At 50.3% G+C, this 67967-nt stretch overlaps 5 protein-coding genes across 12 annotated transcripts; 1 reads left to right on the top strand and 4 right to left on the bottom strand.

The window, feature by feature from the left end:
* Positions 1 to 25207: 25207 nt before the first annotated feature.
* Positions 25208 to 36709, bottom strand: FXYD5 (FXYD domain containing ion transport regulator 5). Of its 4 annotated transcripts, none has more exons than XM_065925978.1 (8): positions 36449 to 36697; positions 35701 to 35761; positions 33757 to 33831; positions 33051 to 33149; positions 29823 to 29936; positions 28699 to 28728; positions 28547 to 28621; positions 25208 to 25498 (listed from the first exon to the last, which is right to left on the bottom strand). In XM_065925978.1, exons 2-8 carry the CDS (start codon positions 35759 to 35761, stop codon positions 25449 to 25451), a joined length of 504 nt encoding a protein of 167 aa, XP_065782050.1. In that variant the 5' UTR covers positions 36449 to 36697; the 3' UTR covers positions 25208 to 25448. The 4 variants fall into 4 exon arrangements, with proteins under 4 accessions (XP_065782050.1, XP_065782049.1, XP_065782051.1 ...); XM_065925977.1 differs by having other exon boundaries at positions 36508 to 36694; XM_065925979.1 differs by lacking the exon at positions 36449 to 36697 and adding an exon at positions 35851 to 36089.
* A 362-nt stretch (positions 36710 to 37071) lies between these two features.
* Positions 37072 to 46202, bottom strand: FXYD7 (FXYD domain containing ion transport regulator 7). Its single transcript, XM_065926001.1, has 6 exons — positions 46031 to 46202; positions 41392 to 41421; positions 39373 to 39447; positions 39189 to 39231; positions 38986 to 39026; positions 37072 to 37456 (listed from the first exon to the last, which is right to left on the bottom strand). The coding sequence occupies exons 1-6, from the start codon at positions 46053 to 46055 to the stop codon at positions 37434 to 37436; spliced, it is 237 nt and encodes a 78-aa protein (XP_065782073.1). The 5' UTR covers positions 46056 to 46202; the 3' UTR covers positions 37072 to 37433.
* A 148-nt stretch (positions 46203 to 46350) lies between these two features.
* Positions 46351 to 50801, bottom strand: FXYD1 (FXYD domain containing ion transport regulator 1). 4 transcript variants are annotated; one of them, XM_065925991.1, is made up of 7 exons: positions 50668 to 50801; positions 49451 to 49515; positions 48962 to 48994; positions 48310 to 48384; positions 47803 to 47839; positions 46841 to 46890; positions 46351 to 46647 (listed from the first exon to the last, which is right to left on the bottom strand). In XM_065925991.1, the coding sequence occupies exons 2-7, from the start codon at positions 49509 to 49511 to the stop codon at positions 46625 to 46627; spliced, it is 279 nt and encodes a 92-aa protein (XP_065782063.1). In that variant the 5' UTR covers positions 49512 to 49515; positions 50668 to 50801; the 3' UTR covers positions 46351 to 46624. The 4 variants fall into 4 exon arrangements, with proteins under 4 accessions (XP_065782063.1, XP_065782065.1, XP_065782064.1 ...); XM_065925993.1 differs by having other exon boundaries at positions 49451 to 49570; positions 50668 to 50790; XM_065925992.1 differs by lacking the exon at positions 50668 to 50801 and adding an exon at positions 49815 to 49972.
* On the top strand, positions 50077 to 63450 carry LGI4 (leucine rich repeat LGI family member 4). Of its 2 annotated transcripts, XM_065925881.1 has the most exons (10): positions 50077 to 50234; positions 55149 to 55208; positions 55607 to 55678; positions 55930 to 56001; positions 57353 to 57424; positions 57531 to 57602; positions 57838 to 58007; positions 60087 to 60251; positions 60335 to 60840; positions 62487 to 63450. In XM_065925881.1, exons 1-10 carry the CDS (start codon positions 50224 to 50226, stop codon positions 62799 to 62801), a joined length of 1515 nt encoding a protein of 504 aa, XP_065781953.1. In that variant the 5' UTR covers positions 50077 to 50223; the 3' UTR covers positions 62802 to 63450. The 2 variants fall into 2 exon arrangements, with proteins under 2 accessions (XP_065781953.1, XP_065781952.1); XM_065925880.1 differs by lacking the exon at positions 50077 to 50234 and having other exon boundaries at positions 54409 to 55208.
* A 1088-nt stretch (positions 63451 to 64538) lies between these two features.
* On the bottom strand, positions 64539 to 67643 carry FXYD3 (FXYD domain containing ion transport regulator 3). Its single transcript, XM_065925995.1, has 7 exons — positions 67460 to 67643; positions 66054 to 66086; positions 65924 to 65947; positions 65284 to 65358; positions 65158 to 65194; positions 64800 to 64837; positions 64539 to 64668 (listed from the first exon to the last, which is right to left on the bottom strand). Exons 1-7 carry the CDS (start codon positions 67497 to 67499, stop codon positions 64649 to 64651), a joined length of 267 nt encoding a protein of 88 aa, XP_065782067.1. The 5' UTR covers positions 67500 to 67643; the 3' UTR covers positions 64539 to 64648.
* Positions 67644 to 67967: the final 324 nt, after the last annotated feature.

The following is a 67967-nucleotide window of genomic DNA, read 5'->3' as shown; positions in this document are numbered from 1 at the left end:
ACAGCTCTTCAGGTTAATGAGTTCATACAGACAAGTTAGTGCAGCGCTCTAGGCAGCAAAAGAAAAGTGGTGGAGGTTGTAATTTGTTCTATCAACTATAATCTTCCCTGGTGGCTCAATAGTAAAGAATCTGCCTGCACTGCGGGAGATGCAGGAGACACAGGCTCGATCCTGTCAGGAAGATCCCCTGGAGGAGGACAAGGCAATCCACTGCCATATTCTTGCCTGGAGAATCCCATGGACAGAGGAGCCTGGCAGGCTACAGTCCGTGGGGTTGCAAAGCGCCAGACACGCCTGAAGCGTTTCAGCACGCACGCACACAGCTATAAGCTGGTGAAGAGTTTCTTGTTAGGGGCATCAATTATCTACCCTAGCTCTCTTGTTTGCCCAGGCTGTCATCGGGTGAGGGCAGCTGGATTGAAAAGTTTCTCACTCACGGCCAAGGGGATTGGGAGTAGGGGTGGGGAGGGGAACTGGAAGTTTCCCAGCTTTAAGACATATCTCTCTCTATCACTCAGAGCTAAGTGGTCTTAACCCTTAGGTCCCAGGGGGATTGGAGACAAGACCTTGAGAAGGCCAGGTTTTTTTTTTTTGTTTGTTTGTTTTTTAAAGACATTGGTGGGTTCCTACCCCCACCCACAAGCTGTTAAAAATATGTAACAAAAAGACATGTCTGACATAGTGTTCTTACTTTTGAAAAAAAAATTTGCAAGTAAGGACATGGAAAACAAAACTACTAAATGGAGAAATGTTGCTTTCTGATTTTGAAATGGGCAAAAGACCTGAAAAGACACTTCACCAAAGAAAACATACAGATGGCAAATAAACATATGAAAAGACTCTCCCGCATCACATGTCATTAGGCAAATGCAAATTAAAACGAAAGTGAGGCACTCCTAATGGGCTTCCCAGATGACTCACCAGTAAAGAATTCTCCTGCAATGCAAGAGACACAGACTTAGGTTTGATCCTTGGGTCAGGAAGATCCCCTAGAAGAGGAAATGGCAACCCCCTCCAGTATTCTTGCCTGGAAAATCTCATGGAGGATCCTGGCAGGCTACAGTCCACAGGGTCACAAAGAGTTGGACATGACTGAGCACACAGGAGCACTCATTCATTGATGGTGGGAATGCATTTTGGAAGACAGCTTGTCAATATCTTATAAAATTAAACATACCATTACCATATAATCCAGTAACTGTACCCCTTAGTATTTACCCAAAAAAGTTGGAAACTTATGTCCACACAAAATCCTGTACATGGATGTTTGCATGCTGTGCTTGCTAAGTCACTTCGGTCGTGTCCAACTCTTTGCAACTCTATGGACTGTAGCCCACCAAGCTACTCTGTCCATGGGATTCTCCAGGCAAGAACACTGGAGTGGGTTGCCATGCCCTCCTCCAGGAGATCTTCCCGACCTGGGGATTGAACTCGCGTCTACCTGCATCTTCTGCATTGCAGGCAGATTCTTTACCCACTGAATCACCTGGGAAACCACATGGATGTTTATTGCAGCTTTATTCATAATTGCCAAAACTTGGAAGCAACCAAGATGTCCTTTGGTAGATGAATGGATTAGCAAGCTGTGGTACATGCCACAATGAATATTATGTAGCAGTAAAAAGATATCAAACCATGAAAAGGCAAGGAAGGAACTTAAATGCATATTTCTAAGTGAAAGATGCCAATCTGATTGGCATACTGTATGATGCCATACTGTATGATTCTGACTGTGACATTTGGAAAAGGAACACTATGGAGACAGTAAAAACAGCAGTGATTGCCAGTAATGAGGGGTAAGGGAGGGATGAATAAAGTATGGGGTATAGAGTATTTTTAGGGTAATGAGACTGGCCAAGATTAGGGTATTAGGTTGGCCGAGAAAACCCAAATGAATTTTTTGGCCAACCCAATATTCTGTATGATAGTACAACAATGGATACGTGTCATTATGTGTGCGTGCTAAGTCACTTCTGTTATGTCTGATTCTTTGTGACCCTATGAACTGTAGCCTGTCAGGCTCCTCTGTCCATGGGATTCTCCAGGCAAGAATACTGGAGTGGGTGCCATGCCTCCCTCCAGGGGATCTTCCTAACCCAGGAATCAAACCCGCATCTCTTACATCTCCTGCATTGGCAGATGGGTTCTTTACCACTAGCACCACCTGGGAAGCGCACATGTCATACATTTGCTCAAACCCACAGATCATGCAACACAAAGAGTAAACTGTAATATAAACCATGGACTTGGGTGATTATGATGCATCCATGTAGGTTCATCAATTGTAACAAATGGACCTCTGTGGTGGGAGATGCTGATAATGAGGAAGTTGTGCCTGTGGGGGAGATGGAGTAAATGAGAACTTGCTCTACTTTCTGTTCAGTTTTGCTGTGAACCTAAAATTGCTCTAAAAAAGTTATTAATTTTAAAAATTGCTATCAACCACAGAGATTTCCAAACTTTCTTGACTCTTAAGAAAGTCACTTTACATCATAATTCAGAAAGAACACAGGCTCACAGCAAAAGTCTCCCAAAATAACACTTCCTGACAAACACTGATACTTCGAAATTTCTCTTCCCTTCTACTTGGTTTCTTTTCTTTCTTTTTTTTTAATGTTTCCTATGACCTTCTAAATGGATCTTGTGAGCCACTAATGAGTCACTATCCATTTGCAAAGCTCTAATTACATGCAAGAAAGGATGGCTTAACACCAGGCAAAAATGGAGGGGTTGGACCCAAACAATATTCTTTTATACCAAATATTTTTTGCATTTTAATTTTTTAATTGAAACATACTTGATTTACAATGTTGTATTTGTTTCAGGTATACAGAAAAGTGATTCAGTTATACATACATAAATATCTAATTTTTTCAGATTCTGTTCCCTTATAAGGAACACTGAGTATAGTTCCCCGTGCTAGAGTATGTCCTTGTTTGTTATCTATTTTATATATCAGTTCAGTTCAGTCGCTCAGTCGTGTCCAACTCTTTGCGACCCCATAGACTGCAGCATGCCTGGCTTCCCTGTCCGTCACCAACTCCCAGAGCTTACTCAAACTCAAGTCCATTGAGTCAGTGATACCATCCAACCATTTCATCCTCTGTCGTCCCCTTCTTCTCCTGCCTTCAATCTTTCCCAGCATCAGGGTCTTTTCTAGTGAGTCAGTTCTTCGCATCAGGTGGCCAAAATATTGGAATTTCAGCTTCAACATCAGTCCTTCCAATGAATATTCAGGTCTGATTTCCTTGCAGTCCAAGGGACTCTCAAGAGTATTCTCCAACACCATAGTTCAAAAGCATCAATTCTTCAGCGCTCAGCTTTCTTTATAGTCCAACTCTTCACATCCATACATGACCACTGAAAAAAACGTAACTTTAACTAGAAGGATCTTTGTTGGCAAAGTAATGTCTCTGCTTTTTAATATGCTATCTAGTTTGGTCATAACTTTTCTTCCAAGCAGGAAGGGTCTTTTAATTTCAGGGCTGCAGTCATCATCTGCAGTGAGTTTGGAGTCCAAAAAAATAGTCTCTCACTGTTTCCATTGTTTCCCCATCTATTTGCCATGAGATGATTGGACCAGATGCCATGATCTTAGTTTTCTGAATGTTTTTTTAAGCCAACTTTCTCACTCTCCTCTTTCATTTTCATCAAGAGGCTCTTTAGTTCCTCTTTGCTTTCTGCCATAAAGGCAGTGTCATCTGCGTATCTGAAGTTATTGATATTTCTCCTGGCAATCTTGATTCCAGCTTGAGTTTCATCCAGCCCACCATTTCACATGATATACTCTGCATATAAGTTAAATAAGCAGGGTGACAATATGCAGCCTTGATGTACTCCCTTCCCTATTTGGAACCAGTCTGTTGTTCCATGACCAGTTCTAACTGTTTCTTCCTTATCTGCATACAGATTTCTCAGGAGGCTGGTCAGGTGGTCTGGTATTTCCATCTCTTTAAGAATTTTCCACAGTTTGTTGTGATCCACAGAGTCAAAGGCTTTGGCATAGTCAATAAAGCAGAAGTAGATGTTTTTCTGGAGCTCTCTTGCTTTTTCAATGATCCAATGGATGTTGACAGTTTGATCTCTGGTTCCTTTATATATAGTAGTGTATGTATGTTAATCCCAAACTCCTGATTTATCCTTCCCCACTTTTCCCCTTTGGGTAAGTTTGTTTTCTATGTTTGTGGGTCTGTTTCTATTCTGTATACAAGTTTATTTTATACTGAATACATTGTGCTTAATGAAAACATCCTAGTTTGCTTTTTTTAGAAAAAAAATATGACAGATAGAGAGTATGCCATGGATAGGCACAGATAGGGAAAGCTAATTCTGTGGGACTAATTTCATTAATTCTTTCACTTAATCAACAAATCTGTCCTGGGAGTTGGGGTGTTGGCTGCAGTGGTGTGTTGGAGCTCTCTCCTAGCAGCTGGCAAGAGCTGATCGGTGAATTTTTCAGGAATTTTGGTTGAAATCACATTGGTGGCTTGAAATTGTCCATGGTGGGAGATTTTACACTGTGGACATCAGCAAATGCTATCAGTCAGTACTCACACCCCTCAATTTTGCCCCAGATCCCATTGTTAAACATTCATGAGCACACTGGGGGTCAGCAGTGACCAAGACCTGGTCCCCACCCAGACACATCTTATGTTCTAAAGAAGGTAGTGTGAGGAGCGTAGTTTACAGAAATAATGACAAAAATAAAAGAAACATGATAAATGCTATGAAAGGAAAAGTTTAGGAATTCACGAGAGCATATACAAGGGGTCTCCAAAAAGTCTTCCCCGGAGACATGAAATTTGATCAGAGACTTGAAGGATGGTAGGATTTAACTAGACAAAGAATGCAGGGAAAAGCATTTTCAGGGAGCAGGTGGTGTGGCAGAGCACCTGGTGTGGTAGACGTGGAACCAGCTTACCTGTGGCCGTAGAGGGCAGAATGAGGACTGTCAGGTGGCAGTACAAGGAAGCTGCCTTCGACCAAAATTAAGATGGTCTTCCTTGACCAGCCAGAGGCAGGACTCCTTCCATTCTGCCTCGTAAGACATTGCTCTTGGCTAACCTGTACCGGGGAATCAGGGGATGTGACTTTTGCCACACCTGAGGAGTCCTCTCAGTCACTGTTGTCAAGATGTTGTGGGCATTCCTTTCCAACGATGCTTCTTACTTAGTGTGTAAGCTTGAGGTGATTGCCTAAGCTCTCCACACCACATCTATTAATAAAACATGGGGGCCATCTTGGTACCCACCTCATAGGGTTGTTCTGAGGATTATAAGAGATAATACATGTAGTATATTATCTGGCACATAATAAGTGCTCAGTAAAGTTAGCTGCCATCGTTAGTGGAATCTCCAACCTCCCTATTTTCCCCTCAAATCAAACATCTTAGATATGAGGCAGGCTTAAACAAGTTCTTTTACTGAGAGATTAATTTATTAGTTTTGACCCTGTTGCCAGCATCAGAACCCTACTTTCAAATAGACTTAAACAAAATAACAACAAAGGAGATGGAACTTACTGGTACACTAAAAAGTCCAGATGTGTTTGACTTCAGATGTAATTGGATCCAGGTGCTCAGATGACCACACTAGAAGTATGTCTCTATTCCTTTTCCCTGCTCAGCGTGACTCTATGTTGACCTCCTTCTCAGGCTGATTCCTCCCTGCTGGGAGAAACAATGGCACTTGGCAATTTCAGGATCAGCTCTTGTCAACTGAGGAACCCAGACAAAACAACAGCAAAGGCCCCAAAATTGCCTCATTTGTCCAGCATAACCACGCACCCGTCTCAGAAACAATGACAATGGCCAGAGGTACAACTGGTTAGGCACAGTGCATATGCCCGTTCCTGGAGGTCGAAACCATAGGAGCTGAACATGTGGGTAAGGATTCCCCGAAGGAAAATATGGATGCTGTTACCCAAAGAGGAGAGAATGGTTGTTGGGCAGGAGGAATGCAAAAGTTATCCCCTACAGTTGAATAGATATCTGCTTGGAGGACTCAGGGCTCCCCAGGCGGCGCTAGTGTTAAAGAACCCTATTATGGATGCAGGGGCTTCCCTCACAGCTCAGTTGGAAAAGAATCTGCTTGCAATGCAGGAGACCCGGATTTGATTCCTAGGTCGGGAAGATCCTCTGGAGAAGGAAATGGCAACCCACTCCAGTATCCTTGCCTGGAGAATCCCATGGACTGTAGCCTGGGGTCACAAGAGTCAGGTACGACTTAGTGACTAAATCACCAGTGCAGGAGGCTTAAGACATGCGGATTCAATCCCTGGGTCAGGAAGATCCCCTGGAGTTGGAAATGGCAGTTCACTCCAGTTTTCTTGTCTGGAGAATCCCATGGACAGAGGGGCCTGGCAGGCTACAGTCCATGGGGTCACAAAGAGTTGGACATGACTGAAGCAACTTAGCATGCATGGAGGACTCAAGGGCATGAATTTATCCACCTTTCCTGTCTCCTTGAACCACATAAGGGAAGTGAGCCATCCAAGCTTTGCTCTTGGGAAGAAAGGTGTCAGGACTGAAAGATTCTCTTTCTTGCTCATTCTTTTCTCAATCTTCCTCCTACAATCCCCTCTTTTTAGACTTTTAATCTGGTATTCCTCCTCTCTTCCCTGTGAAATTCTATCCTCCTATTTAGTTTTTGGATTGAGGCTTCAGTCAGATACTACTAGAAGCTCTCCTCTGACAGTTCTCCTACTTCCCGTGGGTGAGGCCCATGTTTCAGTTTCTGATTGTGAAATAATCAGAAATTGGACTCACCAGAGAAGCAGGTGATAGGTGAATATCTCTGACGGAACTTGTATCTGGATTTGATCTTATGTAATCCAGGGAGATGAAACAGTCTCCATCAGGGTGTTGTCTTTGAATGATGCTCAAACCTGAGGTCCGCAGGGCAGGTAGTCAGGAAGGAAAGATAGATGTCAAGTCGATGACAGTAAGAATAAGCTGGAACACAGAGCCCAGGCTGGACTCTGTGAGGATGGGCTGAACCCCTTGTCCGTTCTTGTCACCTCTGATGACCTTGGTGCTGTGGGGGTCCTGCTGGAGTCAGGGCCCTTCATGCCTGTATGCTCTGTCCTGTCCACCTCTTTGTGACCCCATGGACTGTAGCCCCAGGCCCTTCGCCATGGGGCTAAACACACACCTGGAGGGATTTCCTTGGTGGTCTTGTGCTTGTGATTAAGAATTCACCTTCCAATGCAAGAGACCCTGTTCGGGGAACTTAGATCCCACATGCTGTGTGGTGACTGAGCTGCAACTGTGGAAGCCCTCTCACTCTAGAGTCCTCACCACAACTAGAGAGAAGCCATGAGCCGCAGCTAAGACCCAGCGCAGCCAAATAAGTAAATAAATATTTTTAAAACAAACAAAAAAAACATACCTGGCCCAGGAGGAAGGAGGATTCAGAGGAAGGTGGAGCAGTGGCAGGACCAACGAAGTGAGCCAGCAGAAAAGAGATAGCAGTAGGAGCTGCTAAATGGCTGCTACTTCCCCTCTTCTTATCCCATCCTTAAATCTCCGGTAAGAATCTCTCCTGTGGCTGAAAAAGGAATTCTGGGAAGTGTAGTTCTAGTCTAAGTGAGTCAAACCATTACAAAGCTGCCACAGTCTATGTCAACTTGCACTTACGCATCTCTTTAAACCATGTTTAATTCTCCAAATAGAGTAATAAGAGAGTCACGCTTTTAGCTAAAATTAACTACAGTTTACCATCCAAGCTTTCCCCTGGATGAGCCTTCAATAGACGCCAGAGTTCCAAAATAGCTGTGTCAGACAGAGCCTGCCAGTACAATGTTGTCCAGATGGGAGACAGACAGATTGCTGCTGTTTTGTACTCCACCGTCTTCCAAGAATCCTCCCGAGGTTTCTTTTTGGGGTGAAGAAAACGTCTAAAATTGATGGTGGTTGTGGTTGTATGTATCTGTGAATATACAAAAATTTACTATTTTTGCTGCTTTAATTTTATTGAAGTATATTTGATTTACCATGTATTAGTTTCAGATGTATAGCACAATGATTCAGATATATCTATACGTATATATATAGATACATATTTTCAGATTATTCTCCCTGATAGGTCATTGCAAAATACTGAGTACATTTCCCTGTGTTATCCAATAGGTCCTTGTTGATTATCTATTTTATATATAGTAGTGTGATACTAAAAATTATTGATTTGTACACTTTAAAGATGTGAATTGTCTGACATGTGAATTATATCACAATAAAGCTGTTACAAAAAAAGAACAGGTGGAGAGGGAGGTGGGATGGGGGACCGGGATGGGGAATACGTGTAACTCTATGGCTGATTCATATCAATGTATGACAAAACCCACTGAAAAATTAAAAAAAAAAATTAATTAAAAAAAAAAGAACAAAATGTTGCTCTTTCCTTGAAGGAAGCAGTTCAATGAAATCAACCACCTCCACCCAGTTTATCCTCTTGAGGAATAAAAGTAAAGTGAAAGTGTTAGTTGCTCAGTGGTGTCTGACTTTTTGCAACCCAATGGACTGTAGCCTGCCAGGCTCCTCTGTCCATGGAATTCTCCAGGCAAGAGTACCTGAGTGGGTTGCCATTTCCTTCTCCAGGGGATCTTCCCAACTCAGGTATTGAACCTAGGTCTCCTGTACTGCAGGCAGATAGATTCTTTACCCTCTGAGCCACCAGGGAATGAATGGTGCCATATAAGGGTTCATTGTTGGTTTCTGCAGCTGGCAGATGGAACACTTGTCAGTGGAAGCAGCCAGACCAGCCTTGGTAAGTGGTAGTTCTTGTTGCTGAGCGTATGTACAACCTCCATTGCTGCCAAATTGCCTTCCCATGAACTGATATAGATCCATACTTCTGGACATCTCTCCTTCCAGTCAAATGGGCCACTAGATACAATGCTCAAATTTCTGTCCCCTGGGAAAATTTCCCTTTAACCCTGTCCTTCAGGGGTGTCCCAGAATGGGGCTATATAGCTGCCCACTTTGGGGTGGCCCCTGCATGCCCAGCAGCACTGTATGTAAACCAGGTCTGAGTTTTTTCTTCCTCAGTCAGCTGATCGCAGGGAACGCCCCATGAGCCATCAATGTCTTTCGAGAAACAGAAGACAATGAATCAGGGCATCTGAGCAACTTCCTCATGCAAATTACTTGTGCCTTCAGGACCTGCTAGAGCCCAGCCTTGTATAAACCACTTCCACGGAGTGTTGCTCTGCACACCCGGCATTATGGCTTGTTGGATCAGACAACACACAGATAATGACGAATAGCTCAGATTACAGGGCATCTTGGCACCTGTGATCAAGCATTCAGTCTCTACTAAAGCCCAGTAGAAAAACTAAAACTCTTTCTCGAAAGTAGAGTGATTAGGACTTCCCTGGTGGTACCGTGGCTAGCAATCCACCTGCCAGCCAATGCAGGGGAATGTGACAGTGTTAGTTGCTCAGTTGTGTCAGACTCTATGCGACCCCACGGGCTGTAGCCCATCTGGTTCCTCTGTCCATGGAATTCTCCAGGCAAGAATAATGGAGCAGGTAGCCATTTCCTTCTCCAGGGGACATGGGTTCCATTCCTGATTCAGGAAGATCCCCCATGCCTCCGAGCAGCTAATCTCTCTTGGTGCAACTACTGAAGCCCATGTACCTAGAGCCACTGCTCCCACAACAAGAGAAGCCACACTTGCAAAGCCTGTGTACCAGAGGGAAGAGTACCCCTGCTTGTCGCAACTAGAGAAAGCCTGTGTGCAGCAATGAAGACTCAGTGCAACCAAAATTAAATAATTTTTTTTCGAGTAGAGTGATTATTTTCAGTGAATGACGTAACTTCCCTCCAAATCTTCAAGGTCTACACTGATTCTGCAGGTGGAGGCTGCCAAAGTCTCCATCAGCATCTGTATTTTCCACCGACACATCAAACACCATCATACCAGCCTGAATCTGTGGCTGAGCTTTCTCCTGTTCTGTGTGCATGCATGATCAGTCACTCAGTCGTGTCCAACTCTTTGGGACCTTATGGACTGTAGCCTGCAAGCCTCCTCTGTCCATGGGATTTTCCAGGCGAGAATGCTGGAGTGGGTTGCCATTTCCTTCTATAGGGGACCTTCCTGACTCAGGGATTGAACCCACATCTCCTGGGGCTCCTGTACTGGAGCAGATTATTTACCACTGAGCCAGCAGGGATGCTCTCTCTTGTTTGGGATCCCACTCAAAACTGGCAACTTTTCAGGTCGTGCAGTAAATGAATCATGCAACAAGTGAAGTATCTGTTGACTCTGAAATCCGAAGGGACTCCCAGGGTCTTTGCCTCTTTCTGAGTGTGAGGAGGGGCCAGGAGCAGCAACTCTTCCTTCTGCCCCAACATGCTTCAAATCGCTGGATCCTAAGAACTTTCACTCAAGTGACAGACCCCTAAATTTTTGTGGGTGGGATTGGTTTCCCACCTCTAGCGTGTGAATGTCTTTCAAAAGTGTCTAAAGGGGTTGCTACTTCTTGTTCATCAGATCCAATCATCATAATATCATCCATGTAATAGATCATGAAGTCTTGTGGAAAAGGAAGAGAAAGTCAGTCCAGAGCATATTGTGACATGGAACTGGAGCATCCTTGAGGGGGGACAGTGAAGGTGGATTGCTGCCTTTGCCAACTGAAAACAAGTTGCTGCTTCTTTTACTTCCTTTACTAACAGATGTGAATTAAAAAGCATTTTCCAGATTGATAACTGCATACTAGATCCCAGGAGATGAGCTGATGGTTCCAGCAACAAAACTCCCTTTAGAAGAGCAGCTGCAACTGGTTGTTGTTGTTGTTGTTGTTGTTGAGTCGCCCAGTCGTGTCCAACTCTTTGAGACCCCATGGACTGCAGCACGCCAGGCCTCCCTCTCCCTCACCATCTCCCGGAGTTTGCCCAAGCTCATGTCCATTGCATCAGTGATACCGTCCAGCCATCTCATCCTCTGATGCCTTCTTCTTCTGCCTTTGATCTTTCCCAGCATCAGAGACTTTCCCAATGAGTTGTCTATTCGCGTCAGATGACTAAAATACTGAAGCTTCAGCTTCAGCATCAGCCCTCCCAGCAAATATTCAGGTTGATCTCCCTTAAGATTGACTGGTTTGCTCTCCTTGCTGTCCAACGGGCTTTCAGGAGTCTTCTTCAGCACCATAGTTCGAAGGCATTAAATCTTTGGCCTTCTGCCTTCTTTATGGTCCAGCTCTCACAACCATATGTGACCACTGGGAAGACCATAGCCTTGACTATACGGACCTGTGTCAGCAGAGTCTGTCAGGTCAGAGTCTAATGTCTCTGCTTTTCAACACACCGACTGGGTTTGTCATCACTTTCCTGCCAAGAAGCAGTTATCTGATTTCATGGCTGCAGTCACAGTCCACAGTGATTTTGGAGTCCAAGAAGAGGAAATCTGTCACTACTTCCACCTTTCCCCCTTTTATTTGCCATGTAGTAATGGGGCTGGATGCCATGATCTTAGTTTTCTTAATATTTAGTCTTAAGCTGGCTCTTTCTCTCTTCTTCACCCTCAAGAGGCTCTTTAGTTCCTGGATGACTCTAGCAACAAAATTCCCTCTGCAACAGAAGCTGCAATTGGTTAAATCTCTGATAATTCACTGCCACTCTTTAATGACCCATTTACCTTCTTCACTGGCCAGCTAGGCAAGTTGAATGGGGATGTGATAGGAATCACTACCCTTGCATCCTTAAGGTCTTTAATGGTGGTGCCATTCTCTGCAATCCCTCCAACAATGTGGTATTGCCTTTGGTTTAGTGTTTTTATAGGTACAGAGAGTTCCAGTGGCTCCTACCTGGCTTTTCCTATGATAAAATCTCTCATCCATGGGTCAAGGAATCAATGTTGGGATTCTTCTAGTTGCTCCAGATGTCTATTTCAATGATGCATTTCAGCATTGAAGAAATATCTAGAAGGTGGATTCAGGGACAAATCAGGCCTTCTGTGAGAAGACTGTGCCCCCAGACTCCACTAATCTTCTGACCACAGCAATGCTTTGGGATCCTAGGAATTAGAGTCAGTAATTACTGTGTCCAGTAATCCTTAGAAAGTTTGGTTATTTCCTTTTGCACATGGCTCCACTGGTAGCTCAGATGGTAAAGAATCTGCCTGCAATGCAGGAGACCTGGGTTCAATCCTTGGGTTGGAAAGACCCCTGGAGAAGGAAAAGGCTACCCACTCCAGTATTCTTGCCTGGAGAATCCCATTAACAGAGGAACCTGGTGGGCTACAGTCCATGGGGTCGCAAGGAGTTGGACGTGACTAAATGATTAACACTATTGCACAAGCTCCTGGTGAATAGACACAGGTCTCTTTGGAGAAGTCTGGAAGGAAGGTTAACAGCATACATTTTTGGCAGTGTAACAGGGCCCTTCTTCAAGGAGTGGCCTCTCCTTTGATCAAGGGCTCAAGTGTGGGGGGGTGATTGAGGGTTTGTGACTCTCTGTTTTGACCATTCAGGTTAGGCTTCTGTTCACCAGACCCAGAACTCCTCCACTTAGTCAGATCAAGCAAGACTTTATTTAGTAGGCTCCCCACTTATTTCATTTCTACAGGTACTGCTGTGATAAACTAGTGAATGCTGAAGATCTCTTCCAGTCACACTATGCTCTTTACTGTTTTGGCTTCCCTATTCACTATGGTAACCATGCCCATCTTATCTTTGGCATATAAGTGCCACCAGGATCCATGCTACCGCTGGGTTCTAGCATGTCTGTTGCTTTGAGAGATCCCACTTAATCATAGCCGTTTCCACTAGAATTTCTGACCTACAAAGAAGCACCATCCCAGAGCTCCTCAAGGATGCTCAGACTCTCCATCATGAATTTATTTCTGACAGCTATGGTGAAAGGTGCATCCCCTTGACCCTCCAGGTGTGTGTGGGTACACAAGTCTTTTAAATGACAAAGCCACTTAACCTTTCAATCTACCTAAGCCTGTGTGGTTTTCCTCCCAGTTTTATTGAGGTGAGTGCCTGCGTGCTAAGTCACTTCAATCATGTCAGACTATTTCTAATTCTGTGGACCTATGTAGACCACTAGGCTCCTCTGTCTATGGAATTTTCCAGGCAAGAATACTGGAGTGGTTACCACTTCCTACTCCAAGGGATATTTGTGATCCAGGGATCACACTCACCTTAAGTCTCTTGCATCTCTGGCATTGGCAGGCAGATTTTTTATCACTACCGCCACCTGGGAAGCCCTTTTATTGAGATATGAAAGTGAAAGTGAAGCCGCTCAGTTGTGTCCGACTCTTTGTGACCCCAGGGACTATAGCCTACCAGGCTCCTCTGTCCATGGGATTTTCCAGGCAAGAGTACTGGAATGGGTTACCATTTCCTTCTCCAGGAAATCTTTCCAACCCAGGGATCAAACCCAGGTCTCCCGTATTGCAGGCAGACGCTTTACCATCTGAGCCACCAGGGAAGCCCTTATTGAGGTATAACTAACAAATAAAACCAGTCTACAATTAAAATGTACCATATAATGTTTTGATAGATATGTATACAAAATGTGAAATAATTAACAAAATCAAGCTAATTAGCATTTCCATCATCTTACATCAGTCAGTTCAGTTTAGTCACTCAGTCATGTCTGACTCTTTGCGACCCCATGGACTGCACCACGCCAGGCTTCCCTGTCTATCACCAACTCCCGGAGCTTGCTCAGATTCATGTCCATCAAGTTGGTGATGCCATCCAACCATCTCATCCTCTGTTGTCCCCTTCTCCTCCTGCCTTCAATCTTGCCCAGCATCACCTCCCATAGTCACCCTTTTTTTCCTCTGTGGATGAGAACACTAAAGATATATTCTGTTAGCAAATTTCAGTATTACTCTAATAAACACAGCATCATTAACTATAATCACCACACTGTATACTAGATTTCCAGAATTTATCCCTCTTTTATAACTAAAATTTTATGCGCTTTGACTAACATCTCCCCATTTCTCTCATTCTTCAATTCCTGGCAACCACCACCCCACTCTCTGCTTGACTTGTTTAGATTCCACTTAGAAGTCATATCATGCAGTGTTTGTCTCTTTGTGTCTGGCTTCTTTTATTAGCATAGTGTCCTCCAGGTCCTAAGCCCCGGGATATCATCCCCCACAGCAGGGGTCAGCAAACTGCCGTCCAGGGGCCAACTCTAGCCCACAGTCTTTGTATGGCCCGCAGGCTAAAAGGGGTTATTACATTTTTAATTGAAATTAAAATCAAACAAATAATATTTTGTGCCATTTCGAGAAATGATATGCACTACAAATTTCAGTATTCATAAATCATATTGGAACACAGTCATGCTTATCCATTTACAGGTCATTTTTGGCTGCTTTCCAGCTGTGACAGGAGAATTTGAATAGTAACAACTGACACTAGCCTGTGAAACCTAAAACATGTACTATCTGGCCTTTGACAGAAGTTTGCCAACTCATGCTCTGTGGGGTACCAAGGAACTTCTAACATTTCCACCCAGGATAGGCCGTCTTTGGGAACATACACCAGTCAAACAACCAAGCCAACTGTCAGAGCAATTCCCAGCCCCTCAACCTCAACCTCTGAATGCAGAGTGTCTGCTTTGTGGACCAATGTCGACACATTTGGCCTGAGCCACTTTATAATCCTTCTACCTTGACGCACCTCTCTTAAGACCCATTTCCATACGTATGTTCCAGTTTTCTCTTGATATAGATTGGCAAACAGAAATTGGAGATTGTTTTGGTATTTTATCATGCCTCCTTACAGGTCATATTTTGATCTCATCCTTTGGGTTCTGTTGAGACTCGAGTCTAGTTACAGGTGTTGGGAGCAAGAAAAGAAGAGTAGGTTCTGAGTAGGATCATCAGGGTCTTACCGTGAAATTGTCTTGGGGAGACCAGTAGAGTGGGGTGTAGGCTGCTGCTTTGGGCAAAGAAGATGGCAGCTTTAAGGGGTTGGAGGTACCCAGCCTTACTAGAATCTTCTCATACATCCTAATCCCAATTTTCAGGATCCTCGCGCTTCCCAGGTGGCTCAGTGGTAAAGAATCTGCCTGCAGTGTGGGAGACCCGGGTTTGATCCCTGGGTCAGGAAGATACCCTGGAGAAGGGAATGGCAATGCACTCCAGTATTCTTGCCTGGAGAATTCCATGGACAGAGGAGCCTGCAGGCTATAGTCCAAAGGGTCTCGAAGAATCGGACAAAACTGAGTGACTAACACTTTCACTTTTCAGTCTTTCCCAAGCAATGCCCTAACTTTAGCAAAAAAGACCGCATGTGGTTGGAAGTTCAATTTGTGTTATAATTCGGTCACCCACAGTATCAGACTTTAAACTTGGTCTTCAGAACACTTGGTCCTGTGACAACGAGAAATAAGTTTCTTTTGGTGCAAACTGTGGAAGCTTCCAAGTCCCTTATACAGGTCTTGACTAGGAATTTAAAGCTCTGAGCTCATCATTTCTTTTCCCCCATGTTTTCCAGCACAGTTAGAAGCAATCAACCAATCCAGCACGCTCCCTCATTTTACTGAAATGTTCTATGGAAGCAAATGTGGAGTCACCCAGAACCTTGTCTCCTATAGAAACTGATACAGGAAGCTACAGGTATTGATCTGAGTAACTGCTCTGCCACTTCATGCCACGAACTTCAGTGGCCCATTTACCGCTGGAATCAGGGTCATTAACAACTTCAAATCTGATTAGATCAGAGATCCAATTTCGGAAAAACCCAAAACTCATCCTTAAGGGTCTGTTCTTCTGGAACCACTTGTAGATCCAATTCTATATCAGCAAAGCAAAACCACTGATACATACACATGTGCGCGCATGCGCATGCGCGCGCACACACACACACACACACACACACACACACACACACACACACACACACAATTTGTTATAGGGATTTCCCGTTTCCCCCTTGTGGGAACTGAGTAAGCTGTCTCTTCAAGGCTGCTGTGTTTGGTGCTGGAACTTGAAATTCTTGGTGTAGGATGGGCAGATAGATATAAAGTCAGGGAGAGCGAGAACAATCTGAAATCCACAAGGGTGGGCTGAACCCCCATCATTCTTTATTTTTTTAATTTATTTTATCAAAGTATAGTTGATTTACAAAGTTGTGTTAATTTCTGCTATACAACAAAGTGACTCAGTAAAAATTATAAATATTTTACACACACATATTCTTTTTCATGTTCTTTTCCATTACAGTTTATCACAGGTAATTGAATATAGTTCCCTGTGCTACACAGTAGGACTTTATTGTTTATCCAGTCTATATATAACAGCTTGCACCTGTTAATCCCAAACTCTCAGTCTTTCCTCATCCCACCTCCCTCCCCTTCGGCCACCGTGAGCCTGTTCTCTACGTCTGTGAGTCTGTTTCTGTTTTGTAGGTAAATTCATTTGTGTCCTATTTTAGATTTCACATAGAAGTGATATCTTATGGTCTTTGCCTTTCTGACTCACTTCAGTTCGTGTGATAATCTCTAGTCCATCCATGTTGCTGCAAATGACATTACTTCATTCTCTGTTTCTGGCTGAGTAGCATTCCATTTACATATATGTACATGCACGTACATACACACACACACACACACATCCTCTTTATCCGTTCTTTTGCCGATGGGCATGTAGGTTGCTTCCATGTCCTGGCTATTGGAAAGAGTGCTGCTACGAACCTAGGGGTGCGTGTATCTTTTTGAATAACAGTTTTATCCAGATATACGCCCGGGAGTGGGATTGCTAGATCTTATGGCAGCTCTATTTTTAGTTTTTTGAGGAACCTTGATACTGTTCCCCATAGTGGTTGTACCAATTTACATTCCCACCAACAGGGTAGGAGGTGAATCGCATCATTCCTGTCACCTCTGACCTGGGTAGTGTGCACGTGTGGCGGAGCCAGGGCCCCTGATCACAGGGCTAAACACACACCAGGCCCAGGAGTTGGATCTGGGAGGAACAGGAGCACTCACAGGCCCTTTTGCTGCCTGACATCAAAGAGATGAATGGGCAGGTCAGTGACAACCAGTGTGAGCTACAGAACAGCTGCTGCCCTCATCTCCACCCAACAGCCCTCCCAGGACGCCTCTCGTGGCCCGCCCTCACCAGAAGCACACGGGAAGGGGAGGACTCTGGGTTATGTAGGTTAACCTTGTCAAGCAGACATGTCACAAAGCCACTCAGAGAATTTTTGAAATCCTGCTTAATCTCCCACCAGCAGAAGCCAGAGTTCACTCACTGCAGCACCCCTGCCTGAAGCAAGCATTTGGAGGACGCTCCTGGTGCCCAAGAAAAGAACAGTGTAGTCTCACATGAGCAAAGTAGATCTCTTCCAGTTACTGTGACTTGGCCTTAATTCTCCCAGAACCCGAAGCTCATCAGTGTTGTTCTCAGGAGCCTGGCTGTGGGACAAGAACGACTGCATTAGCTCTTGGCAAGAAACCTCATCCCTGATGTCAGAGTAGAGAGTGAGGCTTCAGCTCAGATACTACACAACAGAAAGAGGTGTCAGGCCAAAGGGGTGCAGGCAGCAGATAACAGTCTTTGGGGGAGCCCTGGGGCGCTAGTGGACAGGTTTCTGGGTGTCTTTTCCGTGTCTGAGACCCAGTGCTGCTGTCTCCCAGAGGTTTCAACAGGTGCCAGTCTTAAGAATGACCCTCTCTCTCTTTTTGCTTGGTTTTGTTTGATGTGGACCATTTTTAAAGTCTGTATTGAATTTGTTACAATGTTGCTGCTGTTGTTTATGTTCTGGTTTTTGTTTGTGGGTTGGTTTTTTTGGGTTGTGAGGCATGCAGTATCCTAGCTCCCTGACAGGGGATCAAACTTGCACCTCCCAAACTGGAAAGTGAAGTCTTAATCACTGGATGGCCAGCAAAGTCCCCCTCTCTTTTTGTATTTGAATTAAAATTGCTTGAGCTCCCATCCCTCATCTTGTTGAGAATGAGAAGCTCAACCTGCTTCTCAGCATCGCCACAAATTCCTCCAGGCTATCATTTTCCTTGATGGTATTCAGGGTGTTGTAGACTCAGCTAAAAGACTACATTTCCCAGTTTCTTTTTGCAGATAGAAGTGGCCAATCAGAAGTAAGTATTAATGGAAGTCTTTGGGTAGGGATCCTGAAAAGACTCTTTTAAAGGAGCTGATTCATCTAGTGGTGAGTGGGCAGATCAGCGGCAACCAGTGTGAGCCACAAAACAGCTGTTGCTCTAATCTCCACCCAGCAATTCTCCCACTAGAACATCTCTCATGGCCCTCTCTAACCAGAAGCACATGGGGAAGGGGAGGATTCTGGGAAATATAGGTTAACCTGTCCAAGTGGTTAACCCCAACTATTTCTTTTCCTCTTGCTTTTTTCCCTGGAATGTGGTGTGATGGCTGAGGCTCCTGCAGTCATTTTGTGATCTTGAGGATTAGAGTCACATTCTAAGGATGACAAAGCAGTAAGTCAATAGGAACCTGGTCCCTCAAGGCATCAAGGAACCCCTTCCCCAGCCTTGGACTACATGCTTCAGAGTTCTGTTATGTGAGACAGAAATAAATTACCTTGTTTCCATCACTGATGTTTCTGGCTTATGTCTCTTGCAACTGAACACAGTTTCTGCTTTCAGAATTCTTGCTGTGCAAGATAATAAACTTCCTGTGCAGCAAGCTATGTTACTGTTCAACAATACCCAGTTCCCTCCCTATAAGAAGGTCATAGTTTCCTGCTCTCTTGACCTCATCTATAGTCTTGTGATTTGTTTTGGCCAATGAAATCTGAGCAAAAATGATGAATATCTCTTCCTGGCAGAAGCTACAAGAGCCAGTATGTATTTCATCTTGTCCTCTTTTCTTTCTGTCAATGATAAGTAGGAATATTTCTATAATAGCTTCTCCATCAGTTTAGGTCACATTATAGCTATTGGCTGACCCACGATGGACATGCAATGTAAGTGAGAAAAAAAATCTTCATTATTGAAAGTCACTGAGATTTTGAGATTGTTTATTACTGTCAAATTTAAGGGAAAAATGGGCTGGCTTGATACAAGGAATTAGGAGCTGACGAGTTCTTTGAAAAGGCTGGTGGGAAAAGGAAAAAAAAGGCTAGTGGAGTGGGTTCTAGGCTAAGACTTTGCAAATGATTCTCAGAACATAACTGTAATGGGAAACCCATTCCTCCTTCTTGCATTTTCCTTTATCCTCATGCTACTGCCACACTTCTGATACCAAATGTGGGTTTTTTCCTCCCTCACCAAGCAATTCTGTGTCACCAGCTAGATGTCCTACAATTCATTTCAATTCTGACATTAACCAGAATTAATGCTGACACCACAGGTTAAGGGCTCAGTCCCACGAGACTGAGCCCCACTTCAGATGCCAGTCCCTAGCAGGTCCCCAGGTTACCCACAACTTGTGTCCAACTTGGTTACTAACTGGAGGTTCCCATGACTCCCCCAAATCTTGGATTCAATTGTTTCCAGAACAGCTTATAGAACTCAGGGAAACATTTACATTGACTGGTTTATTATATAATAAAGGATGAGATAAAGTATATAGATGAAGAAGTTAATAAGGGAAGATCTGGAAGGGTTCTGAGCACACAGAAGCCTCTATCCCCTTGGAATTTGGGTGAATCACCCTCCTTCTATGTTTTAATGGGTTGAAATTTCTCTGAACCCCGTACTTTTGGGATATTTATAGAGGCATCTACATCATGTAGGCATAATCAACCATTAACTCAATTTCTAAGCCTCTCTCTCCTGCCCACAAGATTGGGAGTGGGACTGAAAGTTCTAAGCTTCTAACCATGGCTTGATCTTTCTGGTGACCAGACCCCACCCAAGAGCCCACCGGGCATAGCTCCATTAGAACAATAGACACTGCTATCACTTAGGAAATTCCGAAGCCTTGAGGAGCTCCATGTCAGGAACTGCGATCAAAGACCAAATATTAGAATAAAGGATACTCTTAATGTAATTTCCTATCACTTAGGAAATTAGAAGGCTTTTAGGAGCTGTGCCAGGAACTGGGAGTAAAATCAAATGTGTGTGTGTGTGTGTGTATATATATACACACACACATAGCTCCTAAAAGCCTTCTAATTATACACACACACACACACACACACACACACACACACATATATATATATCCTCTGAACTGATCCACCTGGAGAGCTTCTCCCTTCACCCCAGTAGAGAGGATCCATTGTACATGCCATCTTCAGAATCTTACAGCTCCATCTCTGATCTCTGATCTAGGACCCAGAAGTCATCACAGCCCAGGATGTAGCCCTTTTGTTGTCAATTTTGTTGTGTTTTGTATTCAATAAAGTGTGATAGTAACTCAGTTGTGTATGACTCTTCAAGACCCTACGGATGGTAGCCCACCAGGCTCCTCCATTCGTGGAATTCTCCAGTCAAGAATACTAGGGTTGGCATTCCCTTCTCCAGGGGATCTTCTCAACCCAGGGATTGAAACCAAATCTCCTGTACTGCAGGCAGATTCTTTTTGTCTGAGCCACCATACACTAATCTGAAGTGTACAGTTCAGCCAATTCTGATCAATTGGTACATTCAGTTTATCTGCATTGCTGTCAGTATATAGAACACTTTAATCCTTCAATAAAGTCCCCTCATATCCCTTCTCCATCAACCTCCTGCTTTCATAGTAAAGGCAACAGGACAGTAGTGGAGGCCACTATTATTCTGACTTCTGTTACCATCAGTTCAGTTTGCTTACTCTAGAACTTCACATAAACAGAATTATACAGTGCATGTTCCTCTGTATCTGGCTCCTTTCACCCATGATAATGCTTCTGAGATTCATTCATGTTGTCATGCGTACCAGTAACTCTTTTCATTGCTGAATAGAGTTCAATCACTTAGTTCCATCACTAAGTTTGCCACAGTTTGTATCCACTCAGCTATGCTGATGGACATTTAGACCATTTCCAGTTCTTCGCCATTATAAATACTGCTGCTATAAACACTTGTGTAGCACAACTCATTTCTGGACACATGGTTTCCTTTCTCTTGGACAGATATTTAAGAATTGAATTGCTAGATCATATGTTCAACATACATTCACTTTTTTAAAGAACTGATAGGGACTTCCCTGGTGGTTCAGGGATCCAGACTCACAAAGCAGAGGCCCCAGGTTCCACCCCTGGTCAGGGAACTAGATCCCACATGCTACACTTAAGAACTCACATGGACAAATAAATAAGTATTAAAGAACTGATAGTTTTCTGAAGTGACTGTACTGATTTATACTCCAGTTTGCAGCAATGTATGAAAATTCTACTTGCTCCACATCTTCTGCAGCACTTGATATTGTTTGTCTTTCAAATTTTACCCATTCTGCATGTGGTGCTGTCTCATTCTTATTTTCATTTACGTTTTTGCTCTTTTCATGCGTTGGACATCTTTTCATGCGTTTATTGGCCATTTAGAAATCCTCTGTGTGTGTGCATGTTTGTGTGCACACGCACGTATAACTGCCTCTTAATGTCCACAAAGCTAGTGACTAAACACTGGAATGATGTGGTCCCAAACTCATCACCTTGGCAACCCTCCTTGCCAGCAGAAAATAGCCAACTGAGCGAAAAGATGATCTCTTTGGCCTTCCAAATTTCATACGCATGCATGAGTGCTAAGTCGTTTCTGTCATGTCTGACTCTTGGTGACCCCATGGAGCCCACAAGGCTATTCTGTCCATTGGGTTTTCCAGGCAAGAATACTGGAGTGGGTTGCCATGTCCTCCTCTGGGGGATCTTCATGACCCAGGGATTGAACCTGTGTCTCCTGCATTGGCAGGCTGATTCTTTTCCACTGAGCCACCTGGGAGACCTCCAAATTTCATATAAGAGCCTCTAATTGGCAGAGCTGAATCTGCATCTAAACCTCCATGTCATGGGCATCTTCAAAACACAGCATCAGTGTTTTCATCTCTGCCCCATAGGAAGACGGCGTGAGGGGGAATGGACACCTAACACCTAACATGATTCCCCTAGTCATGAATGAAGTGGGTCAGCTCTGCCCTACTTCTGCCTGAGAGGCAGCCAGGTGTGCCCCTGAGCTGGTGATTCCTCGAATCCAGGTTTTGCTCCAGTGGTGGCACAGGAGATGGCTTTAGGCCCCAAACAATATTAACTCACATGAATTTGCATCACGAGAGTAAATTGCTTTTTGAATGTCTTTTAAAAATAATTTTATTTATTATTTATTTTTGGCTGTGCTGGGTCTTTGTTGCTGCACAGGCTTTTCTCTAGTTGCGGTAAGCAGGGGCTCCTCTCTAGTTGTGGTATGCGGGCTTCTCATTGCAGCGGCTTCTCTTGGTTTCAGAGCACAGGCTCTAGGGCCCTCAGGGTGCATGGGCTCAGTCGTTGCTGCTCCTGGTCTCTAGAGCACAGGCTCAATAGCTGCAGCCCACGGATCAGGGATTTTCCCAAATCAGGGATCGAACCCCCATCTCCTGCGTTAGCGGGTGGATTCTTAGCCACTGAGCCTCCAGGGAAGCCCTTGAATATCTTTTAATGATGTAAAAGAAGACTCTGTTTAGTAGAGACAGCTACTTTTTGTGCTCAACTCCTGGAAGGTTCTCTCTAAGCCCCTGGAATATCCTGCCTGAAAAGAGTGTCTTTCTTTACCTGGGGGCCTTGGGCCAGCTTAGACAGCTCCTAACAATGGGATTGATGGGGTCACAGGTATCAGCCAGAGGAACCAGAAAGTAAGGTGACCACCCAGGTGGTCAGTTGCATCTCTGTGACTGAGTTCCAATAAAAACTTTGACACCAAATCTTGTGGGAGCTTCCCCGATTGGCAGTATTGTCACGCGCTGCTGCCAGAACTTAGCACTGTCCCCTGCTCCACTGGGAGAGAACACCTGGGAATTTCACGGCTGGAACTCTTCTGGTGTGTGGGTATGTGTGTGTTAGTCACTTTGCTGTGTCCAACTCTTTGCGACCCCAGGGACTCTAGCCCAAAAGGCTCCTCTGTCTGTGGAATTCTCCAGGCAAGAACACTGGAGTCGGTAGCCATTCCCTTCTCCAGGGGATTTCCTCAACCCAGGGATCGAAACCAGGTCTCCTTTACTGCAGGCAGATTCTTTACTGCCTGAGCTACCAGGGAAGCCCAATAAACCGTAACTGTGAGTATAATGGCTTTCAGTGAATTCTGTGAGTCCTTCTAGTGAATTATTGAACCTGAAGATGGTCTTGGGCACACCCAGCTTGTAGTTGGCATCAGAAGTGAGGGTGGTCTTGGGCTTCCCAAGTTCTGCAGTATCTTTGGGCAGTAAGGTAACGATCACACCCCTGACACCTGATTGTGTCCTCCAGTGGATCAGACTCTGGCCTCCAACTCACAGGCCTCAGTCAGCAACTCAGTATCCAGCTCAAACACAGTATATCTTTTTTCCTGTTTGTCTTCATTGGATTTATCTTTATGGCTATTTTCTATTCATATCAAGCAGTACCAGGTCTCCACTCCAATACTTAGGCCACCTGATGCGAAGACCTGACTCATTGGAAAAGATCCTGATGCTGGGAAAGATTGAGGGCAGGAAGAGAAGCGGGTGACAGAGGATTAGATGGTCGGATGGCATCATTGACTCAATGGACATAAGTTTAAGCAAACTCTGGGAGATAGTCAAGGACAGGGAAGCCTGGTGTGCTGCAGTCCATGGGGTTGCAAAGAGTCAGACATGACTAAGTGACCAATAGTACTACTACCATATATCATGTACACATAATGTACACATCACACATATAATATGCATACGTTACACATATGTATACACATATGTCACATATAGACATGTACACATGTATATCATATGCAATATATGCATTTTAATCAAATGCATCTTTAGGGCTACCTGTGATTTATATGAAGCAGTACAGATTTTCCGTATATTATTGTGCTTTTTAAAATATTTTTTAAGTTAAAATGAGAGTTCTTCTATTAAATAAATGAATAATAATACAGGTGTGATGAAAATGTGGCAAAAATTGAGAAGAGAATATATATACATAGTCACATTGGCTTCTTTTTTTTTAATTTATTTATTTTTGGCTGTGCTGGGTCTTTGTTGCTGTGCAAGGGCTTTTCTCTAGTTGTGGGGAGCGGGGGCTACTATTTGTTGCAGTACAAAGGCTCCTCATTGCAGCGGCTTCTCTTGTTGCAAAGCACAGGCTCCAGTCTGCACAGGCTTCAGTAGCTGCACAGTGGGGCTCAGTGGCTGAGGCTCCGGGGCTCTAGAGCACAGGCTCAATAGTTGTGGCTCTTAGTCACTCCGCAGCACGTGGGATCTTCCTGGATCAGGGGTTGAACTCTTGTCTCCTACACTGGTAGGCAGATTCTTTACCGCTGAACCGCCAGGGAAGCCCCAAGTCATATTATTTTCTCTTCTGATACTTTCTTTTCTATTTTATTACTCCTTTTCCTTCCTTTTTTTTTTTTTTTTTAAATGCTACTCACAACCCACTAAACTGATTTTGTAACCCGTGAACAGGCTGTGACTACAAGTTTGTGAAACCCTGTTATGCAACCACTTTGAACCGGTCCTTGTCTCTTTGCTTTGGCATAATGACCCTTGACCCTGGGCAGAGGTCTCCACCCCCAGCCCTGTGATTCCAAGGGTCTACTTTTGACTAACCTGGTTGAGTCCCTCCCCACAGGCGACAGAACCCAAGGGTCTTCAGGAAGTGCCCAGTGGGGCCTATACCCCTTCTCAACCATGCTCTGGGATCCCAGGACCCTGGAATCCCCCACACAAACTCCTCTGAGCCCTAGTGGCCTTCTTGTGGTCACATCCTAAACCAAGAGGGAACCAGGACTGTGGCTGGAGCTTGGATGTGCAGGGTGGAGTGTCCACACTCACGTGCTGGAGGTACCCAGAGTGGGAAAAAGCCAGTTGCCATGGGCCTGGGGCCTCCATTTGTCATTGCCCAGTTACCAGCACCGCCTCCCAACATCAGGGGCCAAGCTGGCTTTGGCTCTGTACACCAGGGGTCTCCATCTGCTGTGGGCGGAATCCAGCGCTGACCCTCTCATTGGTCAAATTCTTCTGAGGCCCACCTCTCATCCCTCCCACCTCACCCCTGCTGGCTTGGTTCTCCGTATCCCCCACCTAGGCTCTGGAGTCTGTGACCCCCCCATCATACTCCTGGGGGCCCTGCCCCAGTCCCCGCCACTGTTCCATGCCCCGGTCAAGAATGATCAGAGACCAAGGGACAGAGAACGCAGGGCTTTACTTCCTGTCTGAACACAGGGGATAAATGGGGGGCAGGGGGGCAGACAGTCCTTGGCAGGCAGGGCTGGGAGAGCAGGGGCTCAGGCCATCAGTCCTGGCTCTGGCTCCATTCACCTCTTCTCTCTCATGCTGGGCTTTGTTGTACGTCCTGCAAGGTCACAGCGAGCCAGTGGGGGCTCAGTCTCAGGGTGCCCATCAGGTCGTCAGCCCCTGCTTCCTACAGACTCATCTGTCACGATTCCAGCACAATCGGGGCAACTGTCTGCACTTGCCACCTGTGGGTGAAAGAAACAGTTCCGTCGTGAGTCAGACAATCCTATTATTACGTGTGATCTGGATGCTGGAGGATGAGGCCCATCCACCCTGCCCCTCGGAAGGCTCCAAGGCAACTCTGAGCAAATGAGAAGAAGCTGATGGGGAAGAGCTGGCGCAAGGGTCCCCAGGGGTCATTCACACGTTCAGCAAATATTTACTGTGCACCTACTCTGGACCGGGCAGTGATCTAGGCACTGGGAACATGGCCAGGAGCACAAATGGGGGAAAATTCCTGTTCTGGGAGTACTGACTTGCCAGTGGGGGAGATGGACAATGAGAAAAGACCTAAGTCAAGTGTATGGATGGTGATGAGTCAGTGATGAGTGCTATGAGGAAAAATAAAACAAGGAAGGAGGCAGGGAGGCCCAGGAGTTGGGGGCATCCTCATGGCGATGACTAGATGTGCCTCACTGGGGAGGTGATGTTTGAGCAAAGACCTGAAGGGGATGAGAGGGAAGTCACGTGAACATCTGGAGGAAGGGTGTTCCAGGCATAGGGAACAGTCAGTTCTAAGGCCCTGAGTGAGGGAGGACTAGATAAGAGGGATTAAAGGAGAGCTGGAAGGCCAGGGGGTTGGGCCAAAGGAAATGAGGGGGATCTTAGAAAACAAAGAAGTGGGACTTCCCTGGAGGTGCAGTGGTTAAGACTCTGTGCTCCCAGTGCAGGGGGCTCAGGTTCAATCCCCGGTCAGGGAACTAGATCCTATGTGCCTCAACTAAGAACCTGCATGCTGCAGCCAACTAAATAATAGTTGCTCAGTCATGTCCGACTCTTTACAACCCCATGGACTGTAGCCCATTAGTGTCCTCTGCCCATGGAATTCTCCAGGCAAGAATACTGGAGTGGGTTGCCATTCCCTTCTCCAGCGGATCTTCCTGACCCAGGGATCTGCATTGCAGGCAGATTCTTTACCATCTGAGCCACCAAAGCAGCCAACTAAATAATTTCTTTTTTAAAGAAATAAAACAAAGGGAACTTCAGAAAACAGCCCCTCTCCATCTCCCAGCTGCCACCCTTACCTACCCCACCCCCCACCCTGGTCCCTCTGGACTCATCTCCTACTCCTCTTCTCTCACACCTTCCCAGCCACTCCGCCTCTTCCCTTGGTTATTTTAACAAGCTCAGCTCATTCCTGCCTCCAGGGCTTTCCACTTGCTGCTCCCTCTGCCTGGTTTTTAAAATCATCTTTCTCATCATCAGAATCCATTCTGCTTTGACCTCTTAAAAGGAAGAGCCTCTTCTCATCCTTCTCAATCTCATCTTTATTTTCCTCTTGGCAAGTCTCTTTTTCTGTATTCACACGGCTCATGAAAGCAGTGACCTATTTATTGTGATCTCCCACCAGCTGTGAGTTCCCTAATGGTGGGGACCAGGGTCCCCAGCATCACAGCACAGGAGGGCACAGAGTGTGTGTGTGTGTGCTCAGTCATGTCTGACTCTTTGCCACCCCATGAACTGTAACCCGCCAAGCTCCTCTGTCCATGGGATTTTTCCAGGCAAAAATACTGGAGTGGGCTGCCATTTCCTACTCAGGGGGATCTTCCCGACCCAGGGATTGAACCTGCGTCTCCTGTGTCTCCTACATTGGCAGGCAAATTCTTCACAACTAGCGCCACCTGGGAAGCCTGGGCACAGAGTGCTCACAAATGTCACTGGAACAATTTATAGCCCTAGAGGTAACATTCAGGCTCTGCCTTCACACAGACATAGATCCAGCCCTTCCCTGATTTGTATGTGCTGTGTGACCTTGGGCAAACTTTGCAATTCTCTGAGCCTCCCTTTTCCCACAGGGGAGAGAACAGTGCCTGGCACAAAGTCAGGATCTATAAACACGAGTTGAAAAATTGAGACAACAGTGCTTGACCCCCTTATTCAACACCAATCAGGCACGTGCCAGTGATCTCTTTTTAAGTCTATCCATGTTCTGCCTCCCACCTTAAGGCAAAAAAATATGGCTGTGCCCCTTTTCCTGATGAGGCAGCTGGACAAGAGAGGTCATAAAACTTGGCATGGGTTATACAGTTTAACTGAGAGCTTGCAAACTGGTGGCCCTTGTATTATATTTAATCTGTAACATTATTAAAAAATTAGTTTCTCTGCTTGAGATCCTCCCTTTGTCCCCCTTTTCTGCCTGACACTGGGCCCTGGGAGGCTGAGAACAGCCTGGTGGGAGAGACAAGGGCACAAAGGAGAGAGAGGTTGAGGTGTCTGATCCTCTCGACCTCTGCCCTGCTCCTTCTGGGGAGCTTACCAGGAAGCAGTGGTTGGAAACCTCTCTCTGGAGCCACAGCTCCCGGTTGGGGCCCCCCTCCTCCGGCTCCATCTCTCACCAGGCCCTGGTGCAGCTGCTCCTTCCCCTCACCGCCTCAGGCTGCAGCATCACAGCTTCCAGGTGTTGCTACTCCTGGGGAGTTGCACCACTGCATTCCCCTGCCATGTGAACAAGCCCAGGCTAATCTGCTAGAGAAGACCACCAAGTGAAGACCTGAGGTTCCCAGTCAAACAGATCCCTGCTGACCGGCAAATGCCCTCAGAGGCATGAATAAATCCAGTGGCAACCAGAAGAACCATCCAACTGAGCCCAGACTATGTTTCCAAAGTGCAGAAATGAGAGCTCAGTAAATGGGTATCATCTTAAACCACTGAATTCTGGGGTGGTTTACATGGATGTGCATTCTCAGTCACTCAGTCATGTCTGACTCTTTGCAACCCCACAGACTGTAGCCTGCCAGGCTCTTCTGTCCATTGGATTTCCCAGGCAAGAATACTGGAGTGGGTTGCCACTTCCTTCTCCAGGGGCTCTTTCCGATCCAGGGATTGAACCTGTGGCTCCTGCATTGGTAGGTGGATTTTTTACCACTGAACCACCTGTGAAGCCTGGTTTACATGGATATGTCTCCTTTAAAATGACCTTGTTAGGGGCCTTTAAGTCCTGTCTGGTCAGAGTGTAAGCCAAGGTCTCCTCCCTCCCAGTCCTGATGCCTCTCCCACCCAGCCCCCATTCTCACTGGTGAGGATGACGATGCCTGTGATGAACAACACTGCTGCCACCATCAGCCCTCGTTTCCGGAGAGTGTCCTCGTCTGCAGAGAGAAATGGAGGGGTGTGATGAGAGGGGCCTTCAGCCTCCTTCCCCCACAGCCTCCGAAGGGTAACTTACCATAGAAGAAGGGGTCATCCTCCTTTGAACCTGGAGGGGACAGAAGGGAGCAAAAGTTTATGGAGCAAATCGGTGTGTGAGAGAGTCAGAGAGGAGACACCTGGATCTCAGCCTTGGTGCACTTAGGGCAAAACCGGAAGTCCTCACAAGGAGCACAATCGGGTTCCCATTACCTCTAAACTCTTCTCCTCGCTTTCCCCCTTACTCACTGTGCTTTACTCCCACCCCCATTCCCCATGGGTGAACTGTGTGAAACCCTGCTCACCCCAGGGCCTTTGCACTGGCTGCTCCTACTGCCAGAAGCTCCCTTCCTCGGGCATCCACGTGGTTCCCATTAGCTTCTTCTCTGAGGTCTCCGTGGCCTTTTACAGAAAATACTCTCTGACCACTCTCTCACCCTAACTCTGTTGCATCTTTCTTTTCTTCCCCCCTTCATTTTTCTTGACAGCAACTTAATATGTGGTTATTATTAACTTATTATTTATAGTTATTATGATCCTTATTTATTGTCTCTCTCCCATGAGAACATCTGCTCCATGAAGGGAGAGATTTTCATCTGTCTCACTCACTTCTGGACTCCTGGCACCTAGAGGAGGGCCTGGCCCACAATAAGTGCTCAGTGAATATTGTGTGAATGAATGAATGAATGAACTCTCTATGTGATCCATGGCTATATCATTTCCATCTGTTCACTGTGGCTGGCTGCACAGGAAGTGGAAGATAAGGCCAGGAGGGGAAGAATCAAGGTGTCCCTATACACAGAGCTCTCTGCTGACCCCAAACTGATCTCCAATGCATAGGTAAATCCAGCTGAGACCAGAGAAGCACCCAGCTGAGCCCAGACTAGACTTCCAAATTGCAGAACTGAGCGCTAAATAAATGATTGTCATTTTAAGCCGCTGGGTTTTGGAGTCATCTCTGTGCAACACTCACACATTCATTCATCTATTCAGACATTTACTGTGTGCCCACCCTTTACTCACTCACAAGAATACCAGCCCTGAAGTCAGGTATCCACCCAACACCTGGTTACTGAGCGTTCTGTGCTGGGCAGTATTGAGGTGCTGAGAACACACAGTGAATAAGAAATAGCCTGTGTCCAGTCTGAGAAGGGAGTTACTGACCAGACTGTCTGAGGATGGAGTCCCTCCTCTCGTCTCTGCTTGGGGATTGTGTCTTGGAGGGCGTGGAGCCGTGAGTAGGATTGGCAGGGGATTTCGTCTTGGAGGGCGTAGAGCCTTGAGTGGGATCAGCAGAGAGAGCGGCCAGAGAATGGCGGAGGGCAGGAGTGAACCAGGGAGAGAAACAAGAGACACCATTGATCATCTTTGTCTGGGAGACCTCTCCCAGACCTACATTCAGTGAACTGGCACAGGTTTCCCCCCCAACCCACGGAGGCAGCCAGGAATGGCAGGTGCTCACCCTGACTAAGACCAACAGCCCAGGCTAGCTTGCTAACCCCCAAGGAACCCCTGGTCCCTCTCTGAGGACCTTCTGGATGGCCCCATGATCAGGAATAAAGGGTAACGTCTGTCAGACCCAGACAAAGGCCTCCAGGATCTTGACCCAGTCACAGAACTTGGAGATACTGGTTAGAAAACATGCTGAATATCACCTCTGCTCCCAGACCAAATATATCAGAGGGTTCCTCTTTGGAAAAACATGAATATCCCCAAGGAAAGTCCTGCCCCTCTGGCACTGAGAGCATCCCCAGTTAGGGTGGTCACCCCTGACGGATCCCCAGATGTGAAGTCAGCAAGCAGAGAAACTGCCTTGTGACTGGCTCCCCAGGGCAGCCTCAGCATCTCGCTTCCTAAACATGAACCAACAGCCAAAGGTTACAAGATGTTCAGGAAAGCTTTTTCCAAGAAAAGGGAGCAGCAAAGTCATGGGCAAAGATGGAAGGATCACAGGAAATGTAAAAGGACAGCCTCGGCGGAATGTAGGGCTCATCGTCCCCTCCCCCAGTGTAAGGGAGCCTGGGCTCAAATTTTGGTTCTGCCATTTTGCACTGTGTGGCCTAAGGCTTGCCGAGTAACCTCTCTGGGCTTCAGTTTCCTTCCCTGTAAAATGGGGTACCAACAGCTCTTACCATGTAGGGTAGTGATCAGCACTAAATGAGTGATCATGTAAAAGCTTAGCACAGTGCATGGAGCAAACCCTGAGCACACTGTTGTATTGTCTCCTTGGCTCCAACTTCCCCCTTCTTCTATGAACAGTCCCCCTTTCTCTGGGGAGAAATGTTGCTGCTTCCCCAGACCATCTTGGTCTCCGATGGTAACCCAGCCACAAGGGGGAGCATGTGACCCAGTCTCATCCTTCCCTGTAGCGCTCAGTGGCTTCAGTCGTGTCCAACTCTGTGCTACCCTATGGACTATAACCTGCCAGGCTCCCCTGTCCCTGGGATTCTCCAGGCAAGAATACTGGAGTGGGTTGCCATGCCCTTCTCCAGGGGATCTCCCGACCCAGGTGTCAAACTTGCATCTCTTATGTCTCCTGCATTGGCAGGCGGGTTCTTTACCTCTGAGCCACTTGGGAAGCCCCATCCTTCGCTGGGACCTTTCAAATTCCAAGCTAAAATTTTCAGCAGATGCTGGGTGAGACTCAGAAGTTCTGAGCCTGCAGGTGATGGAGCCACTTCCTTGCCAGGTGAAAGACAAGCTCCGGCACAAGAGAACAAAGACGCAGGAGGGAGAGAGGCTCTGTGGGGCAAGCTTGAGGTTCAGCAGTGCCTTTTACCTCTTGGCTCCTTGATCCCCTCGGCCCAGCTGAATTTTCATCACGTATAACCAGGGATACAGAAGAACACATAGAGTAACCCAGGTCAGCAAGGACTCAGAGTAAGAGAATCCAGAAATATGAAGATGTTTTCTCAATTGGAAAATGTGGAAACAGCTGCTATAACCCCCACCCCCATAGTTGTACAAAAAAAAAAAAAAAAAAAAGACTCCCTTCCCCCAAGACACCGTATTTCCATCTGTTGTAAAATTGTTTTAATAGACAGACTCTGTCAGCAAGAGATGCTTTACTGTCATCACTGGGAAGTTGTAACAACGATAATAACAAAAAATATCTACAGGGGGAGGACTTTCCACGTAGTGCCCTTGTGCAGTGCCCAACCTGAGCAACCATGCATGTATTCCAGCCTGTGAGTGGCCTAAGCTATAGGACTTTCCAGTGGGGGCTGCTTCTCAAATATGGACCACCACACAGGCATTAGAAACCACCTATTACCTTTATTTCTGCTCATCTCCCTTCCCCAAATGTTACCTCTGGTAACACTGACTCACTTGTGCTGTGGTGAGTCATCTTTCCCCTTACTCTTGGTCTAAGTGGTTCAGACAGAGTTGACCGGGGCACAAGACTCAGCCCTGACCAATCGGAGTTGTTCATTTCCCAGGTTCCCATTGGTCAGTCATGGGCACGTGACACCACCTGGGCCAATGAGAGTCAGCTCTAGGCCTTCCAGCTAGAGAGGCACTCTAGTTGCTGAGTTTGTAACTGGAGCTTAGAACTAGTGGACCACCTTTGCCACTAAGTGGGGAAAGACCTCTTCAGAAAGAAGACAGCAGAGCTAAGAGGAAGAAAGTCGTAATGACAGTGCTTGAGCTCTTTGATCCAGCTGTGCCTGACATTAGTACCTCTGTACTTAACAAGGCATATATTGCTAATAATTTTTTTTTTCAGTTGGGTTTTCTGAATTTTGTAACTAAAAAGCTCCTGCTCTAACATTAAGAAGATCTACACCAAGGACAAACCCACAGGCACATTTCCCGCACCAGCCCTATGAAGGGACCTGAATAAAGAGGTCTCGGAGGGACTTCCCTGGTTGTTCAGTGGTTAAGAATCCGCCATCCAATGTAGAGAACACAGGTTTGATCCCTGGTCCAGAAAGATCCCACATGCCTCAGAATAACTAAGCCCAAGAGCCACAATTATGGGGCCCGAGCACTCTAAAGCCCATGTTCCATAACAAAAAGAGAAGCCCGAGTACTGCAACGAAGACCCAGTGCAACCAAAGTAAAATCAGGTAATTAATTTAATCAAGTTACTTAAAAAAAAAAAAGAGGGTCTCTGAGTCTATCAAATTTGAAAATGCTGCAAACCAAATAGTCCCTCTTGAGATGCCTGCTGCAAATAAACTTTATTATGGCTCCGAGAAGTCCCAGCAGATAGAAACGTGTTTAACTCAAGAGTTTCCCAAATATCTTTAACCGCAAACCAAAAAAAAAATTGGAAAAATGTATTAATTCCCCAAATGGATGCTCTGAGAAACATACTCAGGGAAATGCTGCCCTAGATAGAGAATTAAACACAACTCAAGTATGTTGCTGTTCTAGTCCCAGGTCTACCTTGCGTCGTGCTCTTGTCTGTCCCCTGACTTGTTGTTAGAAGCACCTCCGTTTCCGTCATTTGCTGGGTCTGGGTCTCTGTCTGATTTGGTGTTGCTTCTACTCAGGGCAGAAGAGAAAGGCGGGGAGGGTGAGAAAGGATTGAATCAGGGACCTGCAGAAAACAGCAAGGGTCCTTCTCCCTGAACCAGGCTGGCTAAAATCAAAGCTGTCCATGGATAAATGTTGCTGTGGGGGTGAGAAAGGGGGACTCTCTCATGTGCTGCTGGTGGCAGGGCAAGTCGGTGTTTCTGCGTCCCACAGGGTCATGGGTAAACTTCAGAGCCAGGTTCCTGGACCCTCATCCCAGGCGTGTCACTGACTTTTGGTGACCCCTTGGGCGAGTGACTCTGAGCCTCCTGTAAAATGAGGATAGTGCTCACTTCTTTCTCAGAGGGTTTGTGTGAAGATTGAGTGAGTGAATGCAGGTAAGTATTTAGAACCATGACTGTCCCTTCATATGTGCTGTAAGCGCTTGAGGAGGAGGGGACAGGTTTCTCATTGTGGTGCTGTGAGCAGCAGGATGAACTGAGCCTAGATGGAGCCATGCCTGAGGGTGTATCCCTGGACTTTTCAGTTACACAAATCCCAAAACTCCCATTTGGTTCAAGCTTGAGATTTTTGTTGCTGTGATAGAATGTTGACAGACCCATTCCTTGTTCCTCACCTAGGGCTGGAGTAAGGACATCAATTATTTCAGTTGCTGGATCTGCTGGAGTTATGGCCTCCTTTGATATCTGTCCTGGAAAATCAAGGATGAGAAGTCAGGGGGGAGACTTTGGTCCCTCTTCTCTCACCAACACTCCCACCCTCCCCTTCCTTCTGAAACCTTGGTGGTCTGCTGGTGGAGCAGCAGTTGACTAATCAGCTTTGGTGGAAGTGTTTTAAGAAATGCTAACACTGCACACCCTACCTCCAGCCGCCTCTCCCTGTCCATCCTTGTGGGATGAGAGAGGCAGTTAAGGCGAGTATGCCCAGGCGCTAGAGTCAGCCAGGGGCCTGATCTCAAATGCTGTTCCCAATAACTTCCTTGCTGTGTGTCCTGGAGCAAGTGAAACCCCTCGCTCTGAGCCCCTGGTTGCCTCCTCTGCAAAGTGTAGATAATTCTTGAATCTACTTCTCAGGACTGTAGAGAGGGTGAAACGAAATGGAGGGGGGAAGAGTCTTGCCTACTGCTTAACATGCTGTCAGTGCTGGATATCAGATATCATATCTATCAATCGCCACTGCCCCCAGCCTGGCCTCACCTCCATCCTCTCCCTCCAGGACCATCACACAGCCTCCTCCCTGGTCTCCCTGCTCCCCACACACAGCCAGAGGGAGCCTGTGAACCTGAGTCAGATCAGGCTGGTGGCTGAGTGCCTCCTCTGGCTCCACCTTGCTCTGAGTAAGAGCCAAAGCCCTCACCTGGCCCATAAGTACCCCCCACTCCCCGGCCCACCAACCCAATCTCCTGTCACCTCTCTGACCTCTCCTCTTTCCACCCCACCCTTTGTTCATCCCAACCCAGGCCTGGCCTGCCTGCTGTCACTCACACTCTCCAGATAGAACTCATATTCCTCACATACCTGCTAGGCTCATCCCCTCCTCTCCTTGTATCTGCCCGAATGTCACTTTCTGGTGAATGTCACTTTTTGGTGAGGTCTTCCCTGATCACTCTATTTAAGCAAGCCTCATTTCTCTCCTCTATTTTTTTTTTCCATAGCATTTTTCACCTTCTAGCATATAATATTGGGTTGGCCCAAAAGTTCGTTTGGTTTTTTTCCGTGCTATGTTATGGGCCAACCCAGTATAAGTTACTGATTGCATTTGGTGTCTGTCTTTCCAATTAGAATGTGAGCTCCTGTTTTATGCTTTGCTGTTTCCCCAGTGCCTAGAATAAGATCTGCTCAGTGAATGCTTGTTGAACGACTGAATGAACACACAAAAACCATTTTATCCCAGAGAAATGGGGCAACTTCAGTGCAGAGTTTGCTCTGGGTTCCGGGGTTAGAGCCCAGCCCTTCCACACACTAGCCTCTGGCACAGGGCACTTTCCTTCACTGAGCCTCAGTTTCCTCATCTGTAAAATGGGCATAATAGCATCATCAATTACAGTAGAAGCTGAAACAAGCACCTGCCATGTAGAAAGCACCTGCAAGGATCCCCCATAGATACTGTTTTCAGAAAACACTTCACAGGCAAGGGTGAGACGTCTTCAACTCCTGGACTGGCCTCAGCTCACTCCCTTTCCCTAATCACATATCACCGGAGGATCCAGGAAGCTCCTGTGCTGTGAGTCGAGGGTTCCTGGTTGCCAAGTAGAAAATCTACACCCATCTCCCTGCCAAATCAAACTCTGTGAGTTCTTCTTGGAAGTCAAATGGAGGATGCTCAGCAGGACAGGCCCTGGCCAGACTCACTGGAAGCAGCCACCCAGGTCTGAGGTATCTAAACAGGGTGTAACCTTGGCCCCCTTACTAGGGCCCCCACTTCCTGGTGCCAGGTCAGTAGAAGACTGAGGACACAGGAGAGAGAACCCAGATTCACCAAGCAGCCACCCAGCAACACACACACTCGAAGTGAGGCTGGGGGCTCTGCAGCAGGGTGGAAAGAAGTGGTTGGGCCTTACCTCTGGTGGGGAGAATCAGGCCAACGGTGATGAAGAGACACAGGCGACCAGAGGGCGACATCTATAGAGCAAGTCAGAGCTGGGGTCAGCCACGATGTCAGTGACGCAGGCCCAGGGCAACCCCTGGAAACCTGCAGCCCCCTTCCTTACCCTGAGCAGGCCCCTCTGCCTTCAGAGACCCCCGCTAGGGCTGATGGTTGGCTGTGGGGAAGGGGGCCAAGGGGAGGGTCTCAGAAGTGAAGGTTCCGAGCCATCAACCCCTCTTTCCCTCTGCGGGTCTCCCAAAATAACAAAAAGCATCAGTCTACACCAGGCTCCAAGAGGCAGCCACTGCCCGGGGCAGTCCCCTCTGCCCCACCAAGCGGAGAAGCACTCGCGTGGCCAGCTGGGACTGACCCTGCCCGGCAAGGGGAAGGCGCTGGGGTGCAGGAGAGGAGATAGGAGGGCCTCGGCCCTCCCTCTGGGGCTGTCCTCAGAGCGAGGAGCCAGCAAGGAGGGGGAAAGAGGAAGAGTGAGTAATGTGCTTCTGATCTCAGAGGAAAAAGTGAGTTGCTGTGAGGGCCTCCCAGCAGGGACAATAGAGCGGGATGCTAGGTAGATCTGGGCGGGTGAGAGGGAGGGAGGCGAACTGGGGAGACTGAGGCAGGAGGAGCCGAGTGGTGCCCACGCGGCGGTGCCGAAGAGAGCCGGACAGAGAGTGAGCATGAATGGGGGGCGGAGAGGCGCCGAGAGGATGGTCTCTACCCACCTGAGCCCGGCGCCTGGGCAGAGGGGAGCGGATAGAGGAGGGTCGGAGGAGACACTCACGTCAGAGCCGGGGGTCCCGAGCCTGCAGCCTCGTGAGGAGAGGACAGCGGAGGCGGCTGCGTCCAGGCGGAGGGTGTGGCCAGGGGAGCGCGCTGGCGGGCGGGGACCGAGACGGGCTCAGTCATTTCCTCTTGGGTTTCCTGGCTTCAGAGCCCGGGGTGGGAGCAGGAGGGGGAGACGTTGAGGGCGATGCTGGGGCCTGGGGTGAGAGGCAGGGCGGAGGCCTCCACCCACCCCGCCTAGGGGAGGCTGGGGGTGGGAACCGCGGGGCGGGCAGGTCTAGGCGGGGTGGGGTTTGGGGAGGCGAGGGGAGCGGGGGGAGGGATCTACTCTGGGGTCTCAGGGCTGGGCAGCTGGGTGGGGGGGTGGTGGTGGCGTGGAGGGAAGGGAGGGGAAGTTTGAGGGGTTCCGAGTGAGGAGGAGGCCACTAGGGAGCTGGCAGAGGGGAAGGAGAGGAAGTGGGCAAGTCTGGGGATGGGTTGATAGCTCCCCAGGTTCGATTTTGCCCCCTCCCTCGTCTCCTCCCCACAGATGAGGACACACAGACAGAAGAGGGAGAAAAACCAAACGCAGATTTATTAAGCTCAAGACATAGACACCGAGGGTGCAGGGGGCCGGATCTCCTAAGAGGAGACAGGGTGGTCCCGGGGAGCAGCACCCCGGGACGGTGGGGGGCTGAGCATGGACTCCAGGACCCCAGGAGATGGAGGCCTGAGTCTCCGGATCTGGGATGCAGACGGGCTCTTTGGGGGGTCGTCATTGCCAAGGCCTAGGGAGGTGCAGCGGCTCCAGCCTTGGAGTGGGTGGGGCGGCTCATTCAGGGGCGCGCTGCCGGGGGGACCTGGCTGGGGTCCCCACCGCCTCCACCCGGTCCTCAGGCTCCCGCTCTCAGGCAGGGACTGCAGTGGAGGTGACCACGACTGGTTCTACACGCCGCCACCTCCGGGGGCTGGAGGGCCAGGGGCAGGGGAGAGAGAGAGAGAGAGAAAGACAGAGCCGGGGAGCTTCAGTCGGTGACAAGAGGGGTGGCAGTGGGCCCTTCATCCCCAGCACTGAGGTCAGGCCTCCAGATTGTCACCCCTGAGCTAGCCCGCGGATGTTGTCTTGCCTCCCTGCACCCCAATGTCTGGTCCCTATAGAGACACTTTGGTGGCTTTTGTCCTATCCCACAGGACACCTGTGATGAAGCTGGGGACCCCTGGCCCACCCTGGGCTCTTCTGAGGTGTCCCCCTGCCAGAAGAAGAGTCTCCATCCTTCTGCCAAGCTCCCAGCCTCTTCCTACACCCCAACACCCCATCTCTGGAACTTGTGTATACAACAGGAATTCTCCTGTCTCCCACCCACTTGGGACCATCATTCAACTGTCATGGGTCAAAATCTCATATATACTCTTAGAATGTGGTCAGGTGCCTGGGTCAACCGCTCCATCATTCACAAAATGATCCCTTAAAGTTCTTAAATCTCATGAAATAAACATGAAACGAAACACATAGAATTCAACATCAAATCCTCCAAATGTTGATTACCCCAAGGCCCATTTTTTTTTTTTTTTTTTTTTTTTTAGTTCTAAAAACAAAAGAGCCATAGAGATTCCCATCTCTGGTTTTTTAAAAGTCCCTGGAAAGGACACAGTTCCACCAAAAACAGGTCGAGATATTTTTACATAATTAAAATGAACACCCCCAAGGAGTCACAATCTTTCATTTACATGCTTATCCCTGCTCCTACATCCTACATCTTTCCACCTTCCCTTATAGCCTTTATGCACCTGCACTCACTTTCCCCCTCCTTCACCCACTACCCCCTCCACTTTCCACCTCCCCATCCTCCACCCCCCTTCCACCCTGCACCTTCCACCCCCCACCCCCATCCTTCACCACCCTCCACCCTACTCCCTCCCATATTCTCTCTTTTCTTTTCCAATATCAATTTTTAAAATCTGTGTTCTATATGTCTCTTCTTTTGCTTTTTTTGATACGATTATTCTTAAACCCTTCCTGCCTGCCTGCCTGCCTGCCTGCCTTCTTCCCTCCCTCCATCCCTTTTTCCCTTGCTTCCTTCCTTCTTCCCTTCCTTTTTCTCAGTCATTTCATCCTTGATCATCCTAACTGAACAGGAAAGTCAAGAAATCATTCTATCTTCCTACCTTCTCTAGTGCTCAACTTTGCCTTCATTCTGATTGCCAACGTTCTTTTCCCACGTGGGACCCCTCTCTTCACAGGCTGTGGCTGTCTCCTCTGGGGAATGAGTTCATCCTTGCTTTTATAAGATTAGGTACTTGTTTCTGGGCAGCTTCAAGGACTCTTTAGGAGTCCATGTCACATCCCACTAACTTTACGCTTTAACAGGTTTGATGTGTGGAATCTTGCCGCATTGTTGGCGGCCCCATTCTTAGGGACATCCAGCACAACACCCCCTTGGACTCCCCTCCCCACTCCCACTCACCCTCCCAGAACCACACTCTCTCACATCCTCACCTGAGGAGGGAAGCTCCGACTTACAGGATTTGCATGTTGGGCTGTGGAAGCAAAGATGAGAGAGAAAGGCATCAAGAGACTCAACTGAGCAGGCTTTCTGGGAAACACCTGACTGGCTCTGGGGTCCCTTTGGTTATGGCAGCACCCCTGGGGGCTCCCAGGCTGTTCCCACCCCTCCCCTTCTCTCCCTTCTGCTGCCAGACCTCTCAGACCTGGAGTCCGCCTTCCTGCACTTCACCTTCTTGCCTGTTAGGAGAGACAGAGAACAGAACAAGGAGACAGGACATAAGGGTCTGGACAGAAGCCAGTAGGGGAATTGTAGGTGCCTGGGGACCCCAGGCAGCCCTCTTGGAGGGGCTTTGGAGCCCAGGAAAGGGTCACACTTACTGAGGATAATGAGGATGCCCAGCAGGAACAATATGGTAGCCAAAGTCATGCCCACCGTCTGCACAGTGTCATAGTCTGGGGAAGACATTGGAGGTCATCAGAGTGGGGGCGACTCCTCAGCTCCGCCCTCCCCAACCCCGGAGCCTTGGCCTCAGTTCAAGGCTGCAGGTTCCTCCCGTGGGTTCATATGAGGATCAAAGACATGGGCCTCGGACACCAAGTGCTCCCCTTAGACCTCTCCCCACTACTCTTCTCTGGATTCTTCGGCCATAGATATAGATAGGACCTTCTTCGACTGCAGTGGTCCCCAGTATTTTGGGCACCAGGGATTGAGTTTGTGGAAGACTATTTCTCCACAGACAGGGGTTAAGGGATGGTTTTGGGATTATTCTCATAAGGGGAGGGCAACTTAGATACCCCGTGTGCACAGTTCACAATAGGGTTCCTGAATCTATTAGAATCTAAGGAGGTGGAGCTCAGGCAGTAATGCCAGCGATGGGGAGCAGCTGTAAATAGAGATGAAGCTTCATTTGCTTGCTCACTCGCCACTCACCTCCTGCTGTGTGAACCGGTTCCTAACAGGTCACTGACCGGTACCAGTCCTTGGCCCAAGCATTGGGGACCCTTGTTCTACTGCATGTATTTACTTTTTCAGCAAACAGCCTTTTCTGTGGTCTCTCCATCCCCCATCCCCCCACTCAGTGCCTCAACCACAGGGATCTTGTTAACACTAGAGTCCAATCAGGGTCCTCCTGAGCTCAGGGCACACCACTCCACCCCCTCTAACCTCCACCTCATGGCAAAGAAAAGCCCAATCCCCCCCCCGCCCCCCACAGCCCATGAGGCCCTTCTCAGACCTCATTCCACTTCATTCTCCCCCTCAACTCCTTGTCCAAGCACACGGGTCTCCCTGCAGTTCCTGGAGCCTATCAGGCACGGTCCTACCTCAGGGCCTTTGCACTTGCTGGGCCCTCTTCCTGAAAGCTCCTCTCTCAAATACCCCTCCCTTACCAACTCGTGGACTTTATTCAAATGTTAGTGACCCCTTCTCTGACTGTCCTATTTAGAATTTCCCATCCTCTCCTCAACATTTCTTAACCTCAGTCTTTCTTTTGTTTTCCTTCATAAGAATTATTCTTATCTAATATACCATAGTACATATCTATAGAAATATTCACTCTGGACCAGCAGTGGTCCAGGCCTCTGCCCTCAGGGAGTTGTCTTTCATATTGTGATAAACAAAATAAAACCGAAAAACTCAGTCATGGGGCCATGCCTAGATCTATGTGTGGCTTCTCTTGTTGGGGACTCAAGAAGGCCTCTCCTGACATATGGTTCCTGACAGTCATTATTTGCTCTGAGGCTTGAAGAAGAAAAGGGAGCATTAGCTAGCTGTGTGGAGAGCTAGAGGAAGCGTATTCCAGCAGAGGAAACAGTAAGTGCAAAGGCCCTGAGGCAGGAGACAACTTAGAACATGGAGAAGAGTATCAGTGAACAAAGGGAGAGAGCAGGAGGGTATACAGAGAGGGAACTGGGGTCAGGTATGCTAGACCTGGAGTCACTTTTTGAGCTTCAGTGCTATGGAAAGATTTAACGATATCCGAGTAAATCTTTCCCAGAGTCCTTATGGGTGAAAACGTAGTGTTCTTTATTTACAGAAGGGCCCAGAGAGACAGAGTTGCTTGCTCAAGGCCACCCAGCTAGTGAGTGGATCAGCCAGGATTCAAATTCAGCCAGCCTGGTGTCAGAGTGGTTGCCTTCTCTGATGACCCCAGCAAACTAGCCCAGAGTGCTGGTGAAGCCTGAGGAGGGTTCATAGAGGGTACCCCCTCCCCAAGTCTGATTCAACCCTCCATAGGCCAAGCTGATGTCAATTATATCCACATGGTCATGTGGCCAGTGACCTAGCACATAACATGTAAGCCAGAGCTGAAGCCACTTCAGCAGTGACCTGTGGGGATCTACATCCACCCCTCCGTCCAGCCCCTGGGTACCCTCGTCACAGAATCTGCCACTCACCATAGTAAAATGGGTCAGGATCCTGAGGAACTGTGGGAAGAAGGCAGAGAGAGAGAGAGGGGAAAACATTTCAACACTGGGCTTTTTAATTATTTGAGGACCCTAATGGGGCCACTGGCCCAGTGGTTTCTGTGTAGAAGTCAGATCACTGAGACCCTTTGCTCTGGACAATGTAGCCTCATGGCAGGACACAAAACTTAAAGACTGGAGCATAAGCTGGATTCCAGCCCCAACTCACTCCATTGGTCTATACCTTCCCTTATACAATGCCCAACCTACCTAACTGTACATGGCAGTCCTGATCTTAGACCCCTATGGAAGTCTAAGGCAAGCATGGACTCATTTCTTGAGAAACACATATACACTCTCTTTTGCATATGATACTGGGAGTATGAATCCCACCGGAGAACCGCTCAGCGTATCAGCTTCCCCTGAAGACTCCCTACAATTTCTCGGTCTTCTGAGAGCTCCAAAAAGTGGGCACTGTGACCGCCGCTCTCTTCCACTTGTTCCTGCCACCAAATCCAGCAGAGAGGAACTGCCCAAAAATTTATATTGTATTATTCCTATATTACTTATTTCTTAGACACCATCAAATTAAAGATTCAAAGTTGATTTTGTGGTAACTTTCCCAGTGTGTGCATGTATACATGTATATGTATGTAACTGTACCACATAAAAACATACTGATCCACTAGAAGACTCACCCTAATTTCTAAATGTTAACATGTGGATAATGTCTATGGCGGCTTCCTAGGTGGCTCAGATGGTAAGGAGTCCACCTGCAATGCAGGAGACCTGGGTTCAATCCCTGGGTCAGGAAGATCCACTGGAGAAGGGAATGGCAACCCACTCCAGTAGTCTTGTCTGGAGAATTCCATGGACAGAAGAGCCTGGCAGACTGCAGTTCACGGGGTCGAGCGCAAAGAGTTGGATAAGACTGAGCAACTCACACTTTCACTAATGTGTATATGTATGTGTGTGTCTTTGTGTGTGTGTGTGTGTGTGTGTGTGTATTTACTTTTCCCTATCTCCCACCTCCCTGTCTCAATTAGTATTCTCCTCCAGGAGAACTCAGAACATCCTTCCCATTCACGAAACCCATTATGCTGCTTCCCTAATACACTGACAGTTTTTAGTACACCTTGCCTTGTTTCGAGTGGAATTCTGCAAAACATGCCCCACTAGGGGAGGGGGGTGTTGCGGGAGTGCAAGGGTGATGCCAGATGTCGTCATTAGTGTCCTTCCCCCAACCAGGCTCAGGAAGGATGGCTACCTTGAGGTTGGGAAGGAGAACATGTGACTAATTCTGGCCAATGAACTGTGAGTTTGGTCTGCAGCATTAACTGCCCATGCAAGAGCTCTCTTTTGCCTTTGGCTTGGTGACATGAATGCTCAAGAGTGTGGCTGCCCCAGTTTTCTTTGGGAAGTAGAGACCCCTAGTCAACCCATGGTAGACACATGGTCTAAGTGAGAGATCTACTTTGGTTGTCAGAAGTCACTGAGATTTTGGTACTCCGTTTACTGTTGTTTAGTAGCTCAGTCAGGTCTGACACTTTTATGACTCCATGCCCACCAGGCTCCTCTGTCCATGGGATTTCTTCAGGCAAGAATACTGGAGTGGGTTGCCATTTCCTTCTCCAGGGGATCTTCCCGACCCAGAGATCAAACCTGTGTCTCCTGCATCTGCAGGCAGATTCTTTACTGCTGAACCACCAGGGAAACCCTTGGTACTGCATACTGTAGCTTAAACTGACTGATGCAAGACCCTGAATAGCACTGATTAACCATAAGCTCACCCTCTTCAGTTTCCTGTCCAGTTTTCAATGAGACACTCTTAAAAAGGAGCTGATATATCTCTACACCTTCCAACCCTTGTTAATCTCTCAAGAGAAAACAGGCCTTGAACTCAGGGTCTTCAGCAGGTAATAATATCTAAGTAGACTGTTATGACATTATTTGATTTTCTCCTTTATTTATTTATCTAAGTAGCATTTGATAGCACTGATTCCATGCCAGGCTCTCTTCTAAGCACTTTACAGATATTACCACACTTAATCTTCACAGCAGTTCTCTGATATAGGCACTATCTTCATTCTCTTCCCACTAAAGAGGAACACTGAGGCCCAGAAAAGTGAAATCAGTTGTTTAAGATAATTTTAATACTTGCTTTCAATGTAAGGCAAATAAAAGTCCTGATTTTCCATTTGTGGAGGTGATATAAAATAAAGCTAGCAACGTTTTTTAAAAGTTAATCCTTTGGAAAAAAAAAAGTTAATCCTTTGAAGGAAAAAATGTTAAATGTCAGTGTGGGGAACATTTGGACAGAGCAAAAATCATGAAGGTGGTACTCATAAGCATCAAGATGGGAAAATATTATTTTAGAGTCATCTCTGCTCTGTCTTAGCTCCCCTTCCAGATGGAGAGCAAATTTATTTGACTCATCTCTGCTGTTAATCCTGGCATTTATAAAGTTATTCAAAAAAACTTTTCTAGAATGAATGGATGAATGAATGAATGAACCCCTGCTAGGCAGCATCAGAGATGGAACGCTGAATTATCCTGCTTTTGTCTCCTTTTTTTCCACACATCCCGCTTCCCCAAACTTTCTGAGAAGCCCTGCCCCAGAAGGTGAACACCTGCCCCAGAATCCTCTCTGGTTCCTCTCTGGTTCCACCCTCCTGGGGTGCTCCTTGCTCCATGAAGAAGTTCTTCTCTAGTTCCTGCTGTCCCAACAATCTGGGTCCTCAAGGCGAGGCTGAGCTAAGGGTGGAGCCAGTAGGCAGGAGAAGGAATGTGCACCACTCCTGGCCAGTTGCCAGGGAGAATCAGGAAGGAGGTGGTTACTATGGCAACTGGAGCATCTTGAGAGGTGAGGAGAGGTGATGGATCTGGGTACCCCAGGCTGGATGGGGTCCTGTGTGGGACTTGAGGGTTGGGTTTCTAACTCTGGGGCCAACCCTGATTCCCTCTGCTCCCTTTGTACCTCCTATTGTCGCCCCTGAACAACTGGCTTGTGGCCAAGCCGAGGGTCCTTCTTAAGGATAGGGACCCAGCCCCAGTTGTGCCTTTCCATTTCCTTTCTATTTGCCCCCAACACACCCTCCTGCTCTCTGACAGGAGGAGGGTGGAGGCTGGGAGTGCAAGGGAGCCGTCCGCCTCCCTAACGATCTGTTAATTAATTTCATTAAGCGGTTTACGATAGGCAACATGCATTTTCTCCACCCCGGGTTTCCCCAGACCTGCGGTCCCCTCTCCTGCTGTGACTGGGGAAAGGGTGTTTGGGGGGGAAGGGAGGCAGGGCATCTTCCTCCCACTTCTGCCTGTCTGCTGCCATCGATCCTGCTAACCACCATCTCTGCAAAAAGAAGCGCTGGGCTCCCGCCAGGGCTGCTGGCTCAACCCTGCCCCCTCTCCCTAGGGTGGCTTCCAGCCTCTGCAGCCGCCCCCCCCACGGCCCCCCCTCCCCGCCCTGCTTCAAATTCTGCAGATATGGTTCAGTGCAGCAGCCCCCGCCTGCCGGGAAAGGGGGCAGGGAAGGAGAGATCAGAGTGGAATTGGGGTTCCCTTCGGTGCCAGAGGCTCCTCAGCAATGATGGCCTCTTGCCTGACCCTGCTCTCAGGGCTGGAAACCCCCTCCTTGACCACCTCTCCCCCACCATGAAAGCATTCTGCCCCCTTGTTCCTCTGCAGAAGTAAGTTCAAGAAAGGGGGACTGTTGGGGGGAGCGAGTATTTCAGGGGGTGCCTAATCAGGCTAATGTTGTGAAATGTCCATCTCTGTGTGACTGGAGGGAGGTGGGAAGGCATCTGTGTGCACACCCAAATGCACCTTTTGGACAACACCCTTGAATGAGGGCTGGGAAGGAGGGTCCTGCCACCCATCCCCGCCCATGGGGGCTCACTGCAGTGGTGCAGGCCCCACCCTGTGCCACCCCCCTTCTTTTTTCCCATTTCCGTCTCATGCTGTGGGTCCTTCTCTCTCTCTCCCGCTCGTGTCTTTACGCCTCCCTCTGTCTCTCGGTCCCTATCTCTTTCAGGCTCTGTCTCAGTCAGTCTCTTCTTATATTTCTTACTGTCTCCCTCTCTCTTGCTCTCTCCATCTCTCCATCTCTCACTTCCTACAGCTCCTGTCTTTCCCCCTTTCTCCTCGCTTCCCTCTGAACCTGCCTGTCAGAGATTTCAAGAAACACCCACCACAGGTGCCAGCACTAGAGAGGGGGGGGGGTGGGAAGAGGGACATGGACCCCGTCCCCTTACGTTCCGCAGGGACCATGAAATCTGGCCGAACCTCTGTGGCTGCAAACCCAGCGGCTCCCACCCTTGAAGACCATTTCTCCGAGTCCACTACCACCGCTGTGCTGGACCAGCTGCACGGTTGCTATAGCTACCGGTCCGCGCATCGTTTCTCCCGGGACTGCCGCTCTCCAACCACGGGTCCCGCACAGGAACCGAGATCACCGGGAGAGGGTGCCCGATGGGGTACCGAGGGGTGCAATGCAGGGGCCTCCGCCCATGTGAGGAGGGGACATCCCCTTCCCCATTCCCCTCCCCTTTCAGTACTGGGCTCTCCCCCAGATCCTCTGCCAAGCTCTAAGATCTCGGAGCCCCGCTGCGCCCTCTCCCCAGGCGACGCTCACCCTTTGTGGGGACCTGGGTCGCCATGCCGGGCCGGAGCAAGGGGCGGCTGGATGTAGAGGCGGTGAAGGAGCGCTGGCTGCAGCAGCTGGAAGCCGGACCGACTGTTGTCAGGGGTAGATGGAGGGGAGCCCTGGTGTTCGGGGGGCCGTAGCCAATGGGGACCCGGAGAGCCCGCCCCCGTCCAGGCCACCCCCGCCCCCGCCCCCGCCCACTGCCGACGTCCCCGCCCCTTCCCCAAGGGTGGGGGCGCCCTCTGCCGGGGCCAAGGGGGCGCCCAGGCTTTCCACGGCGAAGGGACTGACAGATTCGCACAGCGCTGTCAAGAGAGAAAAGCACGTTTTATTGGAAATCTGAGCGGCAGAGTCTGTGGGGGCAGGGCTAGGGAAGAGGGCAGTCCGGGTGGTGGTGGGCGTGCAGAAGGTGGGTGGGAAGGGTCAAGTGCCAGGGGAATCCTGTGGGGGTGAAAAGGGTGAGGGGCAGGAGAGCCCTCCAGACCCGCTACCCCTGCCCTTTGCCCCCTCCTCCTCTCTCCTCCCTCCCCCAGCCTAGTTAGAGCTGCGGGACCTGGCTGGGGTCCATCGCGCCAGGTGTCTCTACCGCCGGCGGGTGGACAGACCTGAGAGGGAAGACAGAGAATCCGGAAGTCAAGAGGGGCACCCCAGCTCCTCTGAAAGGTGGGGGCACGGCAGGGCAGTTCAAGCCCCGACCCTCGACCCCCCCACCACCCCACGCCCAGGCAGGGAGGGCCAGCAAACGGCTTCTTGGAACCAACTCGCATTCCCAAACACCCGAAATCTCCCCAAACTCACGGCGGATTGAACTGCGGAAAGTTCCCTCCTCTTCATCAGGTTCCCCGGTCCTGGGAAAGGAGATGCATCAGGAATTGGGGGTGGAAAAGGAGAGAGACAGCTACACTCGGAAGACCCCAACGCCGGCCCCATTTCACAGACCAATCCACTGAGACCCACAGATGAGCAAGGAGCTGTTTGGAGCCGCCAGAAAATCCAGTGCACCCCAGGAGCAGTTTAAGTGTTTGGCAGGAGGCGCTCCAAGCCGACAACTGCGAGTACCTCCCAGAGTGCTGAGGAAGGAACTAGAATTTGGAAGAGGAGGTATATAGCCAAAGCGACTTGAGGGCAGACTGCCTGGAGACAGCCTAGGTTAGAAACCCAGAGCCCTCATCTTCCAGTTGAATGATCTGGGGCGTGTGAACACCTTCCCATGTCTCGGTTTCCTCATCTGTAAAATGAGGTTAATAACAGCACTACTTTATAGAGATGGTGTGAGGGGTAAATAACACATAATGAAACAGCATCTTCCACGTGGGACACAATAAAATACTACCTTTATTTATAAGAACATCTACAAATCTTAATAGGAAGAAGATATTCATACGTTGCTTGGGCTTTAAAATTTCATTTAACGATGAATCAAAGAGCTAGGAACAGGACTCTGAGCTAAACTGGGTCGCCAAGTGAGGTGATCTCATTTCGCCGCGACTCTTTCACAGCACTTATCACGCTTTGTGGTTTTATATTTGTGGGTCTGTTGGAACCCATGGCCACCGCCCCCACTTGGCTGGAAGCTCAGGCATACAGAGAGGGCAGTTAACTCGTGGCTTGGTGCCAAGGCCTGGCTTGGGGCTGGGCACGTAGTAGGTGCTTAATACATATTTGCCGAAGGGTCTGGCTGTGGATTGAGTGGACTTCTGGCCTCACCCTCAACTCTCCTTTAGAGCGGGAGGAGATGAGGGTCCAGAGAGGCTTCTTACCTCTGTTGCTGGTTGAATTTGCACCGGCATCTTCTGCCTGTGGGTGGGGCCGTGGAGAGGAGTGCGCTGAGATTCCGCTCTAAGCCTCACAGCGAGCCACGCTCGCCCAGGCTGGAGTGGCTGAGGATAAGGGTGGGGCAGGGACAGGGGTAGGGGCGGGGCCGAGGGCGGGGATAGAAGTGGGGGCGTGTCCGGGGCGGGGATAAGAACGGGGCGGGGCCTGGGGCGGGGATAGAAATGGGGGCGGGGCCGGGGCGGGGGTAGAGGCGGGGCGGACAGGATAAGAACGGGGCGGGGCCGGAGGCGAGAATGGGGGAAGGGCAGAAACTGGGACGTGGCTGAGGGCAGGGGCAGAACAGGTGCAAGGCCGAGGGAGGAAAGTGGGGTGGGTAGAAACAAAGGCGGGGCCAGGGGCACAGATAGGGGCGGGGTTGAAGGCGGAGCGGGAGGTTGGGCGGGGCTGGGGCAGACACCGGAAGCGACTGAAGGCAGGGTAGGGGGACTCACTCAAGACGATGAGTATGCCCAGGATGAAGAGAATCCCGGCGATTATAAGGCCTCCGATCCGCAGGGATTGGTAGTCTGTGGGCAGCAGGGAGGCGGGTGAATGCAAGGAGGAGGGTGAATGCAGGGAGGGGAGGAGGAAGGATAGGAAAGGGGCAGAATGGGGAGGAAGGGGCAAAGAGGAAGGATGGGGAAGAAGAGAGAAAGGACATCAGTGAGAGGAGGAGAGAGCGATGTGGGAGAAGGGGGACCAGGGAGAAAAGGGAGGAGGTGGACAGGGCAAGGAGTAGGGAGGAAGCAATCGAGTAAGGAAGGATGATCGAGCGGGTGAGGGGGGCAGGGGGAGGAGAAAGGCAAGTGGCAACAGAGAATGGGCCGTGGGATACTAAGAGGTAAAAGGAGAAAGAATCAGAGAGACAGAGAGGGACCAAATAGAGAGACAGAGACCCACAGAAAGACAGAGACAAAGGGAGATCGAGACAGAAAGTGTCAGAGAGCCAAATCAAGAGAGAAAGAATAAGAATGACAAAGATATAAACACTGAGAGTCTAGAGAATGATGGAGACAGAAGCAGAGAGAGGTGGGGAGAGGGGAGAAATGAGGAGAGGGCAGGTTAACCAAGCCCAGCACCCAGAGAAAGATGCCCCTCCCTCACCGTAAGTGAATGGGTCATGTTCCTGTGGTGCTTCTGGAAAGAGAAGAAGAAATCAGGGTTGGATGCTTCCTAGGACCCTGGACAGAGAGCGGCATCATGAGACCCTGTGGGGATTTTACATTCTCGGGGCTGGAGTCTGGGGACTGTTGGACTCAGTAGGCTGTCCACCCTTTCTGGGTCTTGGCTGCCCCTCTGCACTGTCCAGGGTAGGGCAGGAGGCACCTGACTGCCTCAGCTCTCCATCTCATTCCAGGTTGTCTATGATTCCATCATTCACAGGAAGCCAGTCTCCATCCCACCCTCCTCCTTTGCCCGACCTGGGGCATCCTCTCCCCTCCCCCAGATACCAGCCTGTGACTGGACCCCACATCAGACCCCACTGAGACTCAGTTCAGACTGGAGGCTCCAGCTTGGTTCTCTTGAGCGTTTTCCCCTACCCTTGCCACCCCTGGGGCTGAGGTCGTAGTGGGCTGCCTCCCCCAGACTCACCTGCGTTGACCATGGCAAGGAGACCCACACAAAGAACCAAGATGTAGCTGAGAGATGCCATTGTCCTGGGGAATACCAAAGGTCAGGAAATGCGTGCCCTCATTCTCTCACTACTGGGGCCTGAACCCAAGCGGTTAAGTCAGAGACAGTCCAGGGACTTAATTCCAAAAGCATCTATCATCCGGCTTGGTCACCCTGAGAAACAGAGGCCCCCCCTACTTCACCAGGACACAGTGTCACCAAAACAACCCACACAATGGGGGTCACCCAGCAGCAAGGACAAGGGTGAGGCACATACAGTCCTCAAGGATCTCCCGCAGGCCGGGGCCTCCCCCACTGCAGGCCCTAGGTTCCCCGCACCTACCCTGGCAGGGGAGAGCAGATGCCTCACCCCACCCAGGTGGAGAGACAGCCAGGAAGCGCCCAAGGGCCACCTGCCCGCACACCACGGCCTTGCTGTGTCCGTAATAGCCCGGCTCTCCTGCCCTCGGCCGCTGGCCCGCTCTCTGCCTGACCCTGGGTATAAATATCTCCCACTTCACCCTGGAGGAATTTGCCTCGCACAGGCCACCATGGCAACAGCCTTCCTCCCCCCACTCGGGGGTCATGTACAGCCCTGCCCGGGTGAGGCCGGGCTGCCACACTGCCACCAGCTGCCCCCGTGGGAAAGGCCACCCCTTCTCCTCTTCTGGAAGCAATGAGAACAGGGAAAACATCCCCTGGCCTGCCTCTGGGTGACATCTTTCACCAGCGGACAGCACCAGGCGAGTGACATGAGGCCCAGGTCGGTGGGGCTGAGATAGAAGACAGATGCCAGGGGCGGGACGATGCACGCATGCGCACATGCACACAGACGCACAGTGGGGCTGCAATGGGGACAACGCTCGCTCCCCAAACTCCTGGTTGGAGCAAGGCGTGGGGTGGAGACACAGGCACACATTCGTCCCCATCTGGGCCTCCGGTGTCCTCAATCAGTGACGCAACCCGACCTACACCCATGAGTGTGCGAAACGCACACCCAGCCAGTGTGCACGCGCCACAGCAAGGGCAGGGCGGCGCTGCACCCACACTTCCACCCCTGAGGGAACCCCAACGTCCCAACCACACTCCCTTCCTCTTGGGTCTGGCCTGCCTGGGAAGCGGCTCCTGCTCCCAAAATAGGCGGCCCAGCCAGGCCAGGGGTGAGGCCCTGGAGGGGAGGGGCGGGGGACGCTCACCCCAGTCAGACTGTCCCCTGCCGAAAGAAGGCCCCCAAACGTCCGGCTGTGCCCCGGGGCCGAGCACTTTGGACCCCCTGGCCCAGAGCTGGCCGCGCTGCCCTCAGCGGTCTCCCCTCCCAGCCCCACCCCACCCCTACCCTCCCCAACCCGAGGCTGTAACTGGAGCCGGGCTGGAGGGGGGCCAGGGGGCGGCCCCCAGCCCAGACCGCCCTGGCCCGCTAGGTTAACTCTCTCAGCTCGGAGGGAGGAACAGTAGGCAGTCAGCGGTGGGGAAAGCTGGGGAGAGGAGGTGCTGGCAGGCAGGCTGGATTACAGGCAGGCATGCACACACACACACACACACACACACACACACACACACACACACACACACACACCAGCCTCACAAACAGCTCAGAGAGCTTCTGAACTAGGATGAGAGGATGGGTGTCAATGATTTTCTGTGCTGCTCCCTAGGAACTGGGCCCAGCCTGGGCTTAAGGTCACCTGGCCTAAGAGCTTAGGAGTCCACTGACCCTTCACCCTGGTGCCCTGCAGGGTTCTCATCAGCACCACAGGGCTGTCTGGGGGGCATTTCAGTGTCTGAGTAACTTGTCTGCGGCTGACTGTGAGGTCTCGCATGGATACACACACACACACAGAAACCGAAAGACCCAGATAAACAGGCACAAAACAAGACAAGTACATGTACATAAATACAAACTCAGAATTACACACCCAGGGAGAAGCCCAAAGACACACACACACACACCAGCACTTCTTACACCAGTCACAAAATATCAGGACAGACACATCTGGATACACACACAACACATACATATTCACTAAGGTGGTGCTCATACAGAGACACAATCAAAGACCCAGCTGGCCACACAGCTTTAAGCACACTTACAAATGGTCACAAAGATACACACTGTCTGTACAGAAATACACCAATGCACACACACTACACTTGGATACATTCAAAGGCGTGCTACAACTTCTGAGCTAGGGTGAGAGGGTGGGTGTCAATGATTCTCTGCGCTGCTCCCTAGGAACTGGGCCCAGCCTGGGCTTAAGGTCAGTACTCCTACACAATCTCAGGCATGTGAAGGCACACAAACTGCATCCATTTGTACACACACACACACACACACACACATATTTATGTGGGCTCACAGAGAAGCAGAAACACTGTCAAGGACACAGCCATACAAGCAGCCACGCTGTGGTTTCATAACCATAAAAACAGACAGACACACACACAGATGTTTGTGTTCACATCCTCATGCATGGGCAAACAGGCACACCGCTGGCCACACAGTGACACGTGAACAGGCTGATGCACTGTGTTCACACACTCGGAGACACCACCAAACCTGTGTTGATCTGTTTAGCCCCAAACCACCCTGTCCCTGAGCTCCTGTGGCCCCCCAGAACCCCGTGGAGGACATCGCACCTGGCATCTTCACGGGCGGGCTGGGCTCACAGGCTCTGGTGACCGAGAAATCGGGGACCAGCTCTGGACTCTGCCATTCCCTGTGGAGTGAGAGAGCTTGAGCAGTCCAAGAGACTATTCCGTGCCTCGGTTTCCCATCCTACAGAAAGGAGACGTCACTAAGGCCACACGTATCACTCTGGGCCAGGCTCAGAGGTCTCTGAACCTGACCTTGTCTTATTATTAACCCCATTTTAGAGATCTACAAACCAAGGGTTAGCAAAGTGGAGATTGTTCTCCCAAGGTCCCTCTGGTGGTTAAGGGTAGAAATTGCCCCTGCCTGAAAGAGACCTAGGCTCAGGTACCTCACTCTGCGGGACACAGATCAGCAGCAGGTAGATGTACTCACACTCAGGCACAAGTGGCCCTCACACATACACAAATACACACACGCATGCATGTGCACATGTGCACGTGGCCTCACAGGACCCTGGCAAATTCAAAAAGCTCCCTCATCCCCATCTGTCTGGGCCTCTGCCCCTGATGGCCCTGTACCCCAGGGTCACCAGCAGCCCCGGTTAATGATAACCCTGATGTTTACGTAGCCTTGGGGAGAGGTGGTAGAGGAGTCAGGGGGACGGGGGGGGGGGGGGGGAGGGGGGGGAGGGGACACCTGGCCAGCTCCAGCCAGCGCCCAGTTTCCTCCCCTCTCAGAACCAGCTGCTCCAGAGAGGAGAGGCCCTGCTGCCTTCTAGCTGGTGATGGACCAATGACTTAACTTCTCTGTGGCTCAGTTTCTCCTTCTGTAAAATGAAAATAATAAGTGTATTCGACTCTTGTATATCCGGAGGGAGGTCCGGATGACTATCTGAAATGACCCATGGAAAACATTTAGAACACAGTTAAGTCTGGCACACAGTAAGTGATCCATAAAAGAAAAAAAAGCTCCCACCATCATCATCCTTGTGATTCTTCTTATCGTAAACAGGAGTAAGAACCCAGCTGCACTGAAACTCAGTGAGTATGGATTTAAGCCTGTCTGTCTTTACTCTGTGGCCCTGACCCTAAGTTCTTTATTTAGCTTTTCATAGACCCTGTACAGAAGTTTCTCATCCTTGCTTTACATCTGAAGTACCAGAGACTTGAAGGGCCTTGCTCAAATCACAGAGCTCCTCGGGTGCTTGGTCCAAAATTCACCCCAACCTGTTGGGTGCCCACTTTGCTCTAAACCCTCTCTGTCCTCTCCCTGAAATCTCACACATCTGAGAAGTAGGTGCCACAACTGCCCCATTTGACAGATGGGCAAACTAAGGATTAGGGGCCCAGATCTGAGTGGCCCCGCCAGAGCAGATGCTGCTAAGCCCCTTGTCCTCCAAGGGTTCTGGGTGTGTGCAGCAGTGCCAACAGAGGTTGTGTTCTCCTCGTGCTTTAGTTTTCCCATCTGTAAAGTGGGGGTTAGTAATACTACCCACCTCACAGGCTGTTGGCGGGGGTGGGGTGGGGCGGGAGGGGCGGGAGGGGCGGGGGAGAGCCGAGTAAATTTGTGTCAAGACTGATGCACGGCAAGCTCTCAATGAGCTTTATTACTGCTATTTCACATTGCTTGTTGAGTAACAGGGGCCATTTATTTCCTTTTTTTATTTAATGGATAGACTCTATCCAGACTGCTAAAAAGCTTGGTCCAAAATGAAAACAGCCAATATCCATAGGTTCTGATCTCCAAAGGAAGAGAGGCCACAGAGCCAGCTGCCTGGGCTTGCTCCCTGGCTTTGCCCCACTTAGATAACCTAGATCGCAAATGACTGGACCCCTCTCCTCATTATTTCCAACTGTAAAATAGCCGTATGATCGTCTCAGCCTCAGAGGGTTGTAGTGAGGCAGCATGAGCTAACAGATGAACTGGTAGGACACGGCGTGGCACAGAGTCAATATTAAAGAAAGGGGTGGCATCCTCATCCTTTTTTTCCTCTGTTTGACTCCCTACCCCTAGTGGGTGGTGGGCACTCAAGGGGTTAACTCCGGGAGGGGCAAGAGAGTTGTGGGTTTGGAGCAGGGTGGCTGTCCTGCAAAGCATCGCCACCAGAGGGAGCAGCTGGACCTGAGCTGGTCCCTTGAAGCCTCAGGGCCAGCGCCCACCACACCCTCCTGGAGCCAGGGGAGGGGGCTGGCTGGGAGTGGCCTGGACGGCTTCAGCCCCTAGGGGTCTCTCCTTCCACTCCCCCTCCTGCCGACAGAGCCATCCGGTCCCCACCCTGGTGACACCCTTCTCACCCTCCGTGAGTGGAGTGGAGTGGGGTGTCTGGGGAGGGGGCTGGCTGGGAGGAGCCCGGGCAGCTCAGCCCCCAGCGGCCCCTCCCCCCCCATGGGGCCCTCCGGCCCCTTCCCCAGGGGCTGCTCTTCCTATGGCCTCTGACCCCCGCCTCCTTCTCCTGCTTTGCCTCGAGCGCCCGGTGCCCAGAGAGTCCCCTTCCCAAACCTCCCGGGAGAAGGGGCGTGGGAGGAGGGGAAGAAACTTCCAGGGAGCTGGAAGTGGGGGGGCGCAGAGGAACAGAAATAAAGACACCAGACAGACACACACACACACACACACACACACACACACACAGAAGGAGAGGCCAATAGACAGACAGAGACAGAGAAAAAGAGAAAGAGAAAGACAACTCAGATAGAGACAGAGGTAGAGAGTGGGAAACGGACTAACAGAGTCAGAAATACAGAAAAGGAGACACAAAGACAGGGGAAAAGGCATAAACAGAAATTTAGACACCGAAGACATACAGGGAGAAAGACAGGCTGAAGAGAGACTGAGAAAGAGGAGAGAGAAGCCGGGGCAGAGCGTGCCAGCTGGCGGCATGGAGGGTCGCCTGGCATGGGAGATGTAGTGGCCAAGACCTGGGCCGAGCTGGGAGGGCAGAGAGAAGCCGCTGCCTCGGCAGGGGTCAGGGGGCATGGGAGGGGCGGGAATTCTGCTGCTGCTGCTGCTGGCTGGGCTGGGGGTGGGGGAGGCCTGGAGACCCCCAAAGGGAAAGTGTCCTCTGAGTTGCTCCTGCTCCAAAGACAGTGCTCTGTGTGAGGGCTCCGTGGACCTGCCCGAGATCCTCTCCCCGACCCTGCTGTCGCTGTGAGTGTCAGCCCTCTGGGGGCCTGAGGCTGGGGATGGGACCCCGGGGAGCTGGAGGGCCCATCAGGATCTTGGGAGGGGGCAGCAAAGGATGTCGGGAGTCCTGGGAGGGGGCTATTGGGATTTGAAAGGGAGCAGGAGTGGGGATGGGAATTCCAGAGGGCAGGGGCATCTTGCTGGGGGGGGCTGGGGGGAGGGAGAACCATGGGGTGCGCAGAGTGCTGCCAGGATCCTTGCCAAGCGAGGAGGGCAGTTGCCCGTCTCCCCTGGAATGCAGGGGAGATACACACACCCAGGGTCAGGTTCCCTCCTGCCCCCCTCGGACAGGAGCCGGCTCTGGGATGGGAGTGGCGCACTGGAGCGGTTTTCTCCTCACCCACCATTGCCCACGTCCCCAGCTCATTCGTTAGGACCCGAATCACCCAGCTGAAGGCCGGCAGCTTCCTGAGGGTGCCGTCTCTGCACCTGCTGTGAGTGGGGTCCGGCTGAGTGAAGACCTCCTGGGGGGGTCTGTCCATGCACATGCATGTGGGGGGCAGCGAGTGTGCACACTTACATGTTTGTGCATGTCTGTGAAAACATCTGTGTGATCCACATCCTCACACTGCATGCCTATGTGTGTGATCATGCCCACATGGGCTGGGGTTGGGGGGAGCCAAGGTTAACATGTCAGCTGGGGAGCAATGACTCTGGAAAAATTTCTCTCTTACCTCCTTGCCAGCCTCTTCACATCCAACTCCTTCTCCGTGATTGAGGATGATGCGTTTGCGGGCCTATCCCACCTGCAGTACCTGTGAGTGAGGCCAGGAGAAGGGGGCAGGAATGGGGGCCTGGGAGAGGAAGGAGGTGCCCCTCCATGACTCCTAGAGTGGGGGAAAGGGAGGAGATTGTTACCCTGGGGAGGAAGTGTCTGGACAAGGGATCGCCTCGGAGGGGCAAGACAGCCGGCCTCTTGAGTGGGGTTGGGGCTCCTGCTCAGCTGTGTAATCTCAGCCTGCCTCCACGGCCCTCTCTGTTTCAAGATGCACAAAGTCCTGGGTAACCCATGATTGTTGCTGGTCCTACCTGACTTTCAGGAGACCCGGCAGGGTACAAAGAGGCCAGAGATAAGGAAATGTTTCAAATTAAGAGGCAGAGACTCTGAGTTAGTTGGTGATGGTGGTACTGATGTGGTGGTGGTGGTGTTGACGGCACGACAACACCAGCAGTAATGTTGGCGGTGATGATAACGGGGATGGTGCTCACAGGGAAGTGGTGGCATTATTGAGGATGATGGAGTAGGGATGAGTTTGATAAAAATGGTGGACCCAATGGTGATGGTGCTCTTGGACCATCAGATGGACACTGATGATGAAGTCTGAAGGGTTGGGGTTAGTAATAATTATCAGTGCTGTGGACACTGGTGATTATGATATTGGTGTTGGTGGTGGCAGGGGTTTGGGGTAGGATGTTGGTGTTATGGCAGTGTTGTTGGTACTGGGTCTGGCGGTGGTGGTAAAGGTAGATGTATGTGCAGAAATTGTGGCAGTAGTGGTGTTGATGGCAGGTGATGATGTGAGCGCTGAGGGTAATGGTGATGTTGGGACTGGAAATGCTGGTGCTCGTGATAATGGTGGCAGTGTTGGTGGTGACGGTGGCAGTGGTTTTGGTGTTGATTATGAAGGATGTATTCTTGGTGATGCTTATCAGTGTTGCTGCTGTGAGGCCAGATGATTATGCTATTGATGTTGGTATTGATGATGGGAATGGTGGATGATGTTGGTGTTGGTGATGGTGGTGGCAGTTTTTGGTACTGGGGTTGATGACGGTGGTAGAGGCATTAGACATAACAGATGATGGTGCAGGTATGAGTGGTCATATTGGTGTTAGTACTGGTGTTGGTCATGGTGGCTGTGGTGGTGATGGTTCCTGGTAAGGCTGGCAAGGACCATAGGGTCAGGTTCTTGGCTCCTGGGATTGCAGGCTGGGACCTTGGTGAAGAGAGAGGCTCCTGGGAGGTTTTTCCCTGGGATTATGCAAGGTGTTGGGAGAGAATTCCACATGTTGCCGTGACCGGTGGCTACCATGGGGCGAGTTCCCCAACCACTGTGGGGCTACAGCAAGGAACTGGGGGACCTCCCCCTGACCCCATCTTCCCTCCACAGCTTTATTGAGGACAATGAAATTGGTTCCATCTCTAAGAACGCCCTCAGAGGACTTCGCTCACTCACACATCTGTACGTGCTTCCACTGCCCCAGCCCACCCTGGGAGGCACCCCACACCCATCACCCTGGCATCATCCTAGGAGCTGCTGATGGCTTCTCCTTCTGTCCCTCCACCAGGAGTCTGGCCAATAACCATCTCGAGACCCTCCCCAGGTTCCTGTTCCGGGGCCTGGAGACCCTGACTCATGTGTGAGGCCCAAGGCGACTGGGAGGGTTGGGGAGATTGGGGGACGTGTGGGTGGGGGAAGGGGGCGTCTGTGCCCACTCCTGGTTGGCACAAGTGAGTATGTCTGCGATGGTTTTTACATAGTTTCCACACCATGGTGGGGCCCTATCCTGAGCCCTTGCCTGGGGAGGGGCGGGGAGTAAGGCCCCCAGCGGGTTGGAAGCCGGGTCGCAGCCCCTCCCCGGCCTCTTGCCCCAGGGACCTCCGCGGGAACCCGTTCCAGTGTGACTGCCGCGTGCTCTGGCTGCTGCAGTGGATCCCCACCGTGAACGCCAGCGTGGGGACCGGGGCCTGCGCCGGCCCCGCCGCCCTGGCCCACATGCAGCTCCGCCACGTGGACCCCAAGACGTTCAAGTGCAGAGCCATAGGTGGGGGCTTTCCCGGCGGGGTGGGAGGGACAGCAGGGGCGGCCAGGGCTGAGGGGCTCACCTCCCTCCCTGCCCTGCCAGTTCCTGGCTGAGAGTCTGCTGAGCAAGCATCTCCCCGAGCCTCAGTTTTCTTACCTGTGAAGAGGGGTAATACACCGTGACACAGGACTCCTGCAGGAGAGTTCAGTGATGTCCTTGGCATGAGGTCTGGGAGGGGAGGCCCTCATAAATGTTCATTCTCATTGTTGTTGTTATTAATATGAAACTGACCATGTAAAAAATATTTCCTCCGATCACTTTGCTTTTCCGCAAATATATTCTGGTAACATTATGGGTACTGGGCAAAGCAGAGAGCACAGGAGTGATGAAGCCAACCCAGGGTCTTGTCCTCACAGAGCCCACGGCCAGAGGCAGGCAGAGAGAGCTGGTCTAGAATGACCAGAGTTGAGATGGGGGTAGCACAGAAGGGTCAGGGCCAGGATTGGTGGCGGGGGAGATCCCATGGAGATGTGGGAGCCCCGAGCCAGAGTGGGGGCCAGGCATAGCTGGAGGGTCTGGAAGGAGTGAAACTTTTGAGTTCAGACCTGAAGATCATTACTAACATCATCCTCCTCAAAATGTAAGACAAGTTTTTGGTCTTCAGAATTCATAGAACAAGGAAATTTAACTTGGTTAAATTTAACTCTTGGTTCAGTTATTCAACAAACACCGACTGAGGTCCATTTGGTGCCTGGCCCTGTGGGAGGCCATGGGCACACTGTGGTGACCAAGATAACCCGGGGCATTTGCCCCACGGGGTCACAGTCCTGGAGGTGGGGAGTCAGACATTAAATAAAGCATTGCACAGGAAATGTATGGTACCCGTTATGATAAACACAGAGGATGATGAGGGAGTTTAAGGGGGGGTCCTACCTTTCCTGGGGCATCGGAGAAGGCTTCTCCAAAGAGGTAGCACCAGCTGTGACTGTAGCAAAGTGGAGGACAGAGGACGGGGTCAGCATGTGCAGTGAATCCCCCAAGGCATCACAGAGCTTGTCCTGACTGACGATGGAAGGAGGAAGGTCTGGCCTGGAGGAGTGAGGAGGGGAAGGACACAGACGAGGTGTCTCACCTGCAAGGGCCTCACTCTGCAGAACTTCGAAAGTCACGGAGAAGGAGGTGGACTTTATCCAGAGGACTGTGGGAAGCCACAGAGGGAGGGTTTTGAGCAGAGAGTGACACAATTTGATGGCCATTTTTTAAAAGATCCCCTTTGGATTGGGCATCCTTAGCTGTTTGGTTCGTTGATTCAACCCGGGCCCCTAGAAGTAGGTCCTGGCATATAGAATGAAGTATTGTCAGCCGGAGGCCACCGCCACCACACTGGACAGTCTGGGTGCATCGTTACCGTCAATGCTAAGTTGCTGTAACAGAGAGGTTCTAAATACCATGAAACAAAGAAAACAGAAGCGTCTGAGGTGAGCAGTTCAGGCCAGTGGGGCAGCCCCTGGGTGTTATCCTGCTTTCCATGGTTGAAACCAAGTTGTGATCCCATTCACCTGCCAGTTCACAAGAGTGGGGGAAGGGACCTAGTCCAGGATGAGCTGTCCTCCTAGAAGCAAGGCGAGCACTAGAACCATCACTCTGCTCTGGTTCATGGCCACGTGTCAGGAGGTGGCGTGGGAGCAGTGCTGGGCTAACGGCCTCTGATTGGGTGGCTTTGTGGCCAGATGCAACCCTGTGTGATGGAAAACAGGAAGGATGGATCTGGCTGGACAGCTGGCTGCCTGTGCCTCAGTTTCCTCCTCTGCAAAGTGGATATAATAACAAACTATACCCCACAGGGATCTTGTGAAGTTAAATGAATGATGAAGGTGCTGCTTCTAATTATTTGATGATGCCACGCAGCTAAGAAAATAAGAGTATCACTGTGTGGTTGTGAGTTAATACATCCATAGATAAAAAGATTCCACCATGCATCCCCTTGAAGTCAGCACCATGGCGATCCTCACTGCAAAGATGCGCAAGCTGAGGCTAGGTGATGCGGACCTTTGGGGGTCCCCCTGGCCTGTCTGACTCTCTCCCTCCCCCCACCTCCAGAGCTGTCCTGGTTCCAGACGGTGGGAGAGTCAGCGCTGGGTGTAGAGGCTTTCTCCTACCAGGAGGAGCCCTACATTGTCCTGGCACAGCCCTTTGCCGGCCGCTGCCTGATCCTGGCCTGGGACTACAGCCTGCAGCGCTTCCGTCAGGAGGAAGAGCTGTCTGGTAAGCCCCCTCCCATCCTCCCGCCTGCCAGGTAGCCTGCCCAGCTGGTCTAACAGGGCCCCCTGCCCCCCTGCTCCTCACAGCACCCTCGGTGGTGTCCTGCAAGCCGCTGGTGCTGGGCCCCCGCCTCTTCGTGCTGGCCGCCCGCCTGTGGGGAGGCTCGCAGCTGTGGGCCCGGCCCGGCCCCGACCTGCGCCTGGCCCCGCTGCAGGCCCTGGCCCCACGGCGGCTGCTGCGGCCCAATGATGCCGAGCTCCTGTGGCTGGACGGGCAGCCCTGCTTCGTGGTGGCCGATGCCTCCAAGGCGGGCAGCACCACACTGCTGTGCCGGGACGGGCCCGGCTTCTACCCGCGCCAGAGCCTGCACGCCTGGCACCGGGACACGGACGTCGAGGCCCTCGAACTGGACGGCCGGCCGCATCTGCTGCTGGCCTCTGCCTCGCAGCGGCCCGTGCTCTTCCACTGGTTCGGGGGCCGCTTTGAGCGGCGGACGGACATCCCGGAGGCCGAGGACGTCTATGCCACGCGCCACTTCCAGGCCGGCGGGGACGTGTTCCTGTGTCTGACACGCTACATCGGGGACTCCATGGTGAGGTTGGGCACAGTCCTGCGGGGTGGGCATAGGCCCCACCTGACTGGCAGCAGCTCACTCCCACTCCAGGTTGGCCTCTCAAGCACTGACCCAACCTCACACGCTGGCCTCTGAAGGCTGACCTGCCTGACAGCTGACCTTCCTAATATGCTGATCTTTGAGCTCTGACCCTATCCCAACGCAAACTCCGAGACTGTGATCCCTCAAGACTGTTGCTGTTTGGTTACTCAGTTGTGTCCGACTCTTTGCAAACCCGTGAACCGCAGCACGCCAGGCTTCCCTGTCATTCACTATCTCCTGGAGTTCGCTCAAACTCATGTCCATTGATTCAGTGATGCCATCCAACCATCACATCCTCTGTTGTCCCCTTCTCCTCCTGCCCTCAATCTTTCCCAGCATCAGGGTCTTTTCCAATGAGTCAGCTCTTCGCATCAGGTGGCCAGAGTTTTGGAGTTTCAGCTTAAGCATCAGTCCTTCCAATGAGTATTTAGGGTTGATTTCCTTTAGGATCGACAGGTTTGATCTCCTTGCTGTGTAAGGGACCCTCAAGAGTCTTCTCCAGCGCCACAGTTCGAAAGCATCAATTATTTGGTGCTCAGCCTTCTTTATGATCCAACTCTCACATCCATATATGACTACTGGAAAAGCCATAGCTTTGACTAGATGGACCTTTGACCCTAAACCACTCTCCATCTCCCAACACTGACACCGGCCCCAAGTTTCTGATTCTACTCCCAAACTGACACACTCCAGTACCTACATTTTTTTTTAAGTTTTTATTTATGGCTGTTCTGGGTCTTTGTTGCTTGTTGCTCAGGCTTTCTCTAGTTGTGGCGAACAGGGGCTGGTCTTCATTGCAGTGCACAGGCTTCTTATTGCAGTGGCTTCTCTTGTTGCAGAGCACAGGCTCTAGGCGCATGGACTTCAGTAGTGGGGCACACATACTCAATATTTGTGGCTTGTGGGCTCAGTAGTTGTGGCTTGCAGGCTTAATTGCTCCACAGTGTGTGGAGCCTTCCCGGACCAGGGGTCGAACCCATGTCCCTTGCCTTGGCAGGTGAATTCTTATCCACTGTGCCACCAGAGAAGTCCCCAGGACTTACATTTAACCACAGCCACCACACCCTGAACCCCCAGGGCTGATGGCCCACTCCCTCCAGCACTCTCTGGAGCGAGATATAGCCACAGGCAGGGCTTTGAGCCTGAAAGGCACTGATATGACTCAGAGGTTCACAGGATGTCTGTGTGGGGAGCAGACTATAGGCACAGGGGCAGGAACAAGGAGACCAAGAAGACCAGGGAGGAGGTTATGTGATGGTCCAGGAGGCAGGGGACTGTGGTTGGGCTGGAGTTCGGCCAGAGGAGATGGGAAAGTGCATACCATCATAGGTGAAACTAACTGACTCCAGGGCTGACTGATTCTATGTGGGGCTGAAGGAGAGAGAAGGGTCCAGAGTGACTCCAAGTCTGTGGGCTGAGCAGCTGGTTGGTGACATTTAGAAAGATGAGAAAGCTGTGGGAGTTTGTGGACTTACAGGCCTCTGTTCCTGAGCTATTCCAAGTCCTCTGGAGCCTAGGGGATCACTGATAGGCAGGCCTGGCCCTGGGGACCCCAGCCCTAATGAGCGGTCCCCCTCCCACAGGTCATGCGCTGGGATGGCTCCATGTTTCGCCTGCTGCAGAAACTTCCCTCTCGAGGTGCCCATGTCTTCCAGCCACTGCTCATTGCCAAGGACCAGCTGGCCATCCTGGGCAGTGACTTCGCCTTCAGCCAGGTTTTACGCCTTGAGCCTGACAAGGGGCTCCTGGAACCACTGCAGGAGTTGGGGCCCCCAGCGATAGTGGCCCCTCGGGCCTTTGCCCACATCACCATGGCCGGCAGACGCTTCCTCTTCGCTGCTTGCTTCAAGGGCCCCACACAGATCTACCAGCATCATGAGTTAGACCTCAGTGCCTGAAGCTGGAAGGGATGCTGGACATGGCCGACAGGGGGCTGGCATGGGGATTCCTGGGCTTCAGGATGTCCCCTTTACTGGCCTCCTGACCCGACTCAGAAGTGACAGTTGGTCCTGTGAGATGCTGACCACAAGCCAAGTTCGAGGCAAGAGCTGCCCTTTCAGTCTTAAGCAACATCTTGCCTGGGAGATGACACCTAGGAGATGACACCCATCAAAGATGACTTGGGGGCTCAGGCTGGGGGACCGCTGCATGGAGCCGGTAGACAAATCATGGTGGGAGGGTAACATGAAGAGCTCCATGAGGTCTAGAAAAGTCCCCCTCAACTCACTCCCACCCCTTCTGTTCCTTGTAAAAGTACTGAGAAGGCGATAGCTTTCCTTTTCCTTCTAAACTCAATCCGGCCAATCGCTTTTAGTGCCCGCCTTCATGACGTCATCAGTCGCCGGGCAGTTTTCCCCGCCGGGCCTGCTAACTTCCTCTACTGCTTGTGCGCACGCCTGCTGCCGAGGCGGAAGCTCAGCGTGTTGTTCCTCTTGCGCGTGCGCGGGGAATAGGTGGGAAAGAGCGAGTTTTAGCCGGGAGCCAGGGGTGCCTCTCCCGGGTCGGTGACACGATCGCGGAAGGAAAGTGCACGGGCTCAATAAACGCGCTGTGCACCCGCCCCACCGGTTGTTGTGGGGTTATTGGGAGAAGGTGTCTCCTGTGGCATGGGGTTGGGGTAGGGGAGGAAGAGTAGTATCCCAGGAGCTGTATTAAGGCGAGGGGAGGTGTCCCAGGGTGCGTTCTGGCTGCTGTTGGTGAGGTTTCACGCGGTCTCTAAGGAGTGTGGGCTCATATGGGGGGCGTTCAGGGGATATAAAGGCATTGTTAGGGGGTTAGGTCATGGGTTTATTGTTGGTCTGTGTGTCTCAGGAGATATTTGGAGGTCTTTTGAAGGGTTTTAGGCATTTTTGTGGCTCTTGGGGACTTTTTGAAAGTCTTATTGGGTATTGGAAACTGCGTAAGGGAGTTCCAGCCTGGTTGGAGGTTCTCACACCATGTAGCCATTATATTTTATTAGTGATATTGTGGGGAATAATCTAAAGGTCTCATAGGAACATTTGGGTGTGAGGAAGCATCTTTTATAATGAAATGGGATCTGAGGTGAATGGGAGGGTCATGCATGCATGCTTGCTAAGTCACTTCAGTCATGTCCCACTCTGTGCAACCCTATGGACAGCAGCCCACCAGGCTCCTCTGTCCACAGGATTCTCTAGGCAAGAATACTGGAGTGGGTTGCTATTTCCTTCTCTGGGAGGGTCATAGGGCCTCACTATTATAATCATAAGCTACCTGGGTACTCCGGGGTATCGGGATCATTCCACATCCTAGTTTTCCTGGGATGGTCCCAGGGTCCAGTATTCCATCTGGCCGGAGCTCCCTTTCACTCTCAAAAATATCCTCCAAGTAGAGCATTTTAAATTGCATGTGTGGTTCCCATGGCCACAGAGGCAGAGGTCGGGCCCCATGCCATTCACCAGGTCATGTGGAAGCAAGCCTGTGGTCTCATCCCAGTGAAGAGATTCAACTGCCAGCTTCCGTGCCAGCCCCCATGCACATCAGCCTTCTGCCCTTCCCACCACAAACCCCAATGCAAATATAGGGAGTCTCAAGGCTGCTTGGTTATGAGGCAAAATCATTTTAGAATAAAAACTGAACCAAGACCCCTCCAGGGAGAGGTGAGATGGAGCCCTGGCCATGCGGTCTGAGGAGGGAGTGGAGAATTCCATCCTGGAGTTCAGGCTCCCTTGCAGAGCCAGAACTTGGGGGAAGAGTAGTCCTTGGAGCTCTTTCTGCTGATCCATTCTCAACAGTTTTGGGCGGAGCCTGGGAGAGGTGACAGGGTCAGTTTGAGAGTGGATCAAGTTATTTCTCCCCAGGGTGCCTCCATACATGCACACACCCCATCTCCCCCCATCCCACCATGTCCCTCTCAGCCTACTCTGTCCCTGTCTTACCTGGAGTGATGAGAGGTGGGGCATCTCCTGAACGGTGGCTAGGGAAAGAAAAGCAGTGAGATCTCTGATCCCTCCTGTTTCTCCTCTCCCTCACGGCTAGAGGAGTCTCGGCTTGCCCTGACGTACCTCCCTAGCTATTTTTTCACAGGGTTATACCGTCCCAGGGACCAAAAGCATTTCAGGATTTGAGGCCCCCTGAAGATTCATGGCTCTGAAGAATGAACCTGGAAAAATCTTAGGAGCAGGAATTTTCCGGGGCAGGACCTGGAGGCCTGGCTTTTTGCTGTGAGATTTAGCTTTTTACCCCAGAAAGGCATCTCCAGCGTGAGACAGGCACGCTGCCGGGAACCCATCTTACCTGGGCTTCTTTCGGAACTTGCATTTGCATTTCCCACCTGTTAGGGGGAGGGGAATGTCAGGGGAGGACACCACCAGCCCTGCCCTGCCCTGCCCCGCCCACCACCCCGCCAGCCCCTGCACTCACTCATGAGGACAATGATGCCCATGGCACACAGAATCCCTGCGAAGATGAGCCCGCCGACCCGGAGGCCATACCAGTCTAGGAGAAACCCAGAGGGGGCCCTTGGTGCCAGCCCATGTCTTCCCCATCCGAGCCCTCAGCTACTTGACAATATCCCTTGGGCACCTCTCACGTGGGTTATAGCAGTGGACAGAACGGACGGCTCCCCCAGCCCCCTGTGCTAACTTTCCAGTTTACACACAGCAAGCAACAGAGATTTAATGTGGTATCAAGTAGAGAGAAGAGGTCTGAAGACAAATAAGCAGGTCCAGGAGACAGAACGTCAGAGGGGAGATCTTTGAGGGAGAGTGGCCAGGGAAGACTCCTCCAAAAGGGCACATTTGAATAGAGACCTGAGGAGTGGAGGGAGGGAGTGTGGAGCTATGTGGAAGAAAATGTGGGGAGTCCCAAGGACCAAACTGGCACATCTTATTCCCTTAATCCATTGTTTTTACTCTTCAACTGGGGCATTGAACAGTATACCATTAGTCTCACCCCTGAGGTCACCCCCATCAGACCCTCACCCGACCTGTGTGGGACCCTTGGCACAAAATGGGTATGAGGGGTGGATGGGGGATGCAAACGGAGGGGCGGGGGCTCTCACCATAGTAGAAAGGACTGTTTTTATCTGCAAGGAAAAAAATAAAGAACATGAATCCAGGACAAGAGCTGGGATGCAGGGCTCGTCGGGGAGACTTTGGAGGTGGACTGGTGGAGGAATCAGTCTGGCTCACCTTCTGGGTCGTTGGCATCCAAGGCAGGCAGGCCTGGTGGGGAGAAGCGGGGAAGGAGAGAGATGGAGGTGCTGGCTTCGGCAAAGCTGGGAGCAAGGCCATGGAACCCTTGGCCTCAGCAAAGGGGTCCCCTGATGGACAGTTCCCCACATCTTGAGGGCACAGGGTTTCAACCCCAAACTAGCTATCTCTGCACTTTCCACCTTGAAAGTGAGGGTTTCCCCCACTCAGCCCCACCCCTGAAGGAGGTTTTCATCTGGGTGGCTTTTGATCACCTAGTCAGCCTTTGGCCTGATGTTGCAGACACCTGACTAACCCACACCCCCTGTAGAAACGAGCGAGAGTCTCGTGGGGATGACAGGTGGCTTCCACTCCCAGGTGTTCTCAGCCCTCATCTCCTGGGTCTGCCACATCCACATCCCAACCCCCATCTCCCTGAAAGTGACTTACTAATTATGAACTTAATTTGTTGTTCAATTGCTACATCGTGTCCGACTCTGCGACCCCATGGACTGCAGCACCCTAGGCGTCCCTGTCTTTCACCATCTCCCTGAATTTGCTCAAACTCATGTCCATTGAGTCAGTGATGCCATCCCACCATCTCATCCTCTGTCGCCCCCGTCTCCTCCTGCCCTCAATCTTTCCCAGCCTCAGGATATTTTCTTTGCATCAGGTGGCCAAGAGTATCGGAGCTTAATAAACTCCATACACCTTAAACTTAATAAACTTAATACACTTTATTTAAAAAAGAACTTCACATCACTAACATGAATGGAATACCAGTCTTGCTTGATATAATGGATAAAAACAAAGACAATGAAAGCAGAAGACTAGGACTGAATTCTGGCTAGAAGCAGTCAGCTGTTTAGCTTTGGACCTAAGCTCTATTCACCCTTTGTTAAAGGGATATTCATATTTTTAAAATTATATTTAAAGCATAGACACATGGTGCTTATTCTGTCCCAGGCACTACCCTTAGTGCTCTGCATATTGTAACTCTGGTTAAATCTTCATAGTGATTCTCTGAGTTGGTGCTGCTATTGTCCAGATGGGGAAACTGAGGCCCAAGGGGTTTTTGGTAATTGCCACATAACCACAAAGCTCTTCCCACTCGGAATAAAGTGTTTAGGAGTGTTAAAGATATGGTAGCCCAGGGCCAAGCCTTCTCCAAGATGTCATCAAGGAGACATCAAGACGATGATGAGCTGTGTAAGCCTTGGCTGTAAGAGGTTCTCCTTTATGTGTCCCTTGAAATCACCAGTGTGACACACCCTATCCTCTAGGAGATACTGTCCTGAAGCTCCCCACCCCACGGGGGAGGCAGAAAGCATGAGAGTAACACACACACATGGTCACCACCCAGCTGAGGGGGTGTGAGGAGGGGCAGTCCAGGAATGGACACTCACCTGCCAGAAGGATGAGCAGGCTCAGGACCACCTCTTGCATGTCGATCGCTGGCCTGGTGGGGCCTGGGGAGAGCGACCAGCTTCAGCAGGGCCCCCCGGAAGGCCTCTGGTTCCCAATCTCCTGCTACTCTGCTCCCCACCCAGGGTACACAGCTCACCCCAGGGCAGGAAGCCTGGCCTTGAAACTCACTGGGCTGAGAGATAAGGAGTGGGAAAGTGCAGTGGAGGCTGGGTGAGAACTCAGACCGGAAGAGGGCGGAGCAATAATAACTCACTGGAAGTGGACTGGAGGCTTTAAGTGAATCACCCTGGAAACCAAATGAAGAAGGTGCTGCCCACTGTTATCCCCATCTTACAGATGGGGACATTGAGGCTCCAGAGGTGAAAGTGGGTGCTCGAGAGGTCACCTTGCCAGAAGGCGGGATTTAAACCAGACCTGGCTGACTCTCTGAGGGCCTCGGGGTGTTGTGGGGAATGGAGCATTGGGAGCCAGATGGCGGGAGGCCCG

Source organism: Muntiacus reevesi, chromosome 2 (assembly GCF_963930625.1).
Source record: "Muntiacus reevesi chromosome 2, mMunRee1.1, whole genome shotgun sequence".
NCBI classification, from domain to species: Eukaryota; Metazoa; Chordata; class Mammalia; order Artiodactyla; family Cervidae; genus Muntiacus; species Muntiacus reevesi.
This window is presented reverse-complemented; position numbering and strand designations above follow the sequence as displayed.

What these genes read in the sequence shown, in the direction of transcription:
- FXYD5 (XM_065925978.1), bottom strand. Translation starts at nt 35,761, where the DNA reads ATGTCGCCCTCTGGTCGCCTGTGTCTCTTCATCACCGTTGGCCTGATT. An exon ending in AGACAAGAGCACGACGCAAG is followed by an intron (nt 29,937 to 33,050) that starts GTAGACCTGGGA and finishes ATCCCACTCAAG; the next exon opens with GCTCTACGCCCTCCAAGACG. An exon ending in GGATGACCCCTTCTTCTATG is followed by an intron (nt 28,622 to 28,698) that starts GTAAGTTACCCT and finishes TTCTCTCTGCAG; the next exon opens with ACGAGGACACTCTCCGGAAA.
- FXYD7 (XM_065926001.1), bottom strand. Translation starts at nt 46,055, where the DNA reads ATGGCGACCCAGGTCCCCACAAAGG. An exon ending in GACCCAGGTCCCCACAAAGG is followed by an intron (nt 41,422 to 46,030) that starts GTGAGCGTCGCC and finishes TTCTTCCCACAG; the next exon opens with TTCCTCAGGATCCTGACCCA. An exon ending in GCGGACTCCAGGTCTGAGAG is followed by an intron (nt 39,027 to 39,188) that starts GTCTGGCAGCAG and finishes TTGCTTCCACAG; the next exon opens with CCCAACATGCAAATCCTGTA.
- FXYD1 (XM_065925991.1), bottom strand. Translation starts at nt 49,511, where the DNA reads ATGGCATCTCTCAGCTACATCTTGGTTCTTTGTGTGGGTCTCCTTGCC. An exon ending in CCTTGCCATGGTCAACGCAG is followed by an intron (nt 48,995 to 49,450) that starts GTGAGTCTGGGG and finishes TTCTCTTTCCAG; the next exon opens with AAGCACCACAGGAACATGAC. An exon ending in TTTCCGCAGTTCAATCCGCC is followed by an intron (nt 46,648 to 46,840) that starts GTGAGTTTGGGG and finishes CTTCCCTCTCAG; the next exon opens with GTCTGTCCACCCGCCGGCGG.
- LGI4 (XM_065925880.1), top strand. Translation starts at nt 55,036, where the DNA reads ATGGGAGGGGCGGGAATTCTGCTGCTGCTGCTGCTGGCTGGGCTGGGG. An exon ending in CTTCGCTCACTCACACATCT is followed by an intron (nt 57,425 to 57,530) that starts GTACGTGCTTCC and finishes TCCCTCCACCAG; the next exon opens with GAGTCTGGCCAATAACCATC. An exon ending in TCAGGAGGAAGAGCTGTCTG is followed by an intron (nt 60,252 to 60,334) that starts GTAAGCCCCCTC and finishes TGCTCCTCACAG; the next exon opens with CACCCTCGGTGGTGTCCTGC.
- FXYD3 (XM_065925995.1), bottom strand. Translation starts at nt 67,499, where the DNA reads ATGCAAGAGGTGGTCCTGAGCCTGCTCATCCTTCTGGCAG. An exon ending in GGATGCCAACGACCCAGAAG is followed by an intron (nt 65,948 to 66,053) that starts GTGAGCCAGACT and finishes TTTTCCTTGCAG; the next exon opens with ATAAAAACAGTCCTTTCTAC. An exon ending in AAACAGTCCTTTCTACTATG is followed by an intron (nt 65,359 to 65,923) that starts GTGAGAGCCCCC and finishes GGTTTCTCCTAG; the next exon opens with ACTGGTATGGCCTCCGGGTC.